A 72,089-nucleotide genomic window follows, 5' to 3' on the forward strand; every position below is an offset into this window, starting at 1 on the left:
TGTCCCTCTAAGTGATTGAAGGGAGACAGTTTCTGTTCGAAGAAAGTGGGTTTTAAGTGGGACCTTTGCTACACGCATCGTGACCTCTCCACTTACCTGGGAGCTTACCTTGTCGACTAAGGTTACTAGACCGGATTGGAGGCTTAGGTGTCCTCTTCAAACCAGTTAGGAGCTGTCTAGAATTTTTAGAAAAACATTAGAAATTGTTGGGTGATGTTTTAATGCATAATTTTAATTAAATTTTTGTTCGGGTGTTTGTTTAGATCTCTTTAGGTGGTACTTGTACCGACCCAAATAAAAAATAAAAAAATAAATAATAATAATAAATAATATATATGTGTATATATATATATATATATATATATATATTTCAGTGTATGCTGTTGTGGGAGAGAGATAAAACGAATAGATTTTTTCGAGTTGAATCAAGAGATAAAAATTTAATTGTTCAAAATTCAAATAATCAAATGGAAGATAATAATAGTAATCAGGGAGATAATGAATTTGAAAATGACTTACCTATTAGAACGCTCCGTGATTATCTACAACCCACTAGGACCAGTACCCCATCCTGTATGGTTATTCCTACTGCTACGGGAGCTTTTGACATGAAACCAAGAATAATCCAATTACTCCCAAAGTTTTACGGACTTGATTCTGAAAGTCCCTATTTGCATCTGAAAGAATTTGATGAAGTGTGTTCAACACTTCATTTCAATGATGTCACTGAAGAGGTAGTTAAGCTTAAGTTATTTCCTTTTCTTTAAAGGAAAAAGCTAAGTCATGGTTACACTCCTTAAGGCCTAGGACCATAGCTACCTGGCAAGAAATGACATGAGAATTTTTAAAGAAATTCTTCCCAACACATAAAACAAACACACTTAGAAGAAATATCATGAACTTCGCACAAAAAGATGGAGAGACATTTTTTCAGTGTTGGGAAAGATTTAAGGACCTTTTGCTTGCTTGCCCACATCATGGATATGAAATTTGGAGGATCATTAGTTTCTTTTATGATGGTTTGTCCTCCAATATGAGACAATTTGTAGAAATGATGTGTAACGGTGAATTCATGAGTAAGGAACCAAATGAAGCCTGGGATTATTTTGATCTTTTAGCAGAAAATGCACAAGCTTGGGATACAACAGATAAAAATAAAAAATCTAAAATAGCACCTAATGCAAAAGGAGGAATATATCTTATTAAAGATGATAATGATGTCAATGTAAACATTGCTAATCTGACTAGGAAGGTTGAAGCCATTGAATTAAGCAAGGCCAATATAGGAAAAGCACAAACTATTGTTGAAAGTATATGTGGAATTTGTGAGAGTAATGTACATGTGACCAAGGATTGTCCTACAATCCCTGCTTTTCAAGAAGTGTTGCATGATCAAGCAAATTTCACCAATACTTATAAAAGACTATTTTCAGAAACATATAATCCTAATTGGCGAAACCATCCTAACTTTAGTTGGAGACATGGACCCACTACCAATGAATCTCAAGGAAATTTTGTTCCTACTCCTTATGTGCCACCACATAAGAAATTCCTTGAAAATACTTTGCAAACCTTCATGCAAGGGCAAACTCAAATAAATCAGAATACAATGCAATCACTCCAAGAACTTAAAAATAGAATTGAGGCTCAACTCAATGTTAGGGAAAAAGGGACATTTCCAGCCCAACCTCAATCTAACCCAAAGGGTCAACATGAGATCCATGAAGCAAGTTCATCCCAACCAAAATTTGAACAAGTTAAGTCTGTCACAACCTTTCGTAGCAGAAAAATAATTAACAAAGAATTCCAATAAAGGATGACAAACCTGAAAAATCTATTGAAAAAAAAGGATAAAAATAATAATGAATAAGATGATCCAATACCCCATCACAAGATAGTTTCTACCCTTTAACATAACATAGTATACTATTACATTATAGAGTTTTGCTTTGATAATTCTCTCATTTTTTCAGTTGTTTTGAGGTTTAATTGTAGCCCTTGATTTGCTAAAGGGTAGAAGAGTAACTTTCAAGTTTGATTGGGTCAGTCGGCTAGTGAATAGTGATCCATGAGAGAGTAAGCAAAATACTTCTCTCTATTCTTTAGAGTGCTTCCTCCTGTGAGCTCAGGGAACAAACAAAGGCCCCTCTCCCAAGCACAGTGGAAAGAGAAGAACAAGGGAATTTGGGCAAGCTTGTTAGAGCACTAGATGTTGCTCCCCTTTCATCTCGCTTACCTATTTCTGTCCCTTATCCCACCTTCACCGAATCCAACTTCGCTATGCCTCGGGCCCTCGATTTTGGACTCTTCAAACTCATCCACATTCGGCCATCCAATGACTGAATGTGAAATGTTAGCAGATCATATTGAAACATGACAGAATACAGAGGAACTCTGAAGTTTACAATCATGATTGCCAGACATGAGCATCCTCCTTGAACTTATCTGTGTTCAGCCAACCTTCCCACCTTCCCCCCTCCTCTCCTTCTTATACAACCACTCAAATGGTCCTCCGAACTGCCACTTGTTCAACCATCCCACCCTCCTCCTCCTCCTCCTCCTCCCTCCCCGTGCTAAGGTAGAGTGAGAAGTGCCAAATAAAGATATGAGAAGAGGCTGTTGCAAGGCAAGGGGCACAACAGTGACAATAACATTATATTGTATGTTGTAAGGATTTGAAATCACCTAGGGGAAAAATTTTGGGATATTTATATATAATGAACAAAGCTCCGTGCTAATTACCCAAAAAAAGGGTTTTAGGCTACATTGTTGTGCATCTAACTGCATCTTGATGTCTTATTTGTTTGATCCCTGTAAAATGAGGATGGAATATCAATGGAAAATTAATCTTGTTCCGATGTCTAAATGTTTAAGAATACCATCTCAGGTGAGAGAATTTTGTTAAGTAACACCTTTTAACCTTCTATCTAGAGTATGGTACTCTTTCAGAATTTTCCTGGAATCTCGAACTACTATCTACTTCTTGAGAACCATAGTACTTGAAAGTGTTTCTAAAATATTCACTTCTCTGCACTTGCACTTAACTTGTTCCAGAATCTGGTAACTAGGTTTTGAAAGATTTTGAAATCTCAACTTGTGATACTAAATCCTCAATGTTCAAGCCCAGATGTCAGAAACCTTTCAAAAGCCAATTTATGCCACTTGATCCCTGTGGTTTGACAAGATATGATAAAGGACCTTTTGTTCTCTCTCTGTCTCTCTCATCTATCTCTTACTCTCACAAATGAACAAATGAATGAACGAGCAAAAGGAAAAAGAGTCATGTGTTGTGCTTGCTTTTCAGCCGACTGTATGCTAAGATGTTGGACATTGCACACTTTTTTAGTTGACGTTGCAGCAATATGTGCTAAATCTACTAAGTCTGTTTTTACTTATTATTGTTCTTGACTGGATTCCTTCTGCTTTGTTTGCAACATTAAAAATAGAAAAAATATGAATATAATATAAATTTTTTGCATGAAGATCTATTTCAACAACAATGCTCTGCTTGTCTGGTTAATTGCAGTTCATGAAAGACTTCTCCGGACCAGTGATGACTTTGTTTGGCCCATTGATTCTACTTTTCATGGGCGTTTCAATTTCATAATCGATGTAGAGTTCCTGGACCTGAAGATATCCCCGTTAAATGTAAGGATTTCTTCAGGTTAATGTTTTAGGCCTTTTAACATGTAGCTGTTGTGTTCTTGTCATTCCTAATATAAGAAGAAAATTGACCAATGTTTTCTAAGTGATATAGTAAATGTGAAATGAGGATAATAGCTGCAGCGGTGCTCACACGATATTTGTGACAACTTGGTCGTAGGTTGGCAAAAGAAAAAAAAAAATAATCTTTTTCTTAATTCATATCCTTTTTCTTGCTTTCATTTTTTTTTTAATTTTTCTGGTCTAGTTTTTCTTCTTTTTTTTTTGAAGAGAGCGGGGGGGGGGGGGGGGGGGTTTACTTTTTATTGTTAGTTTTTAGTAGAAGACCCGAGAAAAGAAATATGTTGAGCAAGAACTCTGGAAGTGAATTCAGACATTCAAATAAGTGTAATTTCGTATTTCATATGGAAATGCAGGGAGGTGACCCATACTTTATATGGCCTAACGAAAGCATGATGCAGTCTCCATAGCTGAAAATTCATTTTCAAATTCGTTTTCCATTGATGCAAGTTAATATAGCTGTAGTAATCCAACAGAAATGTTAGCTCGAACAGAACATTTTTGGTAGGAGAACATGCCCAGGGTGCATCTGGATGTACCTACCATAAATTCTGCCATGTTTTTTTTATTTTTGAAATTCAAAATTATGATTTTAGACAACTAGTGTCTAGTTGTCTAGTGAAATTTAACAGCTTTTCTCAAAACACAATTCTAAAAAATTCTATTGAACTAAATTATAATTTTCAAGTACATGGTTTTATATTTTTTTAAGTTACGGCATTGCAATTTGAATTTTTCTTTTTCATAGCCAAACACTGCCTAACAAAATTAGCTTTAAAATCCAAAACTCTTGAATTAAGGAAATAGGTAAGGACTGGTTTGGTTTTGTTGTTGTTTTTGTTCTTTTATTTTTTTGACAAATCAGTAAAATGCTATAATGGAGATTGATGTTGAAGATAGCATTTGCATAAAACTTCTATTATTCATTGCTTTTTTTTTTTTGAAAGCAATAATTATTTGCTACCAAATTTTTACAGATTTTATAAATAATTTCAAAAATAAAATATGTGTTCAGTCTAGTCTATTTTTCTTCTTCGATTCTTAAAAACAAAAAACAATGTCAAACAATCCCTATGATAATGATTTTGAAATTCTCAAAGAAAATAATGATTTTTTAAAGTTTAAAATATCTAAACAAAGCCATAATTATATAGATCTACTTCTAAAAGATAAATCCAAGAACCTACATTCTTTCTACAAGAGATGGAGTCCTTATACCACATAAAATATTTCATATATCTATCTGTCTATGGATATATATATATATATATATATATATATATATATATATATATATATATATATATATATATATATATATATATATATATATATATATATATATATATTCACATACTGCTTACTGCTAAAAGGTTTAGCGCTTGGTCCTAGAATACCTAGACAATGAGTTGAGCATCTTAGTAAAAAACTGGAGATAGCTGAAGTAATAGATCATGATGATGGAACCGTTGGTTGCTTGGAATGGAGGAATGGGTTGCTTAGAATCAAAGAAAATCATCTTCATGTACTATTAAAGAAAAAAGAAATACCTTGAGGAAAGACGAGAACAGGTGGATGAAGAACAAAGAGCACAAAGCATCTCATAACTAGCATAAAGACGAGGGATCATATTCAAAGGTTTTTTTGGATATGGATTGGGTTTTTTGGGATAAGGAAAAGTTAAATACAAGGCATTAATTTATACCTATATAAACAAGTTTAAACCTTATTTTTCTTTGGGATAAAAATGTAGTCCATCAAGTAATGATTGTACTTATAGTCGTTGTGTGTTTGGATATTGATGGGGATAAGAAATGATGTTTCGATGTCACTTTGGAATATGTGGATAAAAAGATGAATTTTTAAGACATTGGACAAGTTTGTCCTTGTAATCTGTGCTATTCTATATGCATTGGATAATAAATGTGTTTGGATTTTTTAATGAGGAATGAAATATTCTTATAGTGATATAATTAAAATTTATAGTTTATCTTATTATATTATTATTCTTTTACTATTATGTATACTGTTGTTGTTCAAATTTGGCCTGAGGGTGACTATGCCGGTGGAGTTGAGGGAGCTGCTGGTTGGTGGAAGAAGAAGACGGAAGCCACCTCCAGCGCGACGGCGGCGACGGTCTTGCACAAAGCCTCACCGGTGTTTCCGGTGAGGGTTCTCCAACAATCAAGTTAGAGTAGGGTAAATTTGGTCCAACCAAAAGTCCCTTAGAATAAATATTATATAGTAATATATTTATATAGTAATGATTGTACCTTACAGTCTGTAGGTCCAAAATGAATAATTCGAATTTAGGTTGAGTCATTGGATAAACCATCCAAAAACAACAGGTCACTCGGCCCGAGATTCAGTAAATTTAAATTCGAACCAAAAAATAAAACGAATATTGGAAGACGAGTCGGCCACAGTGGTTGGCTGGATTCAGAGTTGAGTTAGGAATGTTTGCATCCATCTCTTACTGTAGAATGTTTGGAGCTTGGTAAGAGGGTGCGTCTCCTTCGAGATGAGGCATGTCTACCGTAAAACAAATAGAACAGCGGACTAGATGATGTCCTTTGTGGCAAATCACTCCAGTGAAATCCTTTCGACCTGTGAGGCACAGTTGCCTAAGGCTTTACGAGGCCTGTTGTTTTCTGATTTTGTTGCATGTATTCGTATCAGATTAGTATAAATTTTCTGTTGTAGCAAAAAAAAATTAGAAAGAAAAAAAAGTTATTCCTCTAGGCTTCATATTGATCAATAACTTGTACGGGTTGGCAATAATCATCATATCTCTATCATTAGCAGACTCTCTGCTGTCTTATCAAGTTAACAAAAATTCAAAATCTCAGTTACATGCAGTGGTTGGCACCTCACGCTAGGAGCTTAATGCCTTTCAATAGATCAAAGCCTCAAATATTAATTTTTTTTTTAAAAAATTTAAATTGTATGGTGGATTTTGGTGAGTCAAGACAATTAGGATTAGCTTCTCCTTCTATTAAGAAGAATCTCAAACATGCTCAGCAACGACATGAGACAATAATCTCTATTATTGTTGTTTGGGCATGAGGATATCAAATCTAGTCTAACCTTCCTCTTGTTTCTTCACTAGTAGTGTGTTTGGTTCCTAACATAAAAATTATAAGTGGCATGATCCGGACTTCACTTCTTTTGGAAGTAAGATTTATGATTTAATAATTTTTTAAAAATTAGAGTGATTTAAAGTTGTCTATTCTTTGTAGGTGACATTGCAATTGCATCTTAACTTGTTGAGTGGGCATGCAGTGTAAGATACTCATTATATTTTACTTTTTATTTCTATACTGATAAACAAAAAATTGCTATAACATTTTCAAACTTTTATTTTCTTAAAATTTATTTTATTATATTATTTATTATTAGAGCAATTAATTGAGTGATTTTTTTTTCATGTCTTAATGTGATTTTGTTAATTTAGTTATGTTTGCAGACTACTCATATCACTTGATTGTGCAAGTATAAGATTATTTACGTGGTTTTTTATATTTAGCTTTACAAGTTAAATTAAATAGATTTTCTAAACCAAAATAGAATTAATATTCTAAACAGTTGTAGTGTCTAAGATGGTAGGTAGGCTTAAGAATAAAAAAGAATTAACATCGAATTTTGGAGTTTTAAGCAAGATATTTTTAGTGATCCTAGCTTAATAGCCTTGCTTATTGGTGTCTGCCCTATCATTTGATGTTCATGCTAATAAAAAATAGTTGTAAGTTTGTATTTTGATGGAGCTGTTCTCAATTTATTCTCTGCATTAGAATAAAGAGAGAAAAAATGAAGATTGATGGATTTATTTTCAAATAATTGTTTAGAGTCTTTTTTCTATAAATATTTGATATTTCTCTTGATTATAATTGTAGAAATGTACATTGTGGAAGTTTCGTCAAAAAGAAATTTGGAAGAAATTATTGAACTAATACCATGTTAGACGTTATTTATTTTGTTTATTAATCTTTCTTTGCTACTTATATTGTTTTGTATGCACGTATATTTTGGCTATTATTTTTACTAAATCCTACCAATGGTGGTCAAGCTACAAATTGCTTAACTGATATTTTTCTGCACAATGAACCCAAATCGAATGACATAATATGAAAAATATAGATCTCATCATATTTATTTAATTTTTTTTCTCTTCAATGCTAATAATCTTCTTCAATTTTTTCTTTCTTTTTTCATGCATAACAAGGATGAGACGGGAGAAGCAACATACAAAGAAAGATTCCAGCATTTTCCTCAACCAAGGTAAAACAAAAAAACAAAAAAAAAACAACTAGCGTTCTTTGTATACAAGAAAGTCTTGATTGTAATTGTATTTTTGTGAGAAAAAATGACTTCTATATCTAGATACCATCTGGATTTTGATGTATTAGCAATTTTTCATGAAACATTCATCCCACATAGATATGTCAGAATTTTATACAGCATCTAATGTTCAATGCAACTATAACTTTTGTTCATCACTATTTTTCTGCTAATTTTTCTGTTATTCAACTTAATTCCCCCCGTATAGCATGGGTAATTTGCTAGTCTATAGAATAATAATATTTCAGGCTTGGACTGGCCCGGCCCGCTGGGCTTAAAATCCAAGCCCATGACCATTTGACTGGTTTCGAAACCATCCAGCCCGTGAACAAATCTTCTTGATACAATGTTTTGTATAATTTGTAATTTGGACGCACTCAAATCTATAGAATAATTATTGATTTATGTTTTCTTTACATCTATCATAATTTATGGAAAAAACTTCACAGGATATCTTTCTTTTTCCTCTTTTTTAGCATAAACCAAGACAGCACAACATGTTCTTCTCATTAGAGACTTTAAGATGATGGTGAGATGATCGAAAGAAAAGTAGACCATGCACAACATCTGTTATGCATTGTAGTTGCATTGGGAAGTCAATTTGCAATTGTTTTTGGATATCTTTGAATGTGATGAATTAATATTGTCCATAAGATTCTGTATATAATTTTATTTTGGTTTAGAAAGTTAGTCGAGACTAGGGTGTAGTTGAGGTCTCCCGTGAAGCGAAAACTCGTGTTCCCTCTTCATGTTATCCCATAAGGCATTCCCACCTCGAGTGGGATATAACGAATTAAAAAAATAATGCTATTTTTTTTTCCAAAAAGTTAATACTGTTGTTCTATAAAAGGATTCATCTCTCTTCGCATGAATCAATTATTGGATCATCTCCTGCTAGATCTATACCAATGGATGAACAACCAAGTTCCAAGTGTTTGGAGATCTGTGTAGTGGATGATCCAATGGTGGTTTTGCATGAAAGATACAATCCCGTCACACTATTGATCTGATAGCTAGTACTATCAAGCATTCACACAAATGAAAAATTATAAGATGGACCTAGGGTAAAATCATCTCAGGTCCATGATGGCGGTTAAAATCCTGTTCAGGCATTACGTGCTCAAGCCTCAAATCCTCCAATAAACCAGAGGGTGCAAACCAAATTGTACCACCTGACCCTTCACAACGATCAAGACAACAATTTACCGACACCATTGAAAAATATACATCCTTACACGGGACATCATCCTCACTGGCAACAAATCAACTAAGATTATGTGGCCCAGCTGTCAACAAATACTGGCTATACGATGTTGAAAACCAGGTCAGCCCACACTCATCAAAGGAATTATATGCAATCAATATTCTTGATTTGATTTGGTGCGAGTTTGTTTGCAAGATTAATTGCCGAATCAAATTAGATTACAATTAGGTCTTTTTTTCTAGTTAGTCAAGCAGGGAGCACCAAACCAACACTTAGTCGCCTCTTAGCAAGTTAAGCATGAAATTCAAGAGAATGGCTACTTTTTTGTTTTTTTTTTTTAATTTTATACGTGCAATATTTGGAAGAGGCAGGGAAAGGCCTAAATTCCACATGAATATTGAATAGCATTCTATCTCAAGCACAAGTGTTGTCAACTAACATGTAAGCATAGTGATTGTTTACAATATGTAGTCAGGACTCCTATATCTATAGACATAATGTACAAGTGCAATTTTACTTGTATTATCTATAATTTACTAAAAGCACAAATGAAATAAAGCATGTTCTTTCTTTTCAGAAAAAAGAAAAGGAAAATAAAATAAAAGAAAAGTGCTGATTATTCCGCTGCCCAATCATCCTAATTGGCCATGAAACATGGATCTTCATCATCACCATCAGTACTCAAATCCGACGGTGCCAAATCCAGTGTCAGTTTGGTTGTCTTCTCTAGAAAGAAGACTTCTCTGACGGGGTCATGCTGTTATTCATTGAAGTTGATTTGACTTTATGGGGTGCTGATGTTAGTAACAATGAAATTTACATGTTGGCAACTAATGGTTTGCTGGATATAATGATGAAAACAATGGTGATTTATTCTAAACTTCAAGATGTCCATCACTTGACATGTCAACAACCATGTTTCATATAGGTAAGCTCAAACTCCTTGCAATACAATTAAGCAATGTGGTCATTGAAGTTTTATATTATCACATCGCAGTGCATTTTAGGCACCATATAGTCACGTACCTTAGGCATATGTAGACACTGTACATAGTAAGAACTAGGAAAACTATATAGAAAACGGTCCAATTAGAGTAAGGCTTACTTACTGGCTATTGTTATGGTCTTATGGAAAGTTACAGTTAAGGTCGGTAATAGAGCTAGCCAGCTTGGTTCTAGCCATTGTGACATTCAATGAATGGGTTTGGGCTCAACAAATTTGAGGTTTGAACTTGGCCACCTATGCACCAACCTTGGTCCCCGTTCTAATCTTAAATTACCGAACATACCATGGTATGCTATTACATTACAGAGTTTTGCTTTGACAATTCTCTCATTTTTTCAGTTGTTTTGAGGTTTAATTGTAGCCCATATTGATTTGCTAAAGGGTAGAAGAGTAACTTTCAAGTTTGATTGGGTCAGTCGGCTAGTGAATAGTGATCCATGTGAGACTAAGCAAAAATACTTCTATCTATTCTATATTGTGCTTCCTCCTGTGAGCTCAGGGAACAAAGAAAGGCCCCTTTCATCTCACTCAGGGAACAAAGAAAGGCCCCTTTCATCTCACTCACCCATTTCATCTCGCTTACCTATTTTGTCCCTTTTGTAAGGATCAGGCAAGCAGGGCCCGACCTGGCCCGAAGTCGGCAGGCCCAGCCGGCTTTGATTCAAACTCAAAAAACAAACAAAAAAAAAGAGCAAGGAACGGAAGAAGGGGATCGAAACATAGGATCCCGCGACCCTCTGTTTCCCCCCCTTCCATTGAGGCAAACTGTGGCTATTGAAGCGCCGCAGGGCCATTGAACGGCCGCGGGGCCCTTAAAGGACTTGGGGAGGGGGGGGGGGGGGGGGGGGGGGGGGGAGGATATAAAACCCTAGATCTCGTTCTTCCTCCCCATCTTCCTCCTTTCACCTCTCTCTTCCTGCATCTGATTGAGTTTAGTGTGCTATGCCAGTGCCGCCGAGGGATCGGGAGCGCAGCACCTCGCCGGAGTGAGGTAAGGACTTCCGGCACCTGCTCACTCCATCCTCTGCCTTCCCTCCTTTAGTTCTACCGGCAATGGCCGGGATCCGCTTATTTGATAATATGATCACAACATAGCCTTGGTGTCTCCGCTTCTATCATTGGATCATATCACCATGAAAGATGTTACCATAATATGATCATATCATTGAATGCGAAGCCGAGTCCCCAGCAAGACTGCCCCAAAAGAGGGGTTACCCCAACAGAGGGGTGGTATCTTTCGTGCGAAGGAATGCTTTGAGATTAGTGCGCCGGGGGGGGGGGGGGGGATCAGTGGGGCAATCGGTCGAATAGGTGTGGGGTGTGTGCCATGGCTGAGCCTGGAGCTGGGCAGCCGGAGGCGCCGGTGCGGGGGACGACTGGAGGGGCAAATCCCACTGCTTCTAAGGCTGCGGAGAAGGGCCCCTCGTGGGCGGAGGTGGCGAGGGGAGCGCCGAGGCAACCAGAATGGACAAACCATCGGATCTCCCCTCGTGAACTGGAAGCAATGCAAAACAGATTTTCCGAGGTGGTGGTGGTGCCGGAGGAAGAGCTGGAGGCGGCTCGCTTGGAGTGGAGGAGCACCACTGTCTTGGTTAGGAGTCTGGGGAGGAGTGTCCCCGGTGACTGGGTGGCGAGGGAAATGCAAAGGGTAGGGCGTCTGCAGTACAAAGTCGGATGTTTCCCGCTGACGGAGGGATGCATCGCCGTTAGGTTTGCCAATGAGGCGGATAGGGAGGCAGCGTTGCGGAACGGTCCGTGGGTGGTCGGCGGTCAGATGCTGGCTGTGGACCGGTGGCGGCCAAATTTCATCCCGGGAGCCGGAGGAATAGGACGAGTGGTTGCTTGGCTCCGGTTGCCCGGACTACCTTTGGATTATTGGAAGAAGGAAACCATCTTCCGGATTGCGGCGAGGGCCGGCAACCCGTTGGCTCTAGATGGCTTCACGGAGAAGGGTAGCAGGTATGGCTTTGCCCGGGTGAAGGTCGAGGTGGACAGCTCTGTTCCGCTCACACCGGGGACCTTTGTAATGGGGAGCTCGGCAGGGTTAGAGATGAAGATTTGGCAAAGCTTCATCTATGAAAACTTGCCGGCTCCCTGCTCCAAATGTGGGAGGATCGGCCACTCGTAGGCGGAGTGCCTGTTCATGCGGCCGGCGATGGGGACGGAGACTGTGGAGGAGGCCTGTGGTTTGGGGAAATCGGCAGCTGCGAAGAAGGCTACTGAGAACTCGGGGCAGGAGGCCGGGAAGGGAGATGGAGCCGGGGGGGAGGAGCCGGTTTACGGTCCGTGGTTGGTAACTAATCGGATCGGATTCCGGCGAGCGCCGGTGACGAAGAATCGGAGGAAGGAAGTGAGCGAGGCCAGGGCAGGGAACTCAGTGCCCACATCTCCACATCTCGGCCCTAGCGGGAAGGGGGATGGGCTGTCTTCGCCGCCCTCATCGTCCTCGCCGGTGGATCTTGAGGGGTGGCAGAAGCCCACCAAGGTGGCTCGCCGGCGGACGCCGGAGAAGGACGTGTCCTTGGGTGTGTCTACAGGCGGTCCGAGTCAACCCGTGACCGAGTCCGGGTTGGGAGCCGAGTTGGGCGAATGTCCTGTAGGCCGGGCCAATGACTTGGGCCAGGCTGCGGGGGGATCCAATACCGGAAGTGGGCAGGGTGTGGGTGGGCCGGGCCCGAGCCCGTCGAAACGAGCGAGAAGCCCACCCAGGATTAAAGGCTGTGCGATGGGAGGCCCGTCCAACCCCGGTGGAGGGTCTGTGTCTTCCGTGGAGAAGCTCGGGCGATCGGGGGCTGGCTTCCGCCGGAGGTCCAAGAGCTCTCCCCCGCCCCTGGTGACGGAACGTGGTCGACCTCCTCGGCGGGAAGCGGTGCACAGGGCCGGCAGTTTTGGCCCACTTCTGTCCGGGAGAGCGGAGAAGGCTGGGAGGCGTGCGGCTTTTGTCCCGTTCGCGGCAGCAGAGACGGTGGCGGTGGGGTTGTCCGGCACCGGCGCTGATCGGGTGGTGGAGTGCTGCAACGCAGCGGTAAGGGGTGGCAAAGTAGGTGGTGTGGCGGAGGAGGGAGCTGCTGGGGGGGAAAGTTCCAAGCAGAGGGCGTGCCAGGTGAATCAAGCTCTCCTCCAACATATGGCACGGGAGCACAGTGGGGTGGCATCCGAGATGGGATTGAGGAAGATGGTAACAGGTGAATCAAGCTATCCTAGGCCTGTGGGTGGTGTCAACACAGAGGAAAGAGGGGAATTGACAGGGGGTCTGGTGGCAAGTATGTGTGCCAATGGAGACTCAGCGTGCCATTTGGCACAACCCGGGGAGGGAGGGGATCTTCATCGAATGGTGGCCCAGTTGAAGGCTGCAGCCAAGGGAGTGGTCTCTGCAGGCTTGGAGAGTGGAAGAGCTAGTGAAGAGGTGGTGTTTCATGATTGTAGCCCCGGGACAGGGGGTAGTGATGGACTCCGGGGTGACCAATGAAGGTCTTTTTATGGAATTGCCGCGGCGCGGGGAAGCCTTCTTTTGCTCCGGCTTTCCGTAGGATGGTGCAGCAGCATAGGCCAGATATATGTGTTTTGTTTGAGACCCGGCTATCTGGAAGGAGCTTACAGAAGGCTAGGAGAGCGGTACCTAAGTCATGGGGATTTTATGCAGTGGAGTCCCAGGGGTTGTCGGGTGGTATCATTGTCACTTGGGCGCAGGATTCTTGGAGGTTGGATGTGTTCCATGTATGTACCCAGGAGGTGGTTATAGTGATTTCGGAGGGTAGTAGAGTTTCATGGGTGCTTGCTGCAGTGTATGCCAGTACGGATTTCAGGGAGAGAAGGATACTGTGGGAGGAGGTGTCTCAGTTGATTATTCAGGGGTTCCCTATGATGGTGGCTGGTGACTTCAACTGTATTATGGATCCTCAGGAGAAGATGGGGGGGAGACCCTTTTCATATGAGAGGAAGGTGAAGGAATTCCAAGATTTTTTGACAACAAATGGGCTGATAGATCTGGGGTTCATGGGCCCTAGGTTTACATGGTGCAACAATCAGCAGGGCCAGGCTAGAGTATGGGAGCGACTTGACAGAGCTTGCGCGACCGCCGGGTGGGTTCAGTGCTTTCCGGATCATCGAGTGAGTCACTTGCCCAGGATCGCGTCGGATCACAGTCCGTTACTGGTGAGTACAGACACTTATTTTCCAGTTCGGTCTCCCTTTAGATTTGAGAAAATATGGCTTGGTTACCCGAGATCATGGGAGATGGTGAGGGAGGCATGGAGTGCACCAGTTAGAGGAGACGCTATGTATCGGGTGTCTCGGAGATTGGAGTTGACGAGGAGACGGCTGAGGAGGTGGAACCGTGAGGAGGTGGGAGATATTTTCAGGAGGATTGAGGAGTCTGAGGAGGCTATTGCTAGGCTACAGGATCAGGAGGACCAGAGGGGTGGTCTAGCGGATGAGGAGATGGGGGAGCTTAGATCCTTATTGACACTGCATGACGGCCTCCTTAGACAGCAGGAGATTTTTTGGAGACAGAAATCGAGGGTACAGTGGATCGTGGAGGGGGACAGAAATACTAGTTTTTTTCACCAGGCGACAGTTATCAGGAGGCACCAGAACAGAATTAGAGTTATCAAGGATGAGGACGGGCAGTTGTCGGAGGAGCCGGATGTGATTCAGAGGATCTTGGAGAGCTTCTTCAGGGCCAGGTGGACAGAGCACCCTATAGGTGGGAGCCTATTGGACTTACCTTCGCCCTCAGTTGGGGTGTCAGAGGGGGAGACAGTAGCATTGACTAGACCAGTGTCGGAGGAGGAGGTTAGAGAGGCAGTGAGGTCCCTCGCGGGGGACAAGGCCCCAGGGCCGGATGGATTCCCACCCTTATTTTTTCAGAGATATTGGATGATAGTAGGTCGAGATGTGACGGCGGCTATACAGCAGTTTTTCCGCACAGCAGTGATGGCAGCAGATTGGCAGAGGACTTTTATCACCTTGATACCGAAGCGGCAGGATGCCACGGAGCCGAGTCACTTCCGTCCGATCAGCCTTTGTACGACCCTGTACAAGGCTACGGCGAAGATACTCGCCGTCAGACTGAGGGACGTCCTTCCCAGGCTTATTAGCCCGGAGCAGGGGGCTTTTTTGGAGGGGCGGAGTATATCTGACAATGTGCTTATTGCCCAGGAGTTTATGTTTGATCTTGGTAGAGCTTCGGTGAGGAGGAGTTTTATGGGGATCAAACTTGATATGGAGAGGGCCTATGACAGGGTGAGGTGGGATTTCTTACAGCAGTCATTGCAGGGATTCGGATTTCCTGAGCTGTGGATCAGATGGGTGATGGGTTGTGTACGTGCCCCGTCTTTTGCTATCCTGGTAAACGGGACGTCGTCTCGTTTTTTTGTGTCGTCAGGGGGGCTGCGTCAGGGGTGCCCACTCTCCCCCCTATTATTCATTATGTGCTCAGATGCATTATCTAGAGCCCTACGACGGGCAGTGGCCTCTCAGGAGCTGGAGGTTTATAGGCCGACGGTGAGGGCTCATCCGATCTCCCACTTGTTGTTTGCTGATGATTGTTTGCTCTTGGCTAGGTCGTCACGGCAGATGGCCCGAGTTATTTGTCAGATTATGCGGGATTACTGTGCAGCATCGGGACAGCGGGTCAATTTGGCCAAGTCAGCTATTATTTTTAGTCCGAAGACCAGAGTGGCGGAGAGACGGGCTATAGTGGAGATCCTGGGGGTGGGAGAGCAGGAGGGCATGATGACATATTTGGGGGTCCCGCTCTTCGGTCAGCGGCTGCGGCGTAGGGACTGTACTTCTCTGGAGCTTAGTATCAGACGCAGACTAGAGGGGTGGCAGATGCATACACTTTCCATGTTTGGTAGGATCACTCTGGTCCGATCAGTCCTTACCTCGGTTCCCATCTATCTACTTTCCAATACTCTTATCCCAGTTACTGTCCTAAGGTCCCTTGAGCAGCTATTTAGGAACTTCATTTGGGGGAGGTGCAGTGGCAGAAGGGGAGTCCACTTGATGGCGTGGGATGTTGTGTGCCAGCCGATTATCCACGGAGGTCTGGGGGTGCAGTCCCTGGTGGCGATGCGGGAGGCCCTAGTGGCTAGACATGCAGTTAGATCTGTACTTGAGCCCGAGAGTATGTGGTCATCACTGATGAGGGCCAAGTATGGTGCTTTGGCTACTGGGGTGCGAGCTGGTCGACGCCATTCACCGATGTGGAGGGAGATTTGCACGAGAGCAGGGGTGGTGCTTCCAGAGATTAGATGGTCCATAGGGGACGGCCGGTCTATTGATGTGTTGGAGGATAGCTGGGTGACCGAGTTTCCGATTTGTCGCATGCCTACTATGGTGGATTCGGCGAGGCTAGCTGGGTGCAGAGTTAGTGAGCTGCTGACTGTCGAGGGGGATCGATGGAGGGAGGAGATGGTCCGGGAGGTCTTTGGGGAGCAGCTGGCGGAGTCGGTTCTGTCTCTCCCGATTCCTGATGGTGGGGGGGCCGATAGGCTAGTATGGGTACCGACGGGACGGACGAGGGTACGTGCCAGTGATCTCCGTGCATTGATTGGTAGGGAGCCCGTTCGTCGGATCGAGGGTGGTTGGATATGGAGGTTGCGGATTCACCCGCGTGTGGCTTTATTCATCTGGAAGGTGGCCTGGGGCTGCCTTCCTACGAGGAGTTTGTTAGTCCGGCGTGGTATGGTGGTCTCTCAGTATTGTGAGGAGTGTGCAGAGATTGAGGAGACGACTGAGCATGTTCTTCTGCAGTGTCCCAGAGCCAGAGAGATATGGAGGAGGTCACCAGTCCTACTACCAGACTCGATAGTCTCTGTGCAGGATTTGATTCAGCTGCTGAGAGCTTCTATGCAGAGTCCCCTTTCTACAGAGGTAGGGATTCTGATGGCATACCTGGCCTACCACATTTGGTTGGACAGGAATGCCGGCCTATTTGAGGGGAGCAGGTTGTCCCCGAGGAGGGTGGTGGATAGAGCTGTGCTATATGCGAGGGAGATCATAGCGGCTACCGTCCGATTTTCTTCTGGGATAGTCAGGGACACCTGGGGTACTCTCTACGCTGTTTCAGCGCCCCGGTTTGCCTGTGTTTCTTGGGTACCCCCACCCCTTGACTATCTCAAAGTAAATTTCGACGGCAGCCGGTCAGTGGATGGCGCAGCTGGAGGGGTTGGATTTGTGATCAGGGACCACCTTGGCAGGATGATAGCAGCAGGAGGGAGGCGCACGCCAGGACTCACAGCGGTTGGGGCAGAGTTGCAGGCAGCCTGGGAGGGTATATCCTATGTGCGGCAGGTACTTGGTGCGAAGCGGGTCTGCCTTGAGGGAGATTCATCTGTGGTTATCGACTGGATCCGAGGGGCGGATCGGTTTGGGGATGGTCATCCCCTCATCCGGGAGATCCGTAGGATGGTGCTGCTGTTGGGCGATGTTCAGATAGGACATGTGTTCAGGGAGGCGAACAGGGCTGCAGACTGGGTCGCCTCTTTTGTCGCTCGGCATTCCGGGGATTTTACTTGGACGTCAGCTTCTGATGTTCATCCTTTGTTGCATCTTTTACTTTCCCGTGATTTAGCAGGTTGTACTCAATTTAGAGCAATATGAAATGAAATGAAATGAGTAACCGCTTTTACCAAAAAAAAAAAAAAAAAGAAAAAAAGAAAAAAAAAAAAAAGAAAAAGAAAGATGTTACCATATGGTGCACTCACTTTTGTTTTCACACCATATCTAGCAACCACTTTAAGCCCGAAAACCAAATCAGTGCAAATTCTTGTTCTTTGTTGCCTCCTTGTTTATAAAAGCTTCATAACGTTATGAGTATTTAGCAACAAAAACATATAGATTAAAAAGGAGAGGAAAACACCCATTTTATTCAGATCTGAGAAAGTATATCTAAACGAAGCTAGTGCACAATTCTGGAATTGCCAAAACTGTACGAAGTGGCTCACGCAAGCCAATCTTTGTGAGCAACTGAAGCTTTATTCAAATAAATAACCGATGAATCACATGTACAAAAGGCATTTATATAGGATTAGAGTTTCGATAACCAAGAGCTGCAGTATATTACGATGATTAACGAGAAGACTATCTTTCATCATGCTTGGGAAGTAACATGTGTATAACCCAATCTGTTATAAAACAATTTTGGAGTGCTGGAGTGAGATTTGGAAATATAACATAATTCATAGCAAAAACATATCTTCTCTCCTAGAAAAGTCCAAAAATCATACCAAGCATATCCTCAGTTGCCAGAGATCATATGGAGACTGTGAGCCTTCTTTGTGATCATGCTTGTTGCTATTAGTGCTTTTAATTTTACATTCTCCTTGTGTGGTGTTAACTCTCGTACCCAGGTGCTGAATGAGGACCGGCGGCTTGTCATCAGTCAGCAGGACCAGATGATCAAGGGGTCAATGTATGGAACTTGACAGAATCTTATGACAAACTTGGGTACGGTACAGATTGTGGAGACATGCTGTTGAGAGAGGAGCCAAGAGATTGCCATTCACCAAACAAGATAAATAGCCCTTGAGTACAGCAAGCTCCTTAACATACTACTTTGGGTTCTTCCATCATCATTCTTTGCAATACGAACCGTCTATCATATATGATGGAAGGTACAATGGCCTCAGATGCAATCACTGATTCGCAGATGATCCATTGAGGAGGACTACAAGCAGTAGCTCCGGGAGCAGACAGAAGATAACCGGTCCATTTTCTGTAAATATAAAGTGTACACTAGTCTGAATATGGAGGCATGCTAGTATGCCTTGATTGTTTTTGGTGTACAGAGATGATCCTAATTTTGGACTTTCAATTGCTCCACATTTTTCTTTGTTTTTGCACGTTCTTTACTGATTTATGTTATCTTAATTCCTGATTTTTATTTTTGTTTATTACCCCTCTGGAAAATAGGAGAAGTCTTCTTTTTTCCATTGATCTCGGCAAAACCAACACACAAAGAAGTTACTCAGTATGATAGCTTTTTTGCATTCTATGTTTCAGCTTTTTTTTTTAACCTCTCCCAATTATCCCTTTCCCTTCTTTCCTAATCATCCACCTGTTTGGCCTTCATATTTTCTAAATTTCAACAGAGAGATCCAAAATTGGACAAGCAGACTTATTAATCTTTGTTTTAACTGTTTCACAAAATGGTGGATGGGATAAGTACTACAACTGCACTATCAAATTAGTCAGCATTTTACAAACTTTCCATGCTTTAATCACTTTCATCCCATGTAAATAGTTACTCGGACTGCTATGGTATAGGTTGAAGTTTGCAATTTTTACCCACAGTAGATTAGCAGCACTCCAGTGACACAACTCTACTTATTTATTTATTTATGTATAACCAGCTTTTGAGTGCCACTGTACCATAACATTCTTCATCATCGCGTAATTGTTTACAATAAAAAAGTTGCCCAAATTTGAGCATAATTTTTTTTTTCCTTTGAAATATAGGGAGGAAATACTACCTCAAGATTCATTAAGTCAAGGAAAGGAAAACTGGAGGAATTTTATTTTCTTTACAAAAAAATGTAGCTTAAATTGTATTACAAGAAAAAAAAAAGGATTTTTTTATTAACACTGTTGACCTCTGTATATACTGCAACTTCAGTTGACATATGGAGCAGCCACATCAAACAAAAAGAAAAGGGAGTAGGAATCCTAACCCTAACAAGCCATAACTCTTGCAAAGTTAGCCAAAAGTTCCACCTTTCCTCCACCCTCAGACGCAAAACCACAACCAGAGACGCCTCCCTCAGAGGGCGGCCCCGCAGAAGGGGCAGAAGCGGAAGTGGGGCTCGACGACGTGATCGCAGGAGTAGCACCGGAGAGCGTCGTCGACGGACGGCCGCCGCGCGCCCTCATCGAGGAAGCCCCCTCGGCCATCATCGGCAGCGGAGGAGGGACTGGGAGGGAGGGATCTGGGAAAAAGGAAGGAGCAGTCACGGCAGTAGAAGGCGGGCTCCTTGCCAGACCAGTGCCAGATGGAGATGAAGAAGTGCTTGAGTACCTTCTCGTACTCCACCAAGTCGACGTAGGAGCCGCACCGGATGCAGCGGCCGGCCCTCTCCTTGAGCACCCGCCCCGCCTGCTGCTCCAACCCTCCCACGAAGAAGAACTGGAGATCTATTAAAAGAGAAGGTAGCTCGAGGTTAGAGGAATGGTATGGAGCTTTCTAGAGATTTCTCTAGGCTTTAGGACTGGCATCGAGCCGGGCCCACTTTTTGGCATTTGGGCCAAGCTTAGGCCAGAAGATTTTCTAAAACCTTATGGCTCAAGTTTGATCCGATCCTGGGCCAGATTCAGCTTGAAACCTAATCAGGCCGACTTGAATATCTATTTTGGGATCCGATCCCAGATGTGAGATGTCGAAGCCCGGTCAGATGTTGGGTCAGGCCTAGGTTTGGGGCTGCTTTCGTGCGGTCTTCAAGCTTGATTTTGGTTTACGTTTTGGGCTGGGCCAGTCCAAGCGCGCACTGGAACTTGCTCAACATTCCTTTGGGATGTTTTTTTAGGCCCAATGTCGACCCAGGTTAACTCAGGCCTAACCCACACCTGACCCAATGTCGGGCCAGTCCAAGCCCACTTCTGGCCTTAATTGGATTCTTGAACTTTGGTGTCTTGCCTAGCAAGGTGAGAATTTAAGGTATGTCATGGGACTAGTTTGAGGTTGGTTGCGCTAGCTTTGAACCTGGGCATCAGACCAAGCTTAAAATAAATCGGGCATGATAAGACCTCAATTTGGACGCTAACATAATGTATATCTATAGCGGGCCTCAAAGCCTAAAGCTATGTTCCACTTTAATTAAAAATATTAAAAGTAAGCCTGCTTCTCTACTTTCACGACATTAATTTTTGCGATCTCTCATATGATGAGATGAGAAAGAAGAATAAAAGAACCTCAAAACCTGCCTTGCAGCAGGCTATTTTGAAATTAAATACATCCAAACGAAGCCTCCATCATTTTGATTAATTCCTGTAAGATAAATTCAAGAACCTGCATTCCTTCTCATGAACATTCAATCCTTGCACTAGGCAAAACATTTCAAAGATTTACAGTCACAGAGCTTGAAAAAGAAAATGTTTATATGACATAAATCCGTAAATAAGTCAACACTTGTTGCCGAGGAGGTTTTAGGGCCTGGTCTAGGAACACTTGCTGCTTACTTAATGAACTGCTCCTAATTTCATTCATTATGCTGTGACAACTGTCCAAAACTTGTTCGACACATTTTTTAAAAGAAATGTAAAAAATCATCAATACTACAATTTCCAAAAACCTATGTTTCTAAATATTAGAGGGAGAAATGAGGCAAAATCATAGATGCTGTGCACAATGCCCATTAAACAAATATAGTATCAATAAGTGTTCTTGAGTAAAATGCGTTTAAAATATCGAGGTGAAACTTAACTAGATGCAGGATAACGAAGAACAGAATTTAGTTTCAATTCTATGCACCGGAACCTTGACACAACCTGTAAGGGCTTATTTTAAAATGGGCTTGGGCCGGCATTGGAGTGGCCTGAGCTGGCCATTTGGGCCCCTCAACATGCGCCCGACACATAAGTCATGGGAGGAAGACTTCCGATGGGAGTCTTCTTCCTACCCGAGTCCGACAAGGAAATTGGGACTCGAAGGGTGTTGGACTCCGATGAGGACTAGGAGATTTCATCTACAAAAGGGCTTCTTCTCCTCCGTCGCACCATCTCAAATCCCTCGAAACAAGCCGTTGATACCAAGTTTTTTTTTTCTTTCAAGTTTTCTCCTCCGATTTTCGCCGGGAAGAGTTACCGGCTCTTTGCCGGATGGAGGTAGGACCAAAGCCATTTCTCTTCTCTTCTTCTTTTAGTCTTCTAGTTGTGATTCACTTCGATTTGAGCTGGCGAATTGCCAGAAAATTATCCGAAGTAGGGGTGCCCTATTTTGGTCTTCTGCTTCCATGATTCTGCCGCCACCGGTTGTCGGGTTTGGCTAGGGCTCCGACCCCGTGTGGCTGCCATCGAGTGGGGGCTGGGCCACCATGGCCGCCACCCCCTTGGATCTGCAGGGGAAAGGGGGGTAAGGAAAAAGAGAAGGGGAAGATGACTTCGTCGTTCATGAAGAGAGAGAATAGAGAGAGGTTTCTCTCTCTTCCTTCCTCTTCTCTCTTTTCTCTCTCTTTATCTCTCCTCTCTCTATTTCTCTCTCTTTTTCTCTCTCATGGTGTCTCTCTCTAGTTGACCTAGGTAAGTGATAGCAGGGACTCGGTGGACGTCGTAATGGACTCCTGGTGGATGCTGGTAGGCGATCTAGGTTACTAGTCCACTCTTTGATTTTCTTTTGTAATGGACCCCTGGTGGACGCCAGTAGGCGGTTTAGGTTCCCGTAAGCTGACTCTATTGCCTGCCGGTTAGCGACACTTTTCCGGTAGTACGAATCGCTACGCTTCGCTTGTTTCTATATGATAATATGCACCGTCGGTTGCTGCGCTTTAAAAACTTTCTTTCTGTGGGCAAAGGGCATCTTTCGGGTAGCAAGCTGTTTGATTTTTTTTGATAATTGAGTTTAAATCATTAGAGGGAGAGTCATCTGCGCCAGTAGATTCTGATCGAAGTACTACTCTACACCCCAGCTCGTTGTGTTTAGTCAGTCATCAATAGAGGTAAAAAGTCCTATACACAATCACCTTTTTGGATAATACATATTTTGTAATATATGTTGATTTTAGGCTTTCCATCGTTTTTTGTATAATTGCTTAATGATTTCCGACATATATATTTTGTTAATATATGGACATATCAAATATCGGTGATTATGGCTACTTGGATTATGATTTGGTTGTTGGGATATGATGCTAATTATTTTAGAATTTGGGCATGAAATATAATTTGAAATTATATTTTTCTTGGTATGGATGAAATTGAATAATTTGATTGATGAACAAAAGAATTTGGACTAGACATTTTATGGATTGCCTATCATAGGCCGAATCGTGACACATTGGTTTGCTACTGTAGTCCAAAGTGCAGTTATCTTGGATTGCCACTGCAGGCTTATGAGGTTCCGTGCGGGCGTGTGTTTAATCCCACATCGGGGACACTGCAGCACAGATCCATTAGGGATGACCACGAGCCAAGCCGATTGTGGTGTTTGTGATTAGATTTGAATGGATTTGAACCCTTAGCCTGACGAGGATGTCAGAGCTTAAACGGAGGGAGTATATGAGGATACGTGCGGACATGTGTTTAGTCCTATATTGGTTATTCGCTGGGTAGATCTTGGGTACTTATACAGGATCAAGAAATCCAAATAATACCTTCTGGCTAGTCATTTTAGATGAGGTTCTGGGTTATTCAAGGCCTAAGCGTAGCTATCTTGGTTTGCTTCCGCGGGCTAGAGCGTAGATATTCTGGTTTGCCGCTATAGGCTAAAGTATAGTTATCTTGGATTGCCACCGCGGGCCAAAATGCAGTTATCTTGGTTTGCCACTACGGGCCGAAGAGCGGATTTTTTTGTTTGCCACGGTGGACCGAAGCGCGGATGTTTTGGTTTGCCGGTCATGGGCCGAAGCGTGACCATGAATAGTCCAAATCAGAATTTGATAGAAAATTTGGATAAAAATAGAAAATTAAAAGTATAAAACCACTACATGATAATATCTTATGTGTTTTCTAGAATGGATTATATGTTTAATGACATACATTTATGGATGCATATTTATATAGAATTTTTTGAGCTATGTTGAATAATCGATATAAGGCTTTATAATTTTTGTCTGCATTTTGATGAGGTTTGTAGTTAATATTTATTTTAAATTTACTATATTTATATTGGTGTGAGTGTGTTGAATTTTTACTAAGCTGTAAAGCTCACACAACCATACCTTTTTTTTTGCAGAGTCGTAGGATGCATAGTTTCAGATGGGTTAGGTGAAGTCTGAGTATTAGAGTTATGAGTTAGTTTATTTTCTGATATCGAGGAATATTTGAAAATTTTGTAACTAAACCGGTTGGATTATTTGAATATGATGGATTTATTTATTTAGGTTATTCAGCTATGTCCTGTTAAGTTATTGGATATTTGTTCACCTTAAGCTTTGCATGATCTCTAAGGCATCGGTCTAGGGCTCATGCGGCAATGTTATGTGCTCGGACCTGGATGTTTGATTTGGGGCGACACAACCACATTAGACCCAATAGCTAACATTGAAGAAAATTACAAACCAACCATGATACATCGCAGCAAATTATTTTTTATGAGGTCAACAGCATAGCCAACTGCATTTATCTATACTACCTAACAACCATAGTTAATCGTCTAGTTTCTATTCTCCCCAGATAAACGAAAAATTCTCCAGTATCTATGTTTGGAGGGAATCCTTTCTTGTCCACTCGCCCTTCCATTATATCTGTTGCCTGATCCCTGTTTGCACAGGCAAGCAGGTTAATGACGCCTATGGAGAGTGAAAATAGGACAATGCAGAAAATACTGCCTGCTCGATGGTCAGAAAGAGAAGAAGGGCCGCTGCAAACACTGAAATTTTAGCCCATGGGTTGCCAAGATAGTCTCGCCTCAAAGTAACAAGCCTTTTGTGGCATTTGACTTCATAAAAGCTGTTTACTTCCTTAATCTGTTTTGCAAGGTAGTTCTTTTCCCGAACATAGTGCAAACGACTGCCCAACTGATTGAAGAGGTCTGCCACATCTTGAGGACTGCTTAGCTTATGTTCCAGTATGCCTTTCAATTGGAGCAACCGCACGTCCTCAGCCTGGTCGATGATGCAGTCCATAAAGAGTGCGTATATCGTAAAGTACATCTCAGTGTCGAAATAGCACTGTTCGAAAGCTATGAGGTTTTGGAAGAGAGGACCGGTATAGCCATAGATTTGCAGTTGTGGTATCTCCATCCGCCCACTCCTAAGCTTTAAACACAAATTCTGGAGGCATAGCCATGGCGTGAGCTTCATCTTCCTTCTCTGGAATTGTATGTTCAAGAAACTGTCTGCCTGTTCCTTCTTCCTGAACTTCACCCCAGCCCTGAGGAGCTCCGTCGCACTAGGAATCCACTTGGGAGCATCTTCTCTTGGTGCAGATGTGGACTCTGCTGGCTTTTCTGAAGGGATCCGAGATGAATAAAATAGATGGAGCAGATGATGGTATTCTTCGGGGGACTTCTTCTCGAATGATTTGGATTTCTCGGGATGGATGCCCTTGAAAAGCTGGAGAGCAAGGTCAACAAGATCAATCTGTCCATCCTCGCATGTTTTGAGATGATCAAATAGCAATCGGATGATGAAGAAAGGAATTTGGTTCTCAAGCTTCAGCAGATCATAAATCACTACATGAATTGTGAACAGCCCTGCCACAGTTGGGCCCTCAAGCTGCTCATCCTCCTCGATATTTAAAACAACCTCCCCTTCCCTCGTCTCAATCATACCCTCTCTCCTTTGCAATCCCCTTCGCCTTCTTTGTCTCCTTCTTGATTCCTTCCTGGGACACATTTTTAGCATGAGGTAAATGATGAAGCACCCATCAAGCAACATGATCATTGCCATATCTTGGGCATTCAGTTTGGAGAATTCCTGAGAGTAGCAGCTCCGGACCTTCTCATCGTGTTTCTTCAACTCCAACAAGCACCCGCTCAACAATTGACGTGCACGCTCCTGACTTCGATGACGCAATAGAAGGAGCCGGACACACCGCCGCTTGTGGTACTTCGTGATGTAACTCCCCGGGATTTTGCGGCGAAAAGGTCCGAGGCAAACAATTATTGGTTTGTAGGCTTCATTTTCCAACTGTTGGATGTGGTTGGGGACCTCGAAGATGGCGCATGGTTCCTCGGGATGGTCCGTAGGTTGTGCTAAATTTACTTTCTCCCAAACACTTTTGATCCACTCCTCTTTGTCAGGGTATTCTTTGCCCCATTCTTCATCCGATTCTTCGGCCCTGTTGCGACCTAATTTATAAAGTACGTGGCCAAGTAAGTTACTATAACTTCTAAGAGAAATTATCTAACAGACATTTAGTTCAAAAATTATAATAATTGATTTTCCATGCGAAAATTCCTCAGTTGTTGCGAGCAAACTGCTTTGATTATACAATATCTTGCACATGGGCCCAACAAATTTGGCAAGAAACCTTTTGTATTTAAATTATGGAAGTGACGGTATGCAAGTAATCTCTAGGATTTAATTATTTCTCGTGCAGAAACAAGCAAAAATTTTAGAATTAAGGGATCTAGACATCTGCTAGGAATAAGGATTTTCTATGGTTCGTTCAGAACCATATCACATCCATGATCCAAGAACTCCAAGAGAAATTATTAGAAAGCAACCATTTAAAAACAAGAAAGTTGACAATATTTGACCACAATTTGAAAAAGATAAATGACAGATAAATCCTAAAACCTAGAAAGTAAAATGAAATAAGTAAGAATAGAGAAATGAAATTTGAATTATCTCTCATGCAGAAAATAAAAGATAAATAGAACGTACCGAATTTACATCATATCATCAAGAGTGATAACTTCTAATTAGTAAAACACAATATTTAAGAATTACGTTGAGAATATGATAATATTTATGATAATCATGAAATTATGATTATTTGAGGTTTCCTATTTTTTAAAATTTATGAGATCTTTATTTTATTCAAGAAATGCCAGACTCGAGAAAAATTCCAACCACAACAAATTTCAGTCATTGCTATATATATATATATATATATATATATATATATATATATATATATATATATATATATATATATATATATATATATATATATATATATATATATAGGTATAAAAGGATTCAAATAATATATTTAATAGTTGTTGTTTACACCACATCTTAATCTACAATGGAGGTCTAAATATGGATTAGATGAGAGATAATTCATCCTCCAAGATTTTGTAATTGGTGGTCGATAGGTTGGTGAAGATTTTTGCTTTCCGTGGCGGGAACCAGCCAACGGTGAAAGAGGTAGACGTACCAAAGTTTCCACTAGGGATCAGCTCGTCTAGTCTCACCATCTCCCTACGGGGCCTTGGAACGTGATGAAAGGCCGATCTGGGGACAGGGCGTACCACATCCACTCTCCTGCCTTTTGGAATCGACGCCACGACCTGATGATGTACAGGGAGACATTGACAATGAGCAAGCAACGTTGATATAACTTTTAGAAAAAAAATGATTTAGAAATAAAAGGGACATTTATAATTCAAATATAAAATAACTGATTTGCAAGGATAAATTTTTTAGTTTCTGTTGCTTTTGTTATATTTCTTGAATATGAGCCAAGCAAATTAACAAATACCTTAGAATATTTTGAAAAGTATTTTTTAATTTAAAAAATAGATCTAGAGGAAGCAAAGATTATCACCACTCCGAGAAATCTCTTTCCTAGCCGTGCCTCGTCACTTCCAATTCTCTTTGTTTCTGATTCGAGATTTATCAGTAATATATACAAATATAGCTCGGCTTTTTGCCAACTACAGAGTGGGGCCGCACTGCTTCACGAAAAGATGGTCTTCTCAAGTCGCTAAAAGGACATGGAGGCATCATAGCAGTTAGTGGGTGAACGTGATGGGAAAAACAATTCCACTCGGCTCCATATTGATGACAAACTTGCCGTATGGTCGGCAGTTGCCTTGATATTTTTATCATTAGCAGGCCCTCCACGATCTTATCAAGCTGAAAGAATTTTTAAATCTCAGTTACATTTATTGGTTGGCACCTCACTCTAAGTCTAGGAGCTCGCCTTTCAGTAAATTAAGGCTTCAAATATTGAATATTTTTCAAAAAATAAGAATCTTAAGTTGTACAGTGGATTTGGATAAGTCAAAACAATTAGGATAGGATCGGATTCTTCTTCCATTTAGGGGAACCTCAAATGTGCTCAGCATTGACATGAGCCAAAAATCTAAATTATTTTTTATTATTAGGGCATGAGGATATCAAATCAAGTCTAATCTTCTCTTATTCTTTCGCTAGTAGTTTGATTTGTTCCTAACATAAAAATTATGACCAACATGACCCACATTTTACTTCTTTAGAGACTTAACCAAATGATAGATGATGCCAAGAAGACTGGAGCGTCACAAAATTGTGATATGTATTAAAAATTGTTAAACTTTATATATATCTAGAATTGATTCTCATTTCATGTTTAAAATTTATCATATCACTCAGCAGCGTGCCATCAAGAGATTCCTCGTCTATGTTACAACCCGATTTATAAAGTGCTTGACCAAGTAAGTTACTATAATTTCTAAGAGAAATTATCTAACAGACATTAGTTCAAAAATTAAAATAATTGTTTTTCCATGAGAAAATCACGCAGTTGCTGCAAGCAAGCTACTTTTATTATATAATATCTTGAACATAGCGAGTGAAATTAAGCTACTTAACCAAAAGATCTTAGCGGGTTTCACTAAAATATTCCTTATAAATATTGATTTTGCGAGAAAGTCATATAAATCTTTTTTTATAAAATTATAGATATTTAGATGTTACTAGATCTTGGTATACCGAGTCTGGATTGGGCGCCCATGTTGGGAGAAGCTAACATTCGGTTCCCACCCCTCCCTCCTACCTCTCAACTCTCTCAACAAGAATCTTTCCCTCTTTCTCCGTGCGAGCATGCGTCCAATTTCTTCATTCCAAAGTTCAAAATGATCCACGATCATTGTTTTGGTGAAGCATGGCATTTGAGCGGTGAAAAGGTGTGATTCTACACACGACCAGCTGGCTAGCTTGGTGGTGATGAATTTACACACATTAAATGATCCGAAGGACTTGGATTATTTCTATTTTAGTCTCAATAAGATAAGTTTGTCTAACTTTATTCTCATCGAATTTTTTGTTCCACAATAAATAACTTTTTTATGGATTGTGAGAGAGGGCAATAATCTAAACAAATGTATATTTTATATTCAAAATCTATATATATATATATATATATATATTGGACATTAAATAAATATTTATGGAGCATTCACTAATGTGTATTGCTTACTCCATACCTAGATCCACAAGTAAAAATATCAAGAAACCTTTTAAATATATATAAATATCATTATACAAAGAAGGTAAATCTAATTTTTACCGAAAATCAATAATTAAGTAAGTTTTTTTGTACGATTCAGAAGATCATAAATAAAAACTCAGCTGAAGTTGTAAGAAAAGGAAAGAAAAGAATATTGTAACACCAAACCTGATATTATATAAGAAACACACACCTTTGAGCGACCCTGATCCATTTAATAGTCTAGCATCTCAAACGGACAAATTAATTAATGTGGGGGAAAGTTTACCGTGCACGAGGGAACGCCAAATTTGAGCGCGCGCGCGGCAGCACTCGCACGCAAGATATTATAACTTCCGATCTTTTTTTGGTTCTGATTCCGAGATCTATCCGTAATATATAGACATGCCGTCGCGCCCGTCTAGGCATGAGTTTTCGCCAACAAGGTGGCGGGGCCGCTCCACATTGACTGATAACTTGGGCGGTTTGGCAGTTGTCTTCGGGCTGCGGCTTGGCAGTAGTCTTATCTAGACAATTAAACTTAGATTCTCCTTCCATTTTAGAAGAATTTCAAATGTGCTCCGATATGAGACAAAAATCTCAATTATTGTTATTTGGGTATGAGGATGTAAAATCTAGTTTAAACTTTCTCTTTAAAGTTTATCTATCCTTTAAATTGATTCTCATTTTTTTGTTTAATTTTTGATGATTAAAAATTTTATTTTCATCCCTGATATTTGATAACCTTTTTAATATTTTTTGAATAGAGATTTTGATGACCATTTTATATTTAGGCCCATGCCATCTAGACTCTCATGCATTAATATGTGGAAAATAGATATATAAAACATTACTAACTTTTTAACGGATGATCTCCCAGTAAGACTAGACAAAGAGTGAACATAAAGTGCTAATTATGTAAAAGCTGAATGCAAAAATAATAGTCAAATTTAGAGTATAAATTTCAAACTTCATTCGAAGGCTACATGATCTGTGCATATCTTTAAGTGGACAACCCTTAAAATCCAGAGGATAAAAATAGAAGTTAAGTTGCGTCGCCGAATTAAATTTGGTATTTGTCGTATTTTTCATAACTATTTTGCCAAAATGGATTATTCATAAGTACGTTGCGTTGCAAAGTTCGTCACGAATCAAGTTGTAGTGGTAGGTCTAAAGTCCTTTTCTGGCCTTCTCCTTTTTAAGGACATGGTGACCATAGTCGGCTCATCGGTCATCATCTAGTAAAATAAGAAATGCTAATCAAGTGAAGAGCACTATCTAACCATGAAATCGGTGTTAGAATAAGCATTATGAAACAAGTCAGGGCTCAACCAATTGCCAATAGTGGGATAGGGCCCACAAATTAGGATTCCATCATTGTCATGCTAAACTCATGTCTAGCTAATTTCACTCCATGCTCCTATAGCTCATAGCTGCAATTAGTTATAGGTTAATCAAACCGGTCACAAAGTGCTTGCTATGTATGGGTGGGTCGGGTCGAACCGAGTCATGAGCCAACCTAATTTTTTGTTCGGATTCTAATTTTAGACCAGACCTACCCCAATAAAAATTTGGGTTTGGTCGGGTCGGGTCAAACCTATGTATAATTCGGACCTAACTAAAAAAAATAAGAATTGGTTCAGGAATGAGTCGGATCATACCCCATCCAAAAATTATTGTTATGCTAATGAGTGATACCGCTCGACAACTGGCCCCTTGGTAGCACTAAAGAAAGACTTGGGCCTCAAAAGGGTCAAGGTCTTCTTCATAAAACAATTACATAACAGACGAACAAAGGAGACCGCGTCTCCTTTTTTTTTTTTGGTAAATAACCGCGTCTCCTTCGGTGACCACGTCTCCCTACAACAACCCACCCCACCTTGCATAAGAGACAAACAAGGGAGACCGCGTCGGCCCCCACCAAACTTTCCTCTCTCCTCCCTTGCGAGCCCCAGCTGGACATCCGTGCAACTCTACATTGTTTGCAATTTGCAAATATAGTCTCTAGTAGAGTAATGGCAGCCCATTTTCATTTTATTAAGTATAAGCTTTTCTTTTCCTTAGGAAATATGCGGCCCTGTCGCAGTCGTTGGCTGCTATCAAGAGCTTCTCGTGAAATTTGCAGGCTGTTTAATCGTTCGGGAAGGACTCTCCTTTGGCCCTTCCATTATTTTGAATAATGTAAATTATTTACAAATTGATATATTTATGTAGCAATTATTGTACCCTATAGCTTGCGGCCCAAAATGGATGATTCAAATCGAGTCATTGGATAAACGATCCAAAAACAACATATCCGGTCGGCTCGGCTCGAGATTCAGTAAATCCAGATCTGCATTAGAATATAGAACGATTGGAAGGCGAGTCGAAAGAGTGTTAAAGGCCACTCGGGCACTCGACCACAGTGGTTGGCTGTATTCAGAGTCGAGTTAGGGACGTTCACATCCATCCCTTGCTGCGGGACGTCTGAAGCTTGGAAAGAGGGTGTGTCTCCTTTGGGGCGAGGCATGTCTACTGAAAGACGAACGAAGCAGCGAACTAGATGATGTCCTGTGCAACTGATCTCTCCAGTGGTGTCTTTTGGACCTATGAGGCACAATTGCCTAAGGCTTTATGAGATCCATTATTTATTTTGCTGGTTGTATTCATATCAGATTTGTGTGAATCATTCGTTGTAGCAAAAAAAAAAAAAAGTTATTCCTGTAGGATCCATAATGATCGATAACTTGTGCAGGTAGGCAATAGTCATCATATTTCTATCATTAGCAGACTCTCTGCTATCTTATCAAGTTAACAAAAATTCTAAACCTCAATTACATGCATTGGTTGGCACCTCACGCTGGAAGCTTATTACTTTTCAGCAGATCAAAGCCTCAAATATTATTTTTTTGGAAAAAAATTAAATTGTATGGTGGATTTTGGTGAGTCGAGACAATTAGGATTAAGTTCTCCTTCTATTAAGAGCAATCTCAAACATGCTCAGCGACGACATGAGACAAAAATCTCAATTATTATTGTTTGGGCACGAGCAAGGCCGACCCGAGGCGAAGGCCTCAGACCATTGAAAGGCCTCCTGGAGGCTGACCAAAAGGAAGCAAAGGCCCCATATAAAACGGGAACTGGAGCTGGCTACGAGTTTTCCCACTTGATGGAAGGGAGGTGGAGAGTTTCCTGGCCTGCAGAGTGGCAATTTGGGAAGTTGGGGACAGTAGTTTTGTTTTGGGTGGAGAGAAAGAGAGAGGAGGGATTTGGTTGGCTTGATACACGTCTGAAGCCACTCTTATCTTTCATCCCTCTCTTTCACCCCTTCTCTTTTTTGGTTTTGGTCTTGGTTTTCCTTCCCTCACATTATTTCCTGATCCAGCTGGGCCATCAGGAAGAAACATAGGGGGATTGGAGATGGACTTCTTGGAGGGTAGAGAAAGAAAAGGAGGGAGGGGGGGTTGAATGGCTGCCGTGTTGTGATGTTGCAGTGGCTGCTTGGGTACTTGAAGGGGAGATGGTAGGATGGGACTTTTATTAATTAGATGGAGTGAATTTCCCATAATGCCCCTATTCTAGATGGTCCTTTCTAGACAAATTCTTTCCTTTACCTCGACCATGAAGTGCCATGGGATAACTTTTTCCTACTCTGCTCTTGCTTGACATGGTAAACAGTAGTGCCAGCATTATCTCAATTATTTAATCAGTTTCATGGGCCCTTCCTCAAGCATAATTACTTTTCCATACTTCCATTCAAAAATTATATTAAACTGGAAAGGCTTTTTACCTGTCTTCGTTGCATACATGCATTTTTGTTAAAATAATGTACTTGATGACTATCTATTTTCATATTTTTTTGAAGTATTTTATACTTATTAAATTTTTTTATTATTAAAAAAAGCCTTATTCACTGAATCCGTCTTAGGCCACCAAATGTATTGGGCTGCCCCTGGGCACGAGGATATCAAAATTTAGTCAAACCTTCCTCTTGCTTTTTCACTAGTAGTGTGTTTGGTTCCTAACATAAAAATTATAAGTGACACGATCCAGACTTCACTTCTTTCGAGACTTAACCAAATGCTAGATGATGCCATATGTAAGAAGAGTGGAGTGCCACAAAATTATGATATGTTTTAAAAATCTTTAAAGTTTATCTATCTTTGGAATTAATTCTCATTTTATGTTTATTTTTTGATGATTAAAAATTTTATTTCCATCCCTATTTGTTAATGACTTTTTCTTCTTTGCTGAGCAGAGATTTTGATGACCATTTTATATTTAGTCCCATGCCATGTATACTTTTGCATTATTATGTGGAATATATATATATATATATATATATATATATATATATATATATATATATATATATAAACATTACTAACTATTAAACGGATGATTTGGCGATAAGACTAGACATAAAATTAATGCTATATTACATAAAAGCTGAATGCGGAATAATAGTCAAACAAAGAATTGGATGTTTAAGCTTCATTCAAACGCTACATGGTCTGTGCATATCTTTCAATGGGCATCCATTAAAATGCAAGGGATAAAAAAGAAGTTATGTTGCATCACCAAATTAAAATTGGTATTTAACATTTTCTCTGTAACCATTTAGCCAAATTAGAGAATCCATAAATAATTTGTGTTGCAAAGTTTATCGTGAATCATGTTGCATGGGCCAATCTAACATCCATATTTGGCCTTCTCCTTTTCAAGAAAATTGTGACCATAGTCACCTCATCAGTCATCATCCAATAAGGTAGGACATAAGAAGATGGTGCCTACAAATTGAGATCCCCCGCCTCCCACAAGGCGTAGGTTCCCAAGATCAGTTCGCTCATTGATAATATTTTCAATTAGTTGTGATCTAAATCAGCTTCAATTATCATTAGGATCTCACCATCGTCATGCTGAATTTATGTCGAGCTAATTCCACTACATATTTAAAATGTATGAATGCTAAAATTGCAAAACATCCTGACCCCCAACCATATTCCATAAACTATTTTGACATAATGATTTTACAAATTAATAACTACTCAACTGATGTATCATATATGATCTACCAATCAAGTCAGCCCTAAGGTTGATACATCATATTCGTAGCTTTTAAAATATACAAATTAATAGCCCTTGCTGGCAGAGTAAGATATTTGGACATTAAAATGCTGATTTTTGTCCAGCAGCTAAGATGGTTCTACATATGCATCCAGGGATTCTTACAACCAAAATATGTTAACATATAGAAATTTATTTACATATTTGTTTACATATTTAATAACATTTAATGTAGAGGTTAGATATTTGTTTGCATGTTTAAAATTTAAATATTATTAAATTTGTTTCATTCTTTAGAGATTTGCAATAGACTTGTTGAAATATGAATCCATTATATATATACATACATACCTATACATATACATACATACATACATACATACATACATACACACACACATATATATATATATATATATATATATATGAACATTGCAATTTTTTATTATTTTTTATTTTTTACCAATTTTTTTAGTTCAAAAAATTATTACTACCTTAGATGTTAATTTAATTTCCAAATTAAGTAGCTTGATGGTAAGTTAATGAAGATATAAGTCTTCCACAACTTTTATTTTAAAAATCTACTGCAAAATGTTGGAGCAACAATTTGCATTTTTATTGATTAATTTATGAAGAATTGCAAATTTTCCTCTAAATAATTCATTTGCAAATTCTTTTTCTTAGTTAGTATAAAACTTAATTTAAAAATTATAGATTTTCCCACTATCTAAATTAGCCCATCAACATTGGAAGTAAGATTTATGATTTAATAATATTTTAAAAAATAGAGTGATTTAAAGTTGTCTATTGTTTGTAGGTGACATTGCAATTGCATCTCAATTTGTTGAGTAGACTTGCTGTGTAAGATTACTCATTATATTTTTTAAAAATTTATTTTATTATATTATTTATTATTAGACCAATTAATTGAGTGATTTCTTTTTTCATGTCTTAATGTGATTTTGTTAATTTAGTTATGTCTGCAGACTACTTATATCACTTGATTGCGCAAGTATTAAATTATTTATGTGGTTTTTCTTCCCTATTATATTTAGCTTTATAAGTTAAATTAAATAGATTTTCTAAGCCAAAATAGAACTATTATCCTAAAGAGTTGTAGTGTGTAAGATGGTAGGTAGGCTTAAGATCCTAGCTTAATACAAACGTATAGATCAATTTTTGGAGTTTTAAGCAAGATATTTTTAGTGATCCTCGCTTAATAGTCTTGCTTATTGGCGTCTGCCCTATCATTCGATGTTCATGCTAATAAAAAATAGTTGTAAGCTTGTATTTTGGTGGAGCCATTCTCAATTTATTGTTTGCATTAGACTAAGAAGAGAAAAAATGAAGATTGATGGATTTATTTTCAAATAGTTGGTTAGAGTCTTTTTTCTATAAATATTTGATATTTCTCTAGATTATAATTGTAGAAATGTACATTGTGAAAATTTCACCAAAAAGAAATTTGGAAGAAATTATTGAACTAATACTATGTCATATGTTACTAATTTTGTTTATTAATCTTTCTTTGCTACTTATATTGTTTTGTATGCACGCATATTTTAGCTATTATTTTTACTAAATTCTACCAATGGTGGTCAAGCTACAAATTGCTTAACTGATATTTTTCTGTACAATGAACACAAATCCAATGGCATAAAATGAAAAATATAGATCTCATCATATTTATTAAATTTTTTTCTCTTCAATGCTAATAATCTTTTTCAACTTTTTCTTTCTTTTTTCATGCATAACAAGGATGAGACGGGAGAAGCAACATACGAAGAAAGATTCCAGCATTTTCCTCAACCAAGGTAAAAAAGAAAAAAGCAAGTAGAGTTCTTTGTATACAAGAAAGTCTTGATTGTAATTGTATTTTTGTAAGAAAAAATGACTTCTACATCTAGATACCATCTAGATTTTGATATAATAGCAATTTTTCATGAAACATTCATCCCACATAGATATGTCAGAATTTTATACAGCATCTAATGTTCAATACAACTATAACTTTTGTTCATCACTATATTTCTACTAATTTTTCTGTTATTCAACTTAATTCCCCCAGTATAGCGTGGGTAATTTGCTGGTCCATAGAATAATAATATTTCAGGCTTGGACTGGCCCAGCCCGCTGGGCTTAAAATCCAAGCCCATGGCCATTTGACTGGTTTCGAAATCATCCAGCCCGTGAACAGATCTTCTTGATACAATGTTTTGTACAATTTGTAATTTGGATGCACTCAAATCTATAGAATAATTATTGATTTATGTTTTCTTTACATCTATCATAATTTATGGAAAAAACTTCACAAGATATGTTTCTTTTTCCTCTTTTTTAGCATAAACCAAGACAACACAACATGTTCTTCTCACTAGAGACTTTAAGATGATGGTGAGCTGATCGAAAGAAAAGTAGACCATATACAACATCTGTTATGCATTGTAGTTGCATTGGGAAGTCAGTTTGCAATTGTTTTCGGATATCTCTGAATGTGATGAATTAATATTGTCCATAAGATTCTGTATATAGTTTTATTTTGGTTTAGAAAGTCAGTCGAGACTAGGGTGTAGTTGAGGTCTCCCGTGAAGCGAAAACTCGTGTTCCCTCTTCATATTATCCCATAAGGCATTCCCACCTCGAGTGGGATATAACGAATTAAAAAAAATAATGCCATTTTCCCCCCCAAAAGTTAATACCGTTGTTCTATAAAAAAATTTATCTCTCTTCGCATGAATCTATTATTGGATCATCTCCTACTAGATCTATGCCTATAGATGAACAATCAAGTTCCAAGTGTTTGGAGATCTGTAGTGGATGATCCATTAATGGTGGTTTTGCATGAAAGATACTGTAATACCCGGAACAAAAAAAAAAAAAAAAGGTTTGATGGGCCGGCCCGAAGAAGCCGGGCCCATCTATCAAATACGATCGTGCCCTAGGCACGATCGTGGAAGGGGAAACGCAGGGGGGGGGGGGGGGCGGCGGCATTAGACGGGATCAATCGCCGGAGGAGGCATATCATCGGGGGAGGGTGAACGCCGGGGAAGGCGGCGGATTTCGCGAGCCGGCCGGTCAAGGAGGAGGATCCCTACCAAATGCACGAAGAGGCCTCGGATCCGTGGGTTTACTCACGAATTTCTCCACCAATTTCTCGCCGGAAGGGCCGCCGGAGCATCCCGCCGGACCGAGGTAAGCCCTTGTGCTTCATTGATTGGTTTTTGGGTGGCGTTGGAGGGGTTTTTGGCCGGTGAATCGTCGGAGAAGAGTCCGAAACAGGGTACCCCTGTTTCGGCCTCTCTCTTCCCGATCCCGCCGCCGCCGGCCGCCGGGTTGGCCGGGATTCATGGCGGGTGAGGTTGGTTGGGTCTGTGAGGGGGCCAGAGAGGGTTTGTATGTGATGAGGGAGGGTGGATCCGAGGTCTTCTTCCTCGGGATCCCATCTCTCCTCCTCTTCCTCTCGCGTGGGTTGGCCGCCGGCCGGCGACGACAGAGGAAGCTGAGCCACTGTGTGGCTGCCGTCGGATGAAGGCCGAGCCACCATCATGGTGGCTTCCTGTCGGTGATGCTGGAGGGGAGGGAGGTCTGCCGGTTTTGGGGGAAGAAGAAGAAGAAGGAGAAGAAACTTCTTCTTCTCTCCCTCTCTTGGTCGGCCACCATCGCCGGCGACTGCAACAGTGGCGGCCGGCAATGGTTCGGCCAGTGGTGTTGTCGAGTTGGGGAAGGAGAGGGCACAGCCACCATGGTTGTTGCCCTTAGATCAAAAAAATTTGAGGGAGGGAGATGTACTCCCAATCATGAAGAGAGAGGAATCATTCCTTTATGTTGGTCTCTTTACCGAGATCGGCCATCATCGCCGGTGTGGCAGCGGCCACGGCTGGCGACGACGTAGGCCGGTGGTACAAGATGGGAGTCGGGCTATCCCGACTGCCCTAGATCTGGGAGGATTGAGATGTTTGGGGACCTGATGATGGACCCCATAACAGATGAAAATTATAGTTCAGAATATTTTAATATTAAATAATTTAGTTGTGATTTATAATTAATGTTGTAGGGAAAGAGTCAACGGAGCCAGGAGATTTTGATCAGGGGACTCAGCACCCCAGCGAGTAGGTTGTGACTCGGATCCGTGATTGAGTCAGTCTACAATTTCAGTAAGAATCTCTACATCTGAGCACTTCTATACATATATTTGATTTATCGTTGGATTTATTTCATAATTATGTTGTTATTGTTTTATGAGTTGATGCGATATCTATGAGGCGAATTTATATCAACATATTTTCATAATTATGTTGTTATTGTTTTATGAGCTGATACAAAATCTTTGAGGCGTGCATTGTGTTTATAATGAAAATATTGAGATAAATTCATTTGGAAAGAAATAACCTATTTTTGAGAATTTATGAAAATATGTGATGTGATGAAATTGTGATTAAACATGTAAAACTAGACATGTAATGTGGGTTGGACTAACCTTGTCATGAGATAGCCTCTACGAGCTTATGCGTCGGATAGCTGCCACGAGCTGATGCGTGGGATAGCCTCCACGGGCTTACGCGTGGGATAGCCTCTACGACATTATGCGTGGGATAGCCTCCACGGGCTTACGCGTGGGATAGCCTCTACGAGCTTATGCGTAGGATAGCCTCCACGGGCTTACGCGTGGGATAGCTGCCACGAGCTTATGCGTGGGATTTGTGCAGTCTTGGACTGGGTCATGAACTTGGTTAGCCCAACGCCAGAAGTAAAAAGTCTGAAGACTTGGGAATCATGGTATTACGTGAATGAATCACGAAATGTGAAAAAGGGATTTATGTATACAAAATGGTTTGTGTATATATTTGTTATTTGTTGAGCCTTTTGAAATGATGAAATGACATATATTTGATGCATTGATTATTTTATGATTTTTACTGTGTGTGGCTGTTGGAATTCTTACTGGGCTGGAAAAGCTCATACTATATTTACTTTCTTTTTCAGAGACACTGGATTTGTAGAGACCATTGGGTAGGACGAGAAATAAGATCAGCATGGAGTCTGATTGCTGGATAGATAGGAATTAATCTATCTTTTATTTATGGACATTTGAAATTATGTAATAAATCAGTACATTTTAGTTGGATTTGATTGAATTACATTAATCTTTGATTTTGGCATTTATGGAATTATTGGAATTATTGGAATTGTTGTTTATCTTAGGCCTTGCATGATCTTTAGGGCATTGCTCTAGGGCTCATGCGGCCGGTCGCGTGCCGGACCCGGGTGATGGGTTCGGGGCGTGACAGAGTGGTATCAGAGCTTAAGGTTAAGGTATCCTAGGGTTTATGTTCAGGTGAGTATCAGTGGAGAATTATGATAGAAAAACTATCAGAGATTTGGTTTATAATCATTTGAGATTGTAACAAGAATGATATTATAATCTAAGGTTTAAGACCACTAGGGACTGTGGCCTTAGTGGCATTAAAGTTTGAGGTTTAAGATTACTGAAAAATGTGACCAGTTGGAATATGAGCATATGTTTAAGATCACTAGGGATCGTGACAGAAATATATCATAGCTTAAGATTATGATTACTTGAAACATGATAATTAAATTCAGTGCTTACGGTGTAAGATCACTGGGCATTGTGATAAAATGTATGTATCGGGTTTGGTTTTCGATTAGTGTGGAAGGAAAGTATAAATTGTCTTTGATCATGATAAGAGAGGTTTGACCTAAGATAACTGTAGGAAGGTCAACAATGGCATATCGGTTATACCATGTTAAGATATTATTTAAATGACTTGAAAGTTCAAACTTGATATGGGTTGTGATATGATCATACTTTTGGTTTTGCTACTAATTATTAGAGCGGGATTTGTACGTAGATCTTCCGTAGTATTGGAGTGAGCTAAAAAGATTTCATAATATTGAAAGGAATGTTCTTCGAAGTTAAATATGTATGTGGATTATATCTGGTATTGGCATGTTGGATATTGTAAACAGACCTATTTCCTATTAATGTATTTGATTATTTTGAGGCTATAGAGTATGCAAATTGGTGGAGTATTCTAATTATTTGAATTTGTATATCTGGATTGGGCTCCTGAATTTTTCTTATAATTGTTGGAAGCTATTGGATGTATTAACTTGAACTCAAGTCAAGGTTTATGACCTAACTAGAAATCTTTGTCATTGTAAAATACAAAATTGAGTAGAAATTTCGATTTTGAGATACTTATGTGAGTTATCATGGGTAGCATTGATCATAGACATTAAGGATTTTGGTGAAGAAGGATTTGGAGGTTGATAGAGTTAATTCCTACTCATAGTGATAATGGCTCAACAGTTCTGACCTATTGAATTTGAAGTAAATTCTGTTGGAACGAAAATCAATGTAGATTTTCTAATTAAATTGCTAAGGAAATACAAGAATTACCCCCTTTAAATTAAACCTAGATATTTTGGATTCTAAGAAGGTTGTGGAGATCACGTAGTGACCTTAAACTTGACTAAAGGATTGGGGGTTAGTTATGGTTAGTATACTCTGCATAAATTGAGGACAGAGAGATCTGGAGGTTCTGCTCAATTAAAGTTCTAAAATTTGGATTTTTTTTAGTCTCGGTGCAAAGTGATGCTTTGGTTAGAAATCATTTTGTGACTTTAGAGATTTTGATGAGTTAGATCAGAGTGCGCAGCGGAAGTGTAGTGGTTTGAGTTAATTTGAAATCGATTAGAAAAAGAAAAATATTTAATAATAATACCTTGATCTGAAAGGTATTATTATGGAAAGACTTGAGTTAGTTTTCTAGTAGAGGGGAATGTCATTGATTCTTTGCCTACTGGAAGTAGTTATGGCTCTCCTATGTTTGATAATTCTAAGAAGAATTTTGGGACATCTCAAATTTAGCGTTAACGGATTGATAGCTCTGTGATTAAGCTTGGGCCTGTAATGATTTAACATAGTTCCTCGACTCCTAGCTCTGACATTGTTAATATACCTATTTGAATAAGTTTGCGGTTTTCCTAGGATAATGGTTGATCATTTAATCACAGGCAAAGTTAAGAAAAGAAAAATGATTATAGAATATTAAGAGCATTTGATACTAAAGATTTCTCCTATTTCTGTTAAGACAATTATGATCTCTATGTAGAATCAAGAGAAATTAATTTCTTTGGGATATAATTATGGCATTTTAATCCAAGGTTGGGAGTTTGGAATTCTTTTGAAGGAGATCAAAAGAACTTACTACGTGTGGTAAAAAGAAAGGATCAAGTTGTAAGATGCTGTGATTTTTGTATGTCAAAATCTTGTGAGTAGGTACTCCGAGAGGGAGACTATTTGAGATCTCAGGGACGATATGATGGATGTATATTTTTTAAGGTTTGTAACTTTAAGTAAGTTAATTTCGAGGACGAAATTTTTTTAAGGGGGAGAGTATGTAATACCCGGAACAAAAAAAAAATGGTTTGATGGGCCGGCCCGAAGAAGCCGGGCCCATCTATCAAATACGATCGTGCCCTAGGCACGATCGTGGAAGGGGAAACGCAGAGAGAGGGGGTGGGGGCGGCGGCATTAGACGGGATCAATCGCCGGAGGAGGCAGATCGTCGGGGGAGGGTGAACGCCGGGGAAGGCGGCGGATTTCGCGAGCCGGCCGGTCAAGGAGGAGGATCCCTACCAAATGCACGAAGAGGCCTCGGATCCGTGGGTTTACTCACGGATTTCTCCACCGATTTCTCGCCGGAAGGGCCGCCGGAGCATCCCGCCGGACCGAGGTAAGCCCTTGTGCTTCATTGATTGGTTTTTGGGTGGCGTTGGAGGGGTTTTTGGCCGGTGAATCGTCGGAGAAGAGTCCGAAATAGGGTACCCCTGTTTCGGCCTCTCTCTTCCCGATCCCGCCGCCGCCGGCCGCCGGGTTGGCCGGGATTCATGGCGGGTGAGGTTGGTTGGGTCTGTGAGGGGGCCAGAGAGGGTTTGTATGTGATGAGGGAGGGTGGATCCGAGGTCTTCTTCCTCGGGATCCCATCTCTCCTCCTCTTCCTCTCGCGTGGTTGGCCGCCGGCCGGCGACGACAGAGGAAGCTGAGCCACTGTGTGGCTGCCGTCGGATGAAGGTCGAGCCACCATCATGGTGGCTTCCTATCGGTGATGCTGGAGGGGAGGGGAGGTCTGCCGGTTTTGGGGGAAGAAGAAGAAGGAGAAGAAACTTCTTCTTCTCTCCCTCTCTTGGTCGGCCACCATCGCCGGCGACTGCAACAGTGGCGGCCGGCGATGGTTCGGCCAGTGGTGTTGTCGAGTTGGGGAAGGAGAGGGCACAGCCACCATGGCTGTTGCCCTTGGATCAAAAAGATTTGAGGGAGGGAGATGTACTCCCAACCATGAAGAGAGAGGAATCATTCCTTTATGTTGGTCTCTTTACCGGGACCGGCCATCATCGCCAGTGTGGCAGCGGCCACGGCTGGCGACGACGTAGGCCGGTAGTACAAGATGGGAGTCGGGCTATCCCGACTGCCCTAGATCTGGGAGGATTGAGATGTTTGGGGACCTGATGATGGACCCCATAACAGATGAAAATTATAGTTCAGAATATTTTAATATTAAATAATTTAGTTGTGATTTATAATTAATGTTGTAGGGGAAGAGTCAACGGAGCCAGGAGATTTTGATAAGGGGACTCAGCACCCCAGCGAGTAGGTTGTGACTCGGATCCGTGATTGAGTCAGTCTACAATTTCAGTAAGAATCCCTACATCTGAGCACTTCTATACATATATTTGATTTATCGTTGGATTTATTTCATAATTATGTTGTTATTATTTTATGAGTTGATGCGATATCTATGAGGCGAATTTATATCAACATATTTTCATAATTATATTGTTATTGTTTTATGAGCTGATACGAAACCTTTGAGGCGTGCATTGTGTTTATAATGAAAATATTGAGATAAATTCATTTGGAAAGAAATAACCTATTTTTGAGAATTTATGAAAATATGTGATGTGATGAAATTGTGATTAAACATGTAAAACTAGACATGTAATGTGGGTTGGACTAACCTTGTCATGAGATAGCCTCTACGAGCTTATGCGTAGGATAGCTGCCACGAGCTGATGCGTGGGATAGCCTCCACGGGCTTACGCGTGGGATACTCTCTACGAGCTTATGGGTAGGATAGCCTCCACGGGCTTACGCGTGGGATAGCCTCTACGAGCTTATGCGTAGGATAGCCTCCACGGGCTTACGCGTGGGATAGCTGCCACGAGCTTATGCGTGGGATTTGTGCAGTCTTGGACTGGGTCATGAACTTGGTTAGCCCAACGCCAGAAGTAAAAAGTCTGAAGACTTGGGAATCATTGTATTATGTGAATGAATCACGAAATGTGAAAAAGGAATTTATGTATACAAAATGGTTTGTGTATATATTTGTTATTTGTTGAGCCTTTTGAAATGATGAAATGACATATATTTGATGCATTGATTATTTTATGATTTTTACTGTGTGTGGCTGTTGGGATTCTTACTGGGCTGGAAAAGCTCATACTACATTTACTTTCCATTTCAGAGGCACTGGATTTGTAGAGACCATTGGGTGGGACGAGAAATAAGATCAGCATGGAGTCTGATTGCTGGATAGATAGGAGTTAATCTATCTTTTATTTATGGACATTTGAAATTATGTAATAAATCAGTACATTTTAGTTGGATTTGATTGAATTACATTAATCTTTGATTTTGGCATTTATGGAATTATTGGAATTATTGGAATTATTGGAATTGTTGTTTATCTTAGGCCTTGCATGATCTTTAGGGCATTGCTCTAGGGCTCATGCGGCCGGTCGCGTGTCGGACCCGGGTGATGGGTTCGGGGCGTGACAGATACAATCTCGTCACACTATTGATCTGATAGCTAGTACTATGAAGCATTCGCACAAATGAAAAATTATAAGATGGACCTAGGGTAAAATCACCTTAGGTCCATGATGGCCATTAAAATCCTGTTCAGGCATTACGTGCTCAAGCCCCAAATCCTCCAATAAACCAGAGGGTGCAAACCAAATTGTACCACCTGGCCCCTCACAAAGAGCAAGACAACAATTTACCGACACCATTCGAGACAGGAAAATGGTACATCCTTACGCGGGACATCATCCTCACTGGCAACAAACCAACTAAGATTATGAGGCCCAGCTGTCAACAAATACTGGCTATACGCGGATTCTCCGTTGCCTTCTAACACACAACATCATCAAAGGAATCCGTCCAACTCCTTGACACCCGGCCCTTTCCTGCACACGAATGCAACCCCGTGTCTTTATTGCGCCAAAGCAAAGCAACTTCCCCACCCCCATTAAAGCAAAGCAAAGCAAAGGAAAGCAACAAATAACAATACGGTAACAATAATATTACAAATAATGACTCGAATCATGGTCACGTAGAAATAGAATAGATGCTTAAATATCAATGTTAAGAAATAATATCCACATTAATGTTATCAGTTAGTGCTATTATTATCATTAAAATCATCTTAGGGTAAAATTAAACTCTTTGGTACCCAACTTCCAGAGTTTCCCATTCCCAAATTGAGCTAATCTTCCAATATTAGCATGTAAGATGGGCTGAAAGAGCCATCATAAATCAATTTAACAAATCCGTCCGCAGGATATATCCAAGTAGCAGCTTGAATTGTGTTTTGTTGGATTTGAAAGACTTGGAAGCCTTCTCTTCTAGCAGAGCTACGATCAATGGTATTCATGACCACATGCCCTATTATGTAGAAATCAAGTATTCATGAAAACGATTAATAGCTTACTTTATAATTTGGTATGAAGGCTCCCTTGAGTCAGAGAAATGATAGGAGTACTAATTTTTCCAAGACCAACAAAAAAACAACAAAAGCTGCAATAGCTTAATGGATCTGCTTCGTAACTAGACCCAAACCAAAAATGTAAGTCAAGCATAAACTTCCAATCCAACCCAACCTAGTTAGTTTTTTTAGACAATCCAGCTTAGTGGAACTTGACCTGAATTATATCCAATTAATATTCTTGATTTGATCTGGTGCGAGTTCTATCGAAGCTTGGTTAATAAGAACCTTTTAAAGAAGTCCGATTCGTGGGTTGACAGTGAGCGAGACCTAAAAGGAAAATTATGCTTGCAGATGGCATCTCCAGCTTGGATTGCATAGTTTGGAGGAATGAGGCTCTTGATAATTTCTAATTCATATATCGATAATTGATAAAAAAATACCATGATTCATCGGGCTCCAATGGCAACTTTGGAAATTAGAAAGTACTGATTGGAACCATCTGGAGAGCTTCAAGAGAGTAAAGGTCATGCCGTTATTCATTGAAGTTGATTTGACTTTATGGGCTGTTGATGATAGTAACAATGAAATTTACATGTTGGCAACTAATGGTTTGCTGGATATATGTTAGTAACCTTGGTCCCCGTTCTAATCTTAAATTACCGACAACATACCATGGTATGCTATTACATTACAGAGTTTTGCTTTGACAATTCTCTCATTTTTTCAGTTGTTTTGAGGTTTAATTGTAGCCCATATTGATATGCTAAAGGGTAGAATAGTAACTTTCAAGTTTGATTGGGCCAGTCGGCTAGTGAATCCATGAGAGACCAAGGAAAAATACTTCTCTGTATTCTATATTGTGCTTCCTCCTGTGAGCTCAGGGAACAAACAAAGGCACCTCTCCCAAACAGAGTGGAAAGAGAAGAACAAGGGAATTTGGGCAAGCCTGTTAGAGCACTGGATGTAGCTCCCCTTTTATCTCGCTTACCTATTCTGTCCCTTTTGATCCCACCTTCACCGAATCAGACTTCGCTATGCCTCTTCAAACTCATCCACATTCGGCCATCCAATTGCCTCCAATTGCTGAATGTGAAATTTTAGCAGATCATATTGAAACATGACAAAGAATAGGGAGGAATGAAGTTTACAATCTGTGTTCAGCCAACCTTTCTCTTCCCCCCTCCTCTCCTTCTTATACAACCACTCATATGGTCCTCTGAACTGCCACTTGTTCCACCATCCCACGCTCCTCCTCCTCCTCCTCCCTCCCTGTGCTAAGGTAGAGTGAGAAGTGCCAAATAAAGATATGAAGAGGCTGTTGCAAGGCAAGGGGCACAACAGTGACAATTACATCATATTGTATATTGCAAGGATTTGAAATCACTTAGGGGAAAAAATTTGGAATATTTATATATAATGAACAAAGCTCTGGGCTAATTGCCCGAGAAAAGGGTTTTAGGCTACATTGTTGTACATCTAACTGCATCTTGATGTCTTATTTGTTTGATCCCTGTAAAATGAGGATAGAATATCAAAGGAAAATTAATCTTCCCCATTCATAAAGAGAGAGAAGAGACAAAGGTTTTAATCTTCTTCTCTCTTCTCTCTCTCTTTCTCCCTCCTCTCTCTATTTCTCTCTCTAGTTTCTCTTTCTTCCTTCTTCCTCTTTTTCTCTCTCATGGTGTCTCTCTCTAGTTGACCCGCATAAGTGGTAGTAGGGACTCGGGGGACCTCGTGATGGACCTTTGGTGGACGCTAGCAGACAGTCTGGGTTACTAGTTTCCTATTTGATTTTTTTTTGATAAATGAGCTTGAATCTGGAAAGAAAAAGTCATCTGCGCCAAAAGATTCTGATCAGGATACTACTCTGCACCCCAACTCGTAGATCGTTGTGTTTAGTCAATCAGAGGTAAGAAGTCTTGTACACAATCACTTTTATGAATAATATATATTTTGTAATACGTGTTGATTTTAGGGTTTGCATCGTTTTTAGTATGATTGCTTAATGAGTTCTGATATATATATTTTGTTAATATATGGAGATATCAAATATCGGTGATTATGGCTACTTAGATTATGGTTTTGATTGTTGGTATATGATGCTGATTATTTTGAAATTTGGGCATGAATATAATATAACATTATATTTTTCTTGGTATGGATGAAATTGAATATTTTGATTGATGAAGAAAAGGATTTGGACTAGACTTATTATGGATTGCCTATCAAGGGCTGAATCGTGACGCATTGGTTTGCTACTGCAGGCCCAAGTGCAGATATTCGGGTTTTTCACTGCAAGCAAAGCGCAGTTATCTTGGATTGCTACTCTGCTGAAGCGTGGATGTTTTGGTTTGCCAGTCATGCCCCAAAGCATGACCTTGAATAGTCCAAATCAAAAAGATAAGGTTAATGAAAAATCTGGATAAAAATATAAGATTAAAAGTATAAAACCACTGCATGATAATATCTTAACTGGTTTCTGGAACAGGTTATATGTTTGGCGTACATTTATGGATGCAGATTTTATAAATTTTATCGAGCTATGTTGAATAATCGGTATAAGGCTTTATTATTTTGTCTGCATTTTGATGAGGTTTATAGTTAATATTTATTTTAAATTTACTATATTTATATTGGTGTGAGTTTGTGAGATTCTTACTGGGCTGTAAAGCTCACCCCACGTCTTCTCTTATTCTTTCAGAGTTGCAGGATACATAGTTTTAGATGGGTTAGGCGTGGAGTTCGAGCATTAGAGTTATGAGTTATGAGTGAGTTAGTTTATTTTCTAGTACCGAGGAACATTTGAAGATTTTATAACTGAACCTGTTGGATCGCTCTAAGGCTCATGCGAGTGTGTTATGTGCTCAGACCTGGATGTTTGATTTGGGGCGTGACGCAACCACATTAGATCCAATAGCTTACTTCAAAGAAAATTACAAACCAACCATGATACATCGCAGCAAATTATTTTTTAGGTGGTCAACAGCATAGCCAACCTTATTTATGTAGACTACCTAACAACCACAGTCAACCGTCTAGTTTCTATTCTCCCCAGATAAACGAAAAATTATTCAGGATCCATGTTTGGAGGGAATCCTTTCTTATCCACTCACCCTTGATGTAAAGGATGAAAATAGGACAATGCAGAAAATACAGCCTGCTCGACAGTCAGCAAGAGAAGAAAGATCGCTGCCAACACTGAAATTGTAGCCCATGGGTTGCCAAGATAGTCTCGCCTCAAGGCAGCAAGCCATTTGTGCCATTTGACTTCGTAAAAGCTGTTTACTTCCTCAATCTGATTTGCAAGGTAGTTCTTTTCCCAAACATAGTGTATCTGACTGCCCAACTGATTGAACAGGTCCGCCACTTCTTGATCATTGCTTAGCTTATGTTCCAGTATGCCTTTCAAGTGGAGCAACCGCACGTCCTCAGCCTGGTCGATGATGCAGTCCATAAACAGTGCGTATATCGTAATGTACATCTCAGTGTCGAAATAGCACTGTTCGAAAGCTATGAGGTTTCGGAAGAGAGGACCGGTATAGTCATAGATTGGCAGTTGTGGTATCTCCATCCGCCCACTCCTAAACATTAAATACAACTTCCGGAGGCATAGCAGTGGCGTGATCTTCATCTCCCTTCTCTGAAAATTTATGTTCAAGAAACTGTCTGTCTGTTCCTTCCTCTCGAACTTCACCCCAGCCCTGTCGAGCTCTGTCGCACTAGGAATCCACTTGGGTGCAGATGTCGGAGACCGTCGTGAAGGATCAACTTCTGCTTTCTTGCACTTGCACTTCATGAGTTCAAGAATACATCCTGATGCAGATGTCGAAGTCGGTGCAGATGTCGAAGCCCCTTGTGAAGGAGCAGCTTCTCCTGGTGCAGATGTAGACACTGCTGGCTTTTCTGAAGGGATCCGAGATGAATAAAATAGATGGAGCAGATGATGGTATTCTCCAGGGGACTTGTTCTCGGACTTCTTGAATGATTCGGATTCCTCAGGAAGGATGCCCTTGAAAAGCCCGCAAGCAAGGTTAACAAGATTAATCTGTCCATCCTCGCATGCTTTGAGACGATCAAATAGCAATTGGATGATGAAGAAAGGAATTTGGTTCTCAAGCTTTAGTAAATCATAAACCATTAATCTAGTAGTGAACAGCCCTGCCCCAGTTGGGCCCTCAAGCTGTTCGTCCTTCTCCTCGATATTTAAAACAACCTCCTCGGTTGCCTCGCCTTCCAACTTTCCTTCCTCTTCCTCCTTTATCTCCTTCGCAATCCCCTTCTCCTTTTTTCTCTCCTTCTTGATCAATGATTCCTTCCTAGGCCACATTTTTAGCATGAGATAAATGATGAAGCACCCATCAAGCAACATGATCGCTGCCATATCTTCGGCATCCAGTGCGGGGAATTCCACAGAGTAGCAGCTCCGGACCTTCCTATCCTGTTTCTTCAACTCCAACAAGCACTCGTTCAACAATTGACTTGCCTGCTCCCGACTTCGATGACGCGATAGAAGGTGCTGGACATACCTCCACTTGGGGTCCCTCATGAAGGAATCGCTCCACCATTTGTGGTAAAAAGGTCCGAAGGAAGCAATCACCGGTTCGTACGCTTTACGATCCAACTGTCGGATGTGCTCGGGGACCTTGAAGATGGTGCATGGTCTCTTAGGATGGTCCATAGGTTGTGCCGAATTAAAATCATTCATCACTTCATTGGTCCACACCTCGTCGGTTTGGTAGCCATCGGTGGAAGGCATTTCTCTGCTTGGATAAATCGGTCCCGGTAGCTCAGGGGCTGCTTCGGCCACGTTGCGACCAGATTTATAAAGCACATGACCAAAGTAAGTTACTATAACTTCTAAGAGAAATTATCTAACAATCATTTAGTTCAAAAATTAAAATAATTGGTTTTCCATGCCAAAATCCCTCAGTTGCTCCCAGCGAGCTACTTTTATTATGCCTTTTGTATTTAAATTATGCAAGTGACGGTATGCAAGTAATCTCTAAGATTTAATTATTTTCCATGCACAAACAAGCAAAAATTTTAAAATTAAGTGATCTAGAGATCTGCTAGAAATAAAGATTTTCTATGGTTCATTCAAAACCATATATATCACATCGATGATCCAAGAACTCCAACAGAAATTAATAGGGAGAAACCATTTAAAAATAGAAAAGTTGACAAGATTAGACCACGATTTTAAAAAAAGATAAATGACAGATAAATAGTTGATTTTGAAACTTAGAAAGTAAAATGAAATAAGTAAGAATAGAAAAATGACGTTTGAATTATCTCTCATGCAGAAAGTAAAAGATAAATGGAATGAAAAGAATTTACATCATACCATCAAGAGTGCTAACCTCTAATTAGTAAAACATAACATTTAAGAATAACATTGAGAATATGATAATATGCATGATATTCATGAAATTACGATTATTTGAGGTTTTTTATTTTTTAATTTCGTGAGAATTTTATTTTATTAGAGAAACTTAAAGCCACCCTCCCAGCTTCACATGCCGACAAATTAAATATGAAAACAAAAGCTCAATGCCCCAAAAAAGCTGTGCCGCTCGCCGAACTCGAAAAAAAATTCCAACCACGGCAAATTTCAATCATTGCCATATATATATATATATATATATATATATATATATATATATATATATATATATATATATATATATATATGTAGTTATAAAAGGATTCAAATAACGTATAGTTATATATATATCCGTCGTTGTTTACACCATATCTTAATATACAGTGAACGTCTAAATATGGGTTAGATGAGAGATAATTCATTTTTGAAAATTTTATAATTATTTGTAATACATTGGTGAAGATTTTTGCTTTCCGTGGCGGGAACCAGACAACGGTGGAAGAGGAAGACGTACCCAAGTTTGCACGAGGAAATAATCGATGTGGTGTATTGCGATCAACGGTTGATGTGGGGCTTGGGCATACTTCAACCACTGTCTGCGTATCAATGCCTGATGATGTGCAGGGAGACATTGATAAAGAATGAGCAACATTGATATAACTTCTAGAAAAGAAATGATTTAGAAATAAAAGAGGCATTTATAATTCAAAAATAAAACAACCGATTTGCAAGAATAAATTTCTTAGTTTCTGCAAGAAAGTTGCTTTTGTTATATTTTTTGAATATGAGCCAAACAAATTAACAAATACCTTAGAATATTTTGAAAAATATTTTTTAATTAAAAAAATAGATCTAGAGCAAACAAAGATCATCAATGTTGACTTTTCGCCAACTACGGAGTGGGGCCGTACTGCTTCACGAAAAGAAGGTCTTCTCGGGTCCATAGCAGTTAATGGATGAAAGTGATAGGAAAAAACAATTCCACCTGGCTCCATTTTGATGACAAACTTGCCATTGGTTGGCAGTTTGCCTTGGTATTTTTATCATTAGCAGACCCACCACGATCTTATCAAGCTGAAAAAAATTCTCAATCTCACTTTCATTTATTGGTTGGCACCTCTCACTGTAGGAGCTCGCCTTTCACTAAATTAAGACTTCAAATATTGAATATTTTTTTAAAAATAAGAATCTTAAGTTATATGGCGGATTTAGATAAGTCAAAATAATTAGGATCGAATTCTCCTCCCATTTAAGAGAATCTCAAAAGTGCTCATCGCTTCCATGAGACAAAAATCTAAATTATTAATTATTATTTGGGCATAAGGATATCAAACCAAGTCTAATCTTCTTTTATTCTTTCACTAGTAGTTTGATTGGTTCCTAACATAAAAATTATGACCGGCATGATCCAGATTTCACTTTCGTTAGAGACTTAACCAAATGATAGATGATGTGTATGCAAGAAGATTGGAGTATCACAAAATTGTGTTATGTCTTAAAAATTGTTAAACTTTATATATATCTAGAATTGATTCTTATTTAATATTTTAAATTTGTCATATCACTCAGTGACATGCCATCAAGGGATTCCTCGTCTATGTTACAACCTGATTTCTAAAGTGCTTGGCCAAGAAAGTTACTATAATTTCTAAGAAAAAATATCTAACAGACATTTAGATTAAAAATTAAAATAATTGATTTTTCATGCGAAAATTTCCTAGTTGCTGTGAGCAAGCCGCTTTTATTATACAATATCTTAAGCATGGGCCCAACAAATTTGACAGGATGCCTTTTGTATTTAAATTTATGCAAGTGACGGCATACAAGTAATCTTTAGGATTTAATTATTTCTCATACAAAAACAAGCAAAAGTTTCAAAATTAAGGGATCTAGACATCTCCTAGGAATAAGAATTTCTTGTGGTTCGTTCAAATCATATCACATCCATGATCTAAGAACTCCAAGAGAAATTATTAGAAAGCAACCATTTAAAAACAAAAAAAGTTGACAATATTTGACCACAATTTGAAAAAGATAAATGACAGATAAATCCTGAAACCTAGAAAGTGAAATGAAATAAGTAAGGATGAAGAAATGAAATTTGAATTACCTCTCATGCAGAAAATAAAAGATAAATAGAATGTAAATAATTTACATCATATCATCAAGAATGCTAACTTCTAATTAGTAAAATATAATATTTTAAAATTATGTTGAGAATATGATAATATGTATGATAATCATGAAATTATTGTTTGAGGTTTCTTATTTTTTAAATTTGTGAGAACTTTATTTTATTGGAGAAACAAAAATCCACCTGTTCCAATTTCACATGTCAACAAATTAAATATAAAAACAAAAGCTAAGGGCCCCAAAAAAATTGTGCCGCTCGTCGGACTCGAGAAAAAATTCCAACCACAACAAATTTCAGTCATTGCTATATATATATATATATATATATATAAAAGGATTCAAATAATGTATTTGATATTTGTTGTTTAAACCATATTTTAATCTATAGTGGAGGTGTAAATATAGATTATATGAGAGATAATTCATCCTCGAAGATTTTGAAATCAGTGGTTAATACGTTGGTGAAGATTTTTGCTTTCAGTGGCGGTAACCAGCCAATGGTGGAAGAGGTAGACGTACCAAAGCTTGATGCGCCCCCGATTGGTTCTTCCAACTCCCAAGGCAGCAATATGGGGCGAGGGCATTCTTCATCCACCGTCTTGCCTTGGGATCCATGCCACGACCTGATGATGTATAGGGAGACATTGATAATGAACAAGCACCATTGATATAACTGCTAGAAAAGAAATGATTTAGAAATAAATGAGACATTTATAATTTAAAAATAATTAAAAATAAAATAACTGATTTGTAAGTATAAATTTCTTAGTTTCTACAAGAAAGTTGCTTTTGTTATATTTCTTGAATATGAGCCAAGCAAATTAACAAATACCTTAGAATATTTTGAAAAGTATTTTTTAATTAAAAAAATCTATATCTAGAGCAAGCATAGATTATCACCACTTCAAGGAATCTCTTTTCTAGCCCTACCTCGTCACTTCCAATTCTCTTTATTTCTGATTCAAGATTTATCACTAATATATATAAATATAGCTTGGCACCTGTCTGGGCTTGACTTTTTGCCAACTACAGAGTGGGGCCGCATTGCTTCACGAAAAGGAAAAGGACTTGGAGGCTTCATGGCAGTTAATGGGTGAAAGTGACAGGAAAATACAATTCCACTTGGCTCCATATTGATGACAAACTTGCCATTGGTTGGCAGCTGCCTTGATATTTTTATCATTAGCAGACCCTCCACGATCTTATCAAGCTGAAAAAAATTCTCATTAAATTAAAGCTTCAAAAATTGAATATTCTTTTAAAAAATAACAATGTTAAGCTATACGGTGGATTTGGATAAGGCAAAACAATCAGGTTTGGATTCTCCTTCCATTTAGGAGAATCTCAATGTGCTCAGCACTTACATGAGGCAAAAATTTAAATTATTAATCATTATTTGGGCATGAGGATATCAATTCAAGTCTAATTTCTTCTTAAGCTTTCACTAGTAGTTTAATTGGTTCCTAATATAAAAATTATAACCGATATGATCCAATTTTTACTTTCGTCGGGACTTCACCAAATGATAGATGATGCCATATAAATAAATGAGAGATAATTCATCCTCGAAGATTTTGTAATTAGTGGTTAATACGTTGGTAAAGAATTTGCTTTTCGTGGCGGAAACCAGCCAACGGTGGAAGAGGTAGACGTACCAGAGCTTTGTGACGTCCTATAGCTTGGAGGACAGCTTCGTGCCCGTGCCAGCGATGCTTTCGGTTTTGGTGCCTCTTTCGTTGGTTCTGCCCTCGCTGAGGCCTCATCGGGTATTGTATCGCCATGAATGGCCGATGTGGAGCCAGGACATACTTCATCCATTGTCCTGCTTTGGGGATCCATGCCACGACCTGATGATGTACAGAAAGACATTGATAATGAACAAGCAACATTGATATAATTTCTAGAAAAGAAATGATTTAGAAATAAAAGAGACATTTATAATTCAAAAATAAAATAACTGATTTGCAAAGATAATTTTTTTAGTTCCTGCAAGAAAGTTGCTTTTGTTATATTTCTTGAGTATGAGCCAAGTAAATTAACAAATACCTTAGAATATTGTGAAAAATATTTTTAATTAAAAAATTCAGATTTAGAGCAGGCAAAGATTATCACCACTCTGAGGAATCTCTTTTCTAGTCTTGCCTCGTCACTTCCAATTCTCTTAGTTTCTGATTCGAGATTTATCAGTAATATATATAAATATATCTTGGCGCCCGTTTGGGCTTGACTTTTTGAACCTTTAAATCTCAGTTACATTTATTGGTTTGCACCTCATTCTAGGGGCTCGCCTTTCACTAAAGTAAGGCTTCAAATATTTAATATTTTTTTAAAAATAAGAATCTTAAGTTATAGGGTGGATTTGGATACGTCAGAACAATTAGGGTCGGATAGTCCTTCCATTTTGGAGAATCTCAAATGCGCTCAGCACTGACATGAGAAAAAAATTTAAATTATTAATTATTATTTGGGCACTGAGTGATATTTAGGCCCTGTTTGGGGGGCTGTTGGCAGTAGAGCTGTTGGAAGTAGAGCTGTTAGAAGTAGAGCTGTCTGAAGTAGAGCTGTTATAAAAAGCTGTTTGCTATTTAGTAACTACATTCGTAAAGTGCTGTGGTACTTTATTTTATGTTTGGTCAACAAACTGAGAAAGTACTTTTGTATGATTAAATTACCATAAAAGACATTGCATAGTATTATACAACATAACATAATAAAACATAACATAAATTAATACATAAATATACAATATAGTATAATATTATTGTAATATAAAATAATATTATGTTAATATAGCATAATAGTAATATAATTATTAGAATAAATTAATATTTGGTAATATAACATAATATTAAATTATTTAACATAACATATTAATGTATTATGATATAATGTAATATATATTATATTTATAGTGTAATACAATAATAAAAGTATAAAATATTATAATTATTAGTATAAATTAATTTCTCATAATATAACATAATATTAAATTATTTAAAATAACATATTAATGTATTATAATGTAATGTAATATAATACAATATTTATTGTATAATACAATAATAAAGGTATAAAATATTATAATTATTATTATAAATTAATTTTTCATAATATAACATAATATTAAATTATTTAAAATAACATATTAATGTATGATAATGTAATGTAATATAATATAATATTTATAGTATAATACAATAATAAAGGTATAAAATATTATAATTATTAGTATAAATTAATTTTCCATAATATAACATAATATTAAATTATTTAACATAACATATTAATGTATTATAATATAATATAATATGATATTATATTTATAGTATAATACAAAAATAAAGGTATAAAATATTATAATTATTAGTATAAATTAATTTTTCATAATATAACATAATATTAAATTATTTAACATAACATATTAATGTATTATGATATAATATAATATGATATTATATTTATAGTATAATACAAAAATGAAGGTATAAAATATTATAATTATTAGTATAAAATAATTTTTCATAATAATTTCTCATAAAATAATTTTCCGCGGTCCAGGGGCTTTTCTTCGTGGTCCACGCTCGAGGAGGACCTCAGCGTGGGCCGCGAGGTTGATGATAAAAAAAAAACAATAGATTGATTTTGGAAGGTATGGAAAAGGACTAAATTTTTTTTCTTCTAAAATGTGGTTCAAGAGATGCATACAAAAATTGAAAAGAAAAATACCTTTTCTTACGGAAGGGAGTCTGACGGCTAGGGTTCTTGGCTCCAGCAAATTTTTAGGTTTATAAAGGGATAAACTATGTAATTATGTTATTTTAATATGGGCATTTTTGTCAAAAATACAGTTTTCCGAAAAAGCTGAAACATCTTCGTCCCAAAAGCTCAAAATTGGAGCTTCCTCCCAAAAGCTGTTTTCAGCTTCCTGCAAAAGCTGAAACAGCTTTTTGAAAAATTTACCAAACACAGTTTTTCATCTAAAAGTACTTTTGGAGGGCCAGAAAGCACTTTCTGGCCCTCCAAAAACTCCCCCAAATAGGGCCTTATTGGTTGACATATCATTCTAAGAGCTCGTCTTTTATTAAATTAAGGTTTCAAATATTGAATATTTTTTAGAAAATAAGAGTCTTAAGTTAAACTTGGATAAGTCAAAACAATTAGAATCGGATTCTCCTTTCATTCTCCAAAATCTCAAATATGCCCAGCACTGACATGAGACAAAAATCTAAATTAGTAATTATTATTTGGGCACATGCCCAAATAATAAAATCTAGTCTAATCTTCTTTTATTCTTTCATTAGTAATCTGATTGGCTCCTAACATAAAATTATGACCGACATTATCCAAATTTCAAAGAAATTTAACCAAATGATAGATGATGCCATATGTAAGAAGACTAGAGTGTCACAAAATTGTGATATGTTTTAAAAATTATTAACTTTATATGTATCTAGAATTGATTCTCATTTCATATTTAAAATTTATCATATTGCTCGGTATAATTTCTAAGAGAAATTACTATAATAATTATGTAGGCTAAGCATTTATATAAGGTATGATACTTTTTGCATTTCTATCGGGTATTTATAGCATAGTGGATTTCACTAAAATATTCCATATAAATATTAATTTGCGAGAAAGTCATATAAATCTTTTTTTATAAAATCATAGATATTTAGATGTTACTAGATGTTGGTATACCGAGTCTGGATTGGGCGCCCATGTTGGGAGAAGCTAACATTCGGTTCCCACCCCTCCCTCCTACCTCTTAACTCTCTCAACAAGAATCTTTCCCTCTTTCTCCGTGCGAGCATGCGTCCGATTTCTTCATTCCAAAGTTCAAAATGATCCACGATCATTGTTTTGGTGAAGCATGGCATTTGAGCGGTGAAAAGGTGTGATTCTACACACGACCAGCTGGCTAGCTTGGTGGTGATGAATTTACACACATTAAATGATCCGAAGGACTTGGATTATTTCTATTTTAGTCTCAATAAGATAAGTTTGTCTAACTTTATACTCATCAAATTTTTTGTTCTACAATAAATAACTTTTTTATGGATTGTGTGAGTGGGCAATGATCTAAACAAATATACATTTTATATTCAAATCTATATACATATATATATACATATATATATATACATATATATATACATATACATATATATATACATATACATATATATATATATATATATATATATATATATATATATATATATATATATACATATACATATACATATATATATATATACATATACATATACATATATATATATATATACATTGTCACTTTTTTTTTAAAAAAAAATCTATGAACAGAAATTCAATTTCTATTTTTTTTTAGATTTCTAACAACAAAAACCATGTTTGGTTCTCTCTCTCTTTTTTTTACAATGAGGGTCGGCAATTAGATAAATGGAGGGGGGATGGGATTGGTAACATATTCAAGGATAAGGGAGAGCTTGACATCAGGTGGAGATGCAGATGAGGGAGAAATGGAGGAAAAGGAAGTGGTGATGGGGCCGACGATGCGACCAAGGATGAGGGATAACTTAGCATTAGGCGAAGAGTTGGCCGGCAAGATCCGAGAAGCTAGTGTGGTAGGGTGGGACAACGGGGCTGAGGATGGATTGTGTGGAAAAAAAGAATGGTTGAGAGGAGAAGGGAGAAAACTCACTTGTTATAAAAAAAAAAAAATGGAAGTGAAAATTTTTTATTTTCACTTTTTGCAGAAATAATGAAAGTTGTTTAAAAAAAATAAAAACGTAAAAACCAAATATATTTTCTATATTGATTTTATTTTTTTATTTTTAAAAAAGAAATAGAAAAAAATAGTACCAAATAGGGATAGCTCGTTTAATATGTTGAACAAGGATAATAAATAGAGAAAAATAGTACAGGTTGCCGGCTAAATGATCACTCAGATCTAGTCTCTTATATTTAGGACAATAATTGGCAGAGCAATGCAAAGAGTAAAGTGACACAACATATCCCAAATACCGCGTATGCCTAGGAAAATAAAGAAACTGTTGGGATCAAACTGAATCAACCTTCAAGATCATAGACTGATCTAAACACACAGACTTCAATGAATAAAACAGAAATAGAATCAAGTTATCAAACCAGGCAAGAACACAATTTTACGTGGTTTAAGTTCATAAAGAACTCTACATCCACGGAACTCAGCCACTAAGCAATCACTATTCAAAACAAGATTACACCCTCAAGGAGACAGTTATTCTCACAGCCTCATAGCCTCACAATACAAGATTTCACTCTCTCTAGGCTTAGCACCCAAAAGCCAAACCTCTCAAGAACTCACATACCTTTTCTGAAGCAAATAACAGAACAACTACCCAATAGCTTTAGGTGCCAAGTCAGTAACTAACCAGAAAACAGTTATTAAATAGCTAACAAACTGAATAATGGTTACAACTAACTCTGTTTGTGAACCACAACTCACAAACCTCCACCTTGGTTTACAAACAAGTGATTTTCTGCTGTAGTGGCTTTCATGTCCTTATTCATCTTTATCAACCAACTTCAATCTGGACCAGATATAAGCAATGCTTAAACTTGGCCAACGAAACAACCTTAGTTGCCATATCTGCAGGATTATTCTCTGTAGACACCTTTTTCAAACTGATCAATCCACTGCTCACAATGTCTCTGATGAAATGATGTCTAACATCTACATGCTTGGTTCTTTCATGATATACTTGATTCTTGCAGAGTTGAAGAGCACTTTGACTATCAGTATATAGTATTGCAGAAGAACTTATCACCCCAAGTTCCTTAACCAAACCCTGTAACCATAAAACTTCTTTCACAGCTTCTGTAGCAGCAATATATTCTGCTTCTGTTGTAGATAAAGCCACAATAGATTGCAACTGTGATTTCCAGCTCACAGGTCCTCCACATATGGTAAAAATATATCTAGTAGAAGATCTTCTCTTGTCCACATCCCCAGCATAATCTGAGTCAACGTACCCTAGAATACCTTCCACACTATCAGCTCCACCAAACCTCAATCCCACATTCACCGTACCTTTAAGGTATCTCAGTAACCATTTCACCCCTCTCCAATGCTCATGACCTGGATTTTCCATATACCTGCTAAGCACACTGACAGAATAAGCAATGTCAGGTCTCGAGCACACCATAGCATACATCACTGAACCAATAGCATTAGCATAGGGGACTTTAACCATTTGTTCCTTCTCTTCATCAGTTTCAGGACATTGAGTCACAGAAAATCTAAAGTGACCTGCTAAGGGCACACCAACAGGTTTAGACTCTTGCATAGAGAACCGTTTCAAAACCTTCTCTAGATAACTCTTTTGAGACAAAAATAGCTCCTTCTTATCTCTTTTTCTCTTGATCTCCATACCTAAAATTCGTCTTGCAGCCCCAAGGTCCTTCATGTCAAATTCTGAACTCAGCAGACCCTTTAGCTTTTGAATCTCAGGTTTCTCTTTGCAAGCTAGCAACATGTCATCTACATAGATTAGTAAACATATCAAGTTGCCACTTTCAAGTCTTTTGAAATAGAAACACCCATCATAACTGCATCTCTTGAAACCAATCTTAATGACAAAGCCATCAAATTTCTTATACCATTGTCTAGGGGACTGCTTCAGTCCATATAAGGACTTTTTAAGTAGGCACACTAAATCCTCTTTGCTTGGTTCCTTGAAACCTTCTGGCTGTGACATGTATATCTTTTCTTCAAGATCTCCATGTAAGAATGCTGTTTTGACATCAAGTTGCTCCAGCTCCCAATCATACTGTGCAACCAAAGCCATTAAAATTCTGATTGAGGTATGCTTGACTACAGGAGAGAATATCTCATTATAGTCAAACCCTTTCTTTTGTGTATAGCCCTTGGCAACAAGCCTGGCTTTAAATCTCATTGGCTCAGTGGCTGTTGCACCTTCCTTCTTCTTATACACCTACTTACAGCCCACAATTCTTTGGTTTTCTGGTTTCTTAACCAAAATCCATGTATGATTCTTACTCAAGGATTCTAACTCTTCAGTCATAGCAACAATCCATTTCTTGGACTCTTTACTTTTAACAGCATCCTTGTAAGAAGTTGGCTCTTGTTCTTCAATCTCTGAGGCTGTCATAAGGGCATAAGAGATCAAATCCGCAAAACCATATCTAACAGGTGGTTTTATAGCCCTCTTAGTTCTATCTCTGGATAATTGGTAGTGCAAGACTGATCTTGATCCATCTACTCTCGACTCCACCTGATCCTGTGCTCCAGTTGAACTAGATTCTGTGGTTCCTTGGTTATTGGGTTGATCTTCAGTAACACCAGGTTGGGATACTTGGTGCTCATAGTCAATTTGGGATGGAAACTCCACCTCAAACTCAAAATACTCCTTATCTGTAGAGAATATACTCTCTGTACTTTCAGCCTCATTATCTGCATTGTTAATCCTCAAACAAAGCATTTCATTTTCATTAAAGATTACATCTCTACTAATAATGATCTTAACCCCAGGAGCATCTTTCACCCATAATCTGTACCCTTTAATACCTTCTGGGTACCCTAAGAACACACATTTTAGAGATCTAGGCTCAAGCTTCCCTTCACTTTGGTGTACATAAGCTGTACAACCAAAAACTTTGAGATTTCTATAATCTACTGGTTTTCCATTCCAATATTCTTCAGGTGTTTTAAAACCTATAGCAGTCGAGGGCAACCTATTAATCAAATAACAAGCTGTAATGATGGCTTCTCCCCAGAAAATTTTTGACAAACCAGAACCATATAACATGCATCTTACTCTATAAAGTAATGTTCGATTCATCCTTTCAGCAATTCCATTTTGCTGAGGAGTTTTTCTAACAGTCTTGTGCCTCAATATACCATTATCACTACAATAAGCATCAAATATCTCACTACAGAATTCAAGACCATTATCTGTTCTTAGTACCTTAAGTTTCTTCTCAGTTTGATTTTCAACTAAGACTTTCCGATGTTTAAATTTCTCATCCTTAGTTTTCAACAGAAAAATCCAAATTTTTCGAGAGAAATCATCTACTAAGGAAAGGAAGTACCTGCTGCCACCATGAGATGGAACCTTTGCTGGTCCCCAGAGATCTGTATGCACATATTCCAGAATTTTTCTAGTGTTGTGTACTGCTATCTTGAATGACAATCTATGCTGCTTTCCCAGAATACAGTGCTCACAGAACTCTACCTTGCTCACTCTGTCACCACACAAGAGACCTTGTTTCTGCAGTTCCAGCAACCCTTTATCACTCACATGAGCCAGTCTTTTGTGCCAAAGACTAGTCTTGTCTGAATCAATCTTTGCTGCTGTACATACTGATCCCTCTATTGTGCTACCAAGAAGGATATAGAGGCCATTTCTTTTGGTACCTTTCATGACCACCAAAGCACCTCGAGACACCTTCAATTGTTCATTTTCTGCCTTGAAGCTATAACCAGATTCATCAAGAGCTCCTAGAGAAATCAAATTTCTCTTAAGATCAGGCACATGTCTAACGTCCTTAAGAGTTCTGGTCATTCCATCTACCAATTTGATAGTGATGCTTCCTATGCCAATTACTTTACATGGGGTATTATCTCCCATGAAGACCTTATCACCATCAACTTTTTGATAGAAACTGAACCACTCCCTTCTTGGACTCATGTGGTAGCTACAACCTGAATCCATAACCCACTCCTACAAGTTCTGGTCCACTGAGATAGTTAATACCTCAGAACTTTCATAGCCATTATCAGCAAGAGCTGCATCTCCTTTGTTTTGCTCCTTATCTCTATCCTTCCCATCAAGTCTATCAGGACAGATTCTTCTTATATGTCCTAACTTATTACAGTGGTAGCATTTTACCTTACTATAATCTTTCTTTCCAGTCGACTTGGATCTTGAATGTGACTTCTTTCTGTGGTTGTTAGCATCCTTCTTTGTTGGTCTTCCTCTAACAGTCAATCCTTCACCAGAACTTTGAGTCTTTTCACTACTTTTGATATCGAGTAGCTTTGAATTCAGAGCATTCTGAATATCGTCAACCGAGATTGTTTCTCTGCCATACTTTAAGGTATGCTTAAAGTTCTTGAATGTTTTAGGCAGAGAATTCAGGAGAATCACAGCCTTGTCTTCTTCATCTATCTTGACGTCGAGATTTTCAAGATCCAATATCAGTTTATTGAACTCATCAAGACTATCTTCAACGGGTTTGGATTCATCCATCTTGAATCCAAAAAATTGTTCCTTAAGATAGATACGATTTGGCAAAGCTTTTGCCATGTACAACTCCTCGAGTTTCTTCCAGACTGCAGCAACAGTTTTCTCCTTTGAGATCTTGCGAAGGACCTGATCAGAAATGCTCAAAACAATTACACTTCGAGCCTTTCTTGAGATTTCTTCTTTGTCTGAATCCCTCATATCCACTGGAAGTTGATCTTCTGGAATCAAAGCTTTATCAAGACCCTGCTGAACTAGAACAGCTTCCATCTTCATCTTCCACAAGCCAAAATCATTTTTGCCAGTAAACTTCTCTATATCAAACTTCGTTGAAGCCATCTCAGATTGATTCCTGGAGATCCGATGGCCAAGGCTCTGATACCAGTTTGTTGGGATCAAACTGAATCAACCTTCAAGATCATAGACTGATCTAAACACACAGACTTCAATGAACAAAACAGAAATAGAATCAAGTTATCAAACCAGGCAAGAACACAATTTTACGTGGTTCAAGTTCATAAAGAACTCTACATCCACGGAACTCAGCCACTAAGCAATCACTATTCAAAACAAGATTACACCCTCAAGGAGACAGTTATTCTCACAGCCTCATAGTCTCACAATACAAGATTTCACTCTCTCTAGGCTTAGCACCCAAAAGCCAAACCTCTTAAGAACTCACATACCTTTTCTGAAGCAAATAACAGAACAACTACCCAACAGCTTTAGGTGCCAAGTCAGTAACTAACCAGAAAACAGTTATTAAATAGCTAACAAACTGAATAATGGTTACAACTAACTCTGTTTGTGAACCACAACTCACACAAACATAGAAAAATAGATGACTATGCATTTAGTCAGGACCAAATGGGGTCTAGAATTGGATCTAATCCAAGATAAAGAAAACCAGAAAAACTATTGGTCATTATAAATTAGAAAGTAAAGTAATAGTGACATGAATTATAATAGTATAGATTAATGATAGCATTGGTGTGAATATTATTGTATTTAGGAAAAAGGTGTAGAGTTATTTTGGTTTTTTTGAAGAAAATATGACACACAAAATATGGGGTATCAAAATTAATTCAATACATGTTAAGGATTTGGCATTCAAATAAGATGTTATAAGAAAAACAATCTTAGATTTATCATTTAGTGGAGCTAGGATTAAACATGAGGAAGGGTATATGCAAAAATCTCATGAGGGCGGATACACAGTGAGAGAAGAGTACCGTAGAAAACAAATTAATTAGGAGGAATGTTGAGATAGAGACCTCGTGGCATGCCACTTAGAAGTGGTACCAAGGAGAAAGAGAGAGACCAAATCAGACCTTAAAACTCACAGTTGCGTCCTAATCTAATGCAATGGTAACAGTTTTTTTTTGGATACAATCAGCAAGTGCATTCTCTAATATCCATCTATCTTTCTCAAAACAGAGCATTGCTGTCGTTACAAAACTGAAAGAAATAGCTGCATTCTTCAGTTATTAGCAGAGTTGGGAGCTGTCCTTGCAGCAGGCTATTTTGAAATTAAATACATCTAAGCAAAGCTTCAATCATTTTGATTTATTCCTGTAAGATAAATCCAAGAACCTGCATCCTTTCTCATGAACATTCAATTTTTGCACTAGGCAAAACATTTCAAAGATTTGCGGTCAGAGAGCTTGACATAAATTCGTAAATAAGTCAACATTGCCGAGGAGTTTTTAGGCCTTGGTCTTGGAACACTTGCTTATTACTTTACTCAATGAAGTGCTCCTCCTTTCATTCATTATGTTGTGACAACCATGTCCAAAACTTGTTCAACACAATTTTTAAAGGAAATGTAAAAATCAACAATACTACCATTTCCAAAAACCTATGTTTCTAAATATTAGAGGGAGAAATGAGGCCAAATCATAGATCCCGTGCACAATGCCCATTAAACAAATATAGTATCAACAAGTGTTCTTGAGTAAAATGTGTTTAAAATATCAAGATGAAACTTAACTATATGCAGGGTTACCAAGAACAGAATTTAATTTCAATTCCATGCGCTGAAACCTCGACACAACCTATAAGGGCCAGTTTTAAAATGGGCTTGGGCCGGACTGGGAGTGGCATGGGCTGGCCATTTGTGCCACTCAATGTGTGCCCGGCATGTGACTCAGGGAAGGAAGACTCCCGATGAGAGTCTTCTTCCTCCTCGAGTCCGGCAATGAAATCGAGACTCGAATTGTGTTGGACTCCGATGAGGACTAGGGGATTTCATCTACAAAAGGGCTTCTTCTCCTCCGTTGAACCATCACAAATCCCTCGAAACAAGCCGTTGATCCCTTTTTTTTTCTTCCGAGTTTTCTCCTTCAATTTTCACGGGGAAGAGACACCGAATCTTCGTCGGACTGAGGTAGGACCAAATCCATTCCTCTTCTCTTATTCTCCAGTCTTTTAGTCGTGATTTACTTTGATTTGAGCCGGCGAATCACCGAAAAATCCTCCAAAATAGGGGTGCCACCGGCCGCCGGGTTTGGCTAGGGCTGCGGCCACCTGTGGCCGCCGTCGAGTGGAGGCTGGGCCACCATGGCCGTCACACCCTTGGATCTATGATAGGAAGGGGGGAAAGGGAAAAGAGAAGGGAGAGATGACTTCCCCATTCATGAAGAGAGAGAAGAGAGAGGTTTTAATCTTCTTCTCTCTTCTCTCTCTTTCTCTCTCCTCTCTCTTTTTCTCTATCTAGTTTCTCTTTCTTCCTTCTTCCTCTTTTTCTCTCTCATGGTGTCTCTCTCTAGTTGACCCGGATAAGTGGTAGTAGGGACTCGGTGGATCTCGTGATGGACTCTTGGTGGACGTCAGCAAACAGTCTGGGTTACTAGTTTTCTATTTGATTTTTTTTTTTGATAAATGAGTTTGAACCTGTAAAGAAAAAGTCATTTGCGCCGGAAGATTCTAATCATGATACTACTCTGCACCCCAACTCGTAGATCGTTGTATTTAGTCAATCAGAGATAAGAAGTCTTGTACACAATCACCTTTATGAATAATATATATTTTGTAATATGTGTTGATAATTTTAGGGTTTGCATCATTTTTTGTATGATTGCTTAATGAGTTCTGATATATATATTTCGTTAATATATGGAGATATCAAATAGTGGTGACTATGACTGCTTAGATTATGGTTTTGATTGTTGGGATATGATGCTGATTCTTTTGAAATTTGGGCATGAAATATAATATAACATTATATTTTTCTTGGTATGGATGAAATTGAATATTTTGATTGATTTAGAAAAGGATTTGGAAAAGACACATTATGGATTGCCTATCAAGGGCCGAATCAGGATGCATTGGTTTGCTACTGCGGGCCCAAGCGCAGATATTCGGGTTTGTCATTGCAAGCAAAACGCAGTTATTTTGGATTGCTACTGGGCCGAAGCGCGGATGTTTTGGTTTGCCAGTCATGCGCCGAAGCGTGACCTTGAATAGTCCAAATCAAAAAGATAAGCTTAATGGAAAATCTAGATAAATTTAGAAGATTAAAAGTATAAAACCATTGCATTATAATATCTTAACTGGTTTCTGGAACATGTTATAGGTCTTCTCTTATTCATTTAGAGTTGCAGGATATATAGTTTGAGATGGGTTAGGCATGGAGTCCGAGCATTAGAGTTATGAGTTAGTTAGTTATTTTATTTTCTAGTACTGAGGAACATTTGAAGATTTTATAACTGAATCTGTTGGATCGCTCTAAGGCTCATGCGGGTGTGTTATGTGCTCAAACCTTGATGTTTGATTTGGGGCGTGACACAACCACATTAGATCCAATAGCTTACTTCGAAGAAAATTACAAACCAACCATGATACATCGCAGCAAATTATTTTTAGGAGATCAACAGCATAGCCAACCTTATTTATCTATACTACCTAACAACCACCGTCAACCGTCTAGATTCTATTCTCCCCAGATAAATGAAAAATTCTCCAGTATCCATGTTTGGAGGGATTCTTTCTTATCCACTCACCCTTCCATTATATCTATCTTCTGATCCCTGTTTGCATAGGCAAGCAGGTTAATAACACCTATGAAGGGTGAACATAGGACAATGCAGAAAATACTGCCTGCTCGACGGTCAGCAAGAGAAGAAAGACCGCTGCCAACACTGAAATTGTAGCCCATGGGTTGCCAAGATAGTCTCGCCTCAAAGCAGCAAGCCATTTGTGCCATTTGAAGTCATAAAACCTGTTTATTTCCTCAATCTGATTTGCAAGGTAGTTCTTTTCCCAATCATAGTGTATCCGCCTGCCCAACCGATTGATGAGCCATGCCACTTCTCCGTCACAGCTTAGCTTATGTTCCAGTATGCCTCTCAAGTGGAGCAACCGCACGTCCTCAGCCAGGTCAATGATGCTATCCATAAAGAGTGCGTATATCGTAATGTACATCTCGGTGTCGAAATAGCACTGTTCGAAAGCTATGAGGTTTTGGAAGAGAGGACCGGTATAGTCATAGATTTGCAGTGGTGGTATCTCCATCCGCCCACTCCGAAGCATTAAAAACAACTTCCGGAAGCATAGCAGTGGCGTGAGCTTCATCTTCCTTCTCTGGAATTTTATGTTCAAGAAACTGTCTGCCTGTTCCTCCCTCTCGAACTTCACCCCAGCCCTGTCGAGCTCCGTCGCACTAGGAATCCACTTGGGTGCAGATCTTCGTGAAGGATCAACTTCTGCTTTCTTTCCCTTGCGCTTCATGAGTTCAGGAATACATTTTGATGCAGATGTCGAAGTCGGTGCAAATGTCGAAGCCCCTTGTGAAGGAGTAGCTTCCTTTGGTGCAGATGTAGAATCTGCTGGCTTTTCTGAAGGGATCCGAGATGAATAAAATAGATGGAGCAAATGATGGTATTCTCTGGGGGACTTCTTCTTGAATGACTTGGATTCCTCGGGATGGATGCCCTTGAAAAGCTGGAGAGCAAGGTCAACAAGATTAATCTGTTCATCCTCGCATGCTTTGAGAAGATCAAATAGCAATTGGATGATGAAGAAAGGAATTTGGTTCTCAAGCTTCAGCAGATCATAGACCACTAAACTACTAGTGAACAACCCTGCCACAGTTGGGACCTCAAGCTGTTCATCCTTTTCCTCAATATTTAAAACAACCTTTTCCTCGGTTGCCTCGCCTTCCAACTCTCCTACCTCTCCCTCCTCTATCTCTTTTGCAATCCCCTTTCCCTTTTTATCCTTCTCGTCGATATTTAAAACAACCTTCCCTTCCGTCGTCTCAATCATACACTCTCTCCTCTTCTTGCCCTCATCCTCCTCGGTTGCCTCGCCTTCCAACTTTCGTACCTCTTCCTCCTCTATCTCCTTTGCTATCCCCTTTCCCTTTTTATCCTTCTCCTCGATATTTAAAACAACCTCCTCTCCCCTCGTCTCAACAATACACTGTCTCCTCTTCTTGGCCTCATCCTCCTCGGTTGCCTCGCCTTCCAACTTTCCTTCCTCTTCCTCCTTTCTCTCCTTTGCAATTCCCTTCTCCTTTTTTCTCTCCTTCTTGATCAATGATTCCTTCCTGGGACACATTTTTAGCATGAGATAAATAATGAAGCACCCATCAAGCATCATGATCAATGCCATATCTTGGGCATCCAGTTCGGATAATTCCTCAGCGTAGCAGCTTCGGACCTTCTTATCCTGTTTCTTCAACTCCAACAAGCACTTGTTCAACAATTGACTTGCATGCTCCCGACTTCGATGACGCGATAGAAGGTGCCGGACACACCGCCACTTGTAGTCCTTCATGGAGGAACTCCACGGGTTTTGAAAAGGTCCAAGGAATGCAATGACTGGTTCGTAGGCTTTACGATCCAACAGTCGGATGTGCCGGGGGACCCTGAAGATGGTGCATGGTCCCTCGGGATGGTCCATAGGTTGTGCTGAATTTACTTCCTTCCTCACTCCATTGATCCACGCCTCGTCGGTTTTGCGGGGGGGGCGCATTCCTCTGTTTGTAGAAGGCGCTATAGAGTACGTGACCAAGTGAGTTACTATAACTTCTAAGAGAAATTATCTAACAGATATTTAGTTCAAAAATTAAAATAATTAATTTTCCATGCAAAAAATTCTCAGTTGCTGCGAGCAAGCTACTTTGATTATACAATATCATGAGCATGGGCCCAACAAAGTTGACAGGATGCCTTTTGTATTTAAATTATGCAAGTGACGGTATGCAGGTATAATGTCTAGGATTTAATTATTTCTCATGCAAAAACAAGCAAAAATTTCAAAATTAAGGGATTTAGACGTTTACTAGGAATAAGGATTTCCTGCAGATCATTCAAAACTATATCGCATCCATGATCCAAGAACTCCAAGAGAAATTATTAGAAAGCAACTATTTAAAAACAAGAAAGTTGACAATATTGGACCACAATTTGAAAAAGATAAATGACAGTTGAATCCTAAAACCTAGAAAGTAAAATGAAATAAGTAAGAATAGAAAAATGAAATTTGAATTATCTCTTATGCAGAAAACAAAAAATAAATAGAACGTATAGAATTTACATCATATCATCAAGAGTGATAACTTCTAATTAGTAAAACACAATATTTAAGAATTACGTTGAGAATATGATAATATTTATGATAATCATGAAATTATGATTATTTGAGGTTTCCTATTTTTTTAAATTTATAAGATCTTTATTTTATTGGAGAAACAAAAAGCCACCCTGCTTCACAAGCCAATAAATTAAATATAAAATCAAAAGCTATGTGCCCCACAAAGCACTCGTCGATTCGAGAAAAAATTTCAACCACAACAAATTTCAGTCATTGCTATATATATATATATATATATATATATATATATATATATATATATATATATATATATATATATATATATATATATATATAGATAGATAGATAGAGAGAGAGAGAGAGAGAGAGAGAGTTATAAAAGGATTCAAATAATGTATTTCATAGTTGTTGTTTATACCACATTTTAATCTATAGTGGAGGTCTCAATATGGATTAGATGAGAGATAATTCATCCTCAAAGATTTTATAATTGGTGATTAATACGTTGGGGAAGATTTTTGCTTTCAGTGGCAGGAACCAGCCAACGGTGGGAGAGGTAGACGTACCATAGTTTGGACCACTTTCCCAGAATGGGAGAAGTGACGGTGCCGCGCAGGGGGGCGGTAGTGGAACAAATGTCCTGCCTTGAGGATCTCGGCGAGGACCTGATGTTGTACAGGGAGACATTGATAAAGAACTAGCAACATTGATATAACTTCTAGAAAAGAAATGATTTAGAAAGAAAAGAGGCATATATAATTCAAAAATAAAATAACCGATTTGCAAGGATAAATTTCTTAGTTTCCGCAAGAAGTTGCTTATGTTATATTTCTTGAATATGAGCCAAGCAAGTTAACAAATACCTTAGAATATTTTGGAAAGTGTTTTTTAATTAAAAAAACTAGATCTAGAGCAAACGAACATTATCACCACTCTGACGAATCTCCTTCCTAGCCCTGCCTCGTCACTTCCAATTATCTTTGTTTCTAATTCAAGATTTATCGGTAAAATATAACTCTGACGAATCTCCTTCCTAGCCCTGCCTCGTCACTTCCAATTATCTTTGTTTCTAATTCAAGATTTATCGGTAAAATATATAAATATAGCTTGGCACCTTCTCAGTTACATTTACTGGTTGGCACCTCACTCTAGGAGCTCCCCTTTCACAAAATTAAGGCTCCAAGTATTGAATATTTTTTTAAAAATAAGAATCTTAAGTTATACGTTGGATTTGGATCAGTCAAAACAATTAGGATCCGATCTCAAATGTGCTCGGCACTGACACGAGACAAAAATCTAAGTTATTAATTATTATTTGGGCATGAGGATATCAAATCAAGTCTATTCTCTTTTTAAGCTTTCACTAGTAGTTATATTGGTTTAACATAAAAATTATGACCGACATGATCCAGTTTTTACTTTTGTCGGGACTTCACCAAATGATGGATGATGCCATATATATAAGAAGACTGGAGCGTCACAAAATTATTTGATGATATATTTTGAAAATTATTAAATTATATATATATATAGAATTGATTTTTATTTTATGTTTAAAATTTATTATATTGCTCCGCGACATGCCATCTAGGGATTCTTCGTGGATGTTAAACCTGGCTTATAAAGTGCTTGACCGGATAAATTACTATAACTTCTAAGAAAAATTATCTAATTAGACATTTAGTTCAAAAATTAAAATAATTGATTTTCCATGCAAAAATTCTCCAGTTCCTGCGAGCAAGTTGCTTTGAATATACAATATCTTGAACATGGGCCCAACAAATTAGACAGGATGCCTTTTGTATTTAAATTATGCAAGTGATGGTATGCAAGTAATCTCTAGGATTTAATTATTTCTCATGCAAAAACAAGTAAAAAATTCAAAATTAAGAAATCTAGACATCTACTAGAAATAAGGATTTCTGTGGTTCGTTCAAAACCGTATCACAACCATGATCCAAGGAGTTCAAGAGAAATTATTAGAAAGCAACCATTTAAAAACAAAAAAAGATGATAGTATTTGACCACAATTTGAAAAAGATAAATGAGAGATAAATCTTGAAACCTAGAAACTAAAATGAAATAAGTAAGAATAGAGAAATGAAATTTGAATTATCTCTCATGCAGAAAATAAAAGATAAATAGAATGTACAGAATTTACATCATATCATTAAGAGTGCTAATTTCTAATTAGTAAAACATAATATTTAAGAAATATGTTGAGAATACGATAATATGTAGGATAATTATGAAATTATGATTATTTGAAGTTTTCTAATTTTTTAAATTTATGAGAACTGTATGTTATTGGAGAAACAAAAAACCACCCTTTCCAGCTTCACATGCCAACAAATTAAATATAAAAACAAAAGCTACGTGCCCCAAAAAGCTGTGCGCTCATCGGACTCGAGAAAAAATTCCAACCACAATAAATTTCGGTCGTTACTATATATATATATAGTTATATAGTGTTATATATATATATATATATATATATATATATATATATATATATATATATATATATATATATTGTTATAAGGATTCAAATAATGTATTTGATAGCTGTTGTTTACACCATATCTTAATCTATAGTGGTGGTCTAAATATGGAATAAATGAGAGAGAATTCATCCTCGAAGATATTGTAATTAGTG

General features: G+C 38.7%; 4 protein-coding genes, 3 long non-coding RNA genes and 1 other non-coding gene across 8 annotated transcripts; 4 read left to right on the forward strand and 4 right to left on the reverse strand.

The window, feature by feature from the left end:
* Positions 1 to 877: 877 nt before the first annotated feature.
* LOC113461968 lies at positions 878 to 984 on the reverse strand. Its single transcript, XR_003384013.2, has one exon. It is a non-coding gene; the product is annotated as a small nucleolar RNA R71 (small nucleolar RNA).
* Positions 985 to 11,598: 10,614 nt separating this feature from the next.
* LOC120112369 lies at positions 11,599 to 12,399 on the forward strand. The gene has a single exon (XM_039131504.1). It carries the CDS (start codon positions 11,599 to 11,601, stop codon positions 12,397 to 12,399), a length of 801 nt encoding a protein of 266 aa, XP_038987432.1.
* Positions 12,400 to 12,426: 27 nt separating this feature from the next.
* On the forward strand, positions 12,427 to 13,740 carry LOC120112375 (collagen alpha-2(I) chain-like). The gene has a single exon (XM_039131556.1). The coding sequence runs from the start codon at positions 12,427 to 12,429 to the stop codon at positions 13,738 to 13,740; it is 1,314 nt and encodes a 437-aa protein (XP_038987484.1).
* A 6,021-nt stretch (positions 13,741 to 19,761) lies between these two features.
* On the reverse strand, positions 19,762 to 20,428 carry LOC113461793. The gene is made up of 2 exons (XR_005514517.1): positions 20,293 to 20,428; positions 19,762 to 20,203 (listed from the first exon to the last, which is right to left on the reverse strand). It is a non-coding gene; the product is annotated as an uncharacterized LOC113461793 (long non-coding RNA).
* Positions 20,429 to 24,459: 4,031 nt separating this feature from the next.
* LOC120112878 (UPF0481 protein At3g47200-like) lies at positions 24,460 to 29,640 on the reverse strand. Its single transcript, XM_039132865.1, has 3 exons — positions 29,578 to 29,640; positions 27,255 to 27,387; positions 24,460 to 26,217 (listed from the first exon to the last, which is right to left on the reverse strand). The coding sequence occupies exons 2-3, from the start codon at positions 27,292 to 27,294 to the stop codon at positions 24,716 to 24,718; spliced, it is 1,542 nt and encodes a 513-aa protein (XP_038988793.1). The 5' UTR covers positions 27,295 to 27,387; positions 29,578 to 29,640; the 3' UTR covers positions 24,460 to 24,715.
* Positions 29,641 to 37,310: 7,670 nt separating this feature from the next.
* On the forward strand, positions 37,311 to 39,130 carry LOC120104947. Its single transcript, XR_005507353.1, has 2 exons — positions 37,311 to 37,526; positions 38,389 to 39,130. It is a non-coding gene; the product is annotated as an uncharacterized LOC120104947 (long non-coding RNA).
* A 2,683-nt stretch (positions 39,131 to 41,813) lies between these two features.
* Positions 41,814 to 44,058, forward strand: LOC120104957. Its single transcript, XR_005507364.1, has 3 exons — positions 41,814 to 42,094; positions 42,954 to 43,053; positions 43,883 to 44,058. It is a non-coding gene; the product is annotated as an uncharacterized LOC120104957 (long non-coding RNA).
* Positions 44,059 to 48,018: 3,960 nt separating this feature from the next.
* On the reverse strand, positions 48,019 to 54,593 carry LOC113461849 (UPF0481 protein At3g47200-like). The gene is made up of 4 exons (XM_039132869.1): positions 54,299 to 54,593; positions 53,163 to 53,266; positions 51,025 to 51,120; positions 48,019 to 49,921 (listed from the first exon to the last, which is right to left on the reverse strand). Exon 4 carries the CDS (start codon positions 49,881 to 49,883, stop codon positions 48,237 to 48,239), a length of 1,647 nt encoding a protein of 548 aa, XP_038988797.1. The 5' UTR covers positions 49,884 to 49,921; positions 51,025 to 51,120; positions 53,163 to 53,266; positions 54,299 to 54,593; the 3' UTR covers positions 48,019 to 48,236.
* Between the last annotated feature and the right edge of the window lie 17,496 nt (positions 54,594 to 72,089).

This window comes from Phoenix dactylifera, chromosome 1 (genome assembly GCF_009389715.1).
Source record: "Phoenix dactylifera cultivar Barhee BC4 chromosome 1, palm_55x_up_171113_PBpolish2nd_filt_p, whole genome shotgun sequence".
NCBI classification, from domain to species: domain Eukaryota; kingdom Viridiplantae; phylum Streptophyta; class Magnoliopsida; order Arecales; family Arecaceae; genus Phoenix; species Phoenix dactylifera.

Bases quoted from the DNA above. Each gene is read 5' to 3' on its own strand.
- LOC120112369 (XM_039131504.1), top strand. From the start codon at position 11,599: ATGGCTGAGCCTGGAGCTGGGCAGCCGGAGGCGCCGGTGCGGGGGACG.
- LOC113461849 (XM_039132869.1), bottom strand. From the start codon at position 49,883: ATGCCTTCCACCGATGGCTACCAAACCGACGAGGTGTGGACCAATGAA.
- LOC120112375 (XM_039131556.1), top strand. From the start codon at position 12,427: ATGGGGACGGAGACTGTGGAGGAGGCCTGTGGTTTGGGGAAATCGGCA.
- LOC120112878 (XM_039132865.1), bottom strand. From the start codon at position 27,294: ATGGTGAGACTAGACGAGCTGATCCCTAGTGGAAACTTTG. The intron at 26,218-27,254 runs GTACGTCTACCT...TTTATAAATTAG, and splicing joins GATCCCTAGTGGAAACTTTG to GTCGCAACAGGGCCGAAGAA.